This window comes from Cervus canadensis, chromosome 8 (assembly GCF_019320065.1).
Source record: "Cervus canadensis isolate Bull #8, Minnesota chromosome 8, ASM1932006v1, whole genome shotgun sequence".
NCBI classification, from domain to species: Eukaryota; Metazoa; Chordata; class Mammalia; order Artiodactyla; family Cervidae; genus Cervus; species Cervus canadensis.
The window spans coordinates 13,802,870-13,874,958 of NC_057393.1; the positions used below are offsets into that span (position 1 = coordinate 13,802,870).

At 44.7% G+C, this 72,089-nt stretch overlaps 2 long non-coding RNA genes across 2 annotated transcripts; one reads left to right on the forward strand and one right to left on the reverse strand.

The window, feature by feature from the left end:
- Nucleotides 1–2,072: 2,072 nt before the first annotated feature.
- Nucleotides 2,073–4,611, forward strand: LOC122446184. Its single transcript, XR_006270805.1, has 3 exons — nt 2,073–2,202; nt 2,390–2,507; nt 4,549–4,611. It is a non-coding gene; the product is annotated as an uncharacterized LOC122446184 (long non-coding RNA).
- A 21,000-nt stretch (nt 4,612–25,611) lies between these two features.
- On the reverse strand, nt 25,612–58,113 carry LOC122446736. The gene is made up of 4 exons (XR_006270989.1): nt 57,978–58,113; nt 30,840–30,925; nt 27,648–27,808; nt 25,612–26,230 (listed from the first exon to the last, which is right to left on the reverse strand). It is a non-coding gene; the product is annotated as an uncharacterized LOC122446736 (long non-coding RNA).
- Nucleotides 58,114–72,089: the final 13,976 nt, after the last annotated feature.

Below are 72,089 nucleotides of genomic sequence, written 5' to 3' on the forward strand. Positions count from 1 at the left end.
GTTCCACCCAAAGCAAAAGCCAGACCCGTCAGTCCCAGGCCATGCGTCCTGTGGTCCTGCCAGTGCTCCAGAAAGGATCCTCCCAGTGCCGGCACATGAGGAAACCCTCACGCTCAGAGCTGAACTGAGAGCAGGCATAAAAGCCCAAAGAGGAACTGAATCCTAAGGAGGGAAACAGACTTCACTCAGAATGAGACAGGAAAGAAACACCTCCCGAAAGACCAAAACGACTTCATTCGTTCATGAAGCCTTGCTCAGGATTCCAGCAACATAGGCCAGTCAGCCAAGGGGAGCTTAGTGGCATTTATCTGGGGCCTGGAGGTCTGCAGGTCAGACTTTAGGTACCCCGTTACTAGCTGGGCTCTCTCCAGGATGGCACATGTGCCTGCTTTTCTGCCTGGCTCTGCCCCTCCCCAGCTGTGTGTCTGGATGAAGGATACATGTAAGCACACGTGTGTGTACCGTGTGCTTCCCAGGACCTGAGAGTGGGTCACTGGGATGACACAGCTGTTGCATGAATGTCTGTGAGAGGTGGCAAGGGCGTGTGATGTTCATAAATAAGGCGAGTGCATGTGGGTGAGTGGACACGGGCACCTTCCAAAGGGTAGAAGAGGGACAAAGAGTGACAAGTACTTGGAAAGGGGGTAAAGGATAGTGAGGGGAGTGTGAACAGTGTGTGTGTGTGTGTGTGTGTGTGTGTGTGCACGTGCACACACATGCCTGCACACGGCAAAACAGGCCTCGAAATTGGAGGGTACCACTTGGCTTGGGGAAGTGGAGTGGGTGGGATGTGTCTACTGGGCGTATATGGCAGAGCTGGGGGATGGGAGTAAGGGGTCTGCTGGCGGTGAGCAGCCCCCGAGGGGAGACCCTACCAGACCTTCCTGGGGAGGCAGCAGACAGCCCCATATATCAGGCCCCCTCCTCCCAGACCCTGAGCCCCAGGCAATTGGCTTTCCTAGCCAGTGCCAGGGTGGTGTACCCCAGGGCCTCCTGGCCTGGCCAGCTGCCTGTGTTAGTAATCCAGCCCAGAAATGCCAGCCTGATTCCTCACCCCAGGGTGCCAACACACCTCATGTTTGGCCTGGAGGCTGGGGAAATGAACTTGTCGGGAAAGACAGACTAATTTTCTTTTCCAGTCCTAAGGCAACTCCTGGATGCCTCAGAGAGAGGGAGTGAGCAAACCTGAGGTGGTGATGATCAGTCTGGCGGCGCTGTCTTTTGGTGAGCTTCCCACAAGAACTTCCAAGGGGGCAGCTAAACCCGTGGTCTCCAAGAACCAAGAGCTCTGCTTCCATGGACATGACTGCCCTCCATGGCTATGTTCGGGCCCCTCTGGAGTCCCCCAGTCTGCAAGGGAAGTGAGGGAATCTCTGGGATCTATAAGCCCATCTCCAGGGATCAGAACCACCAGGAAATCAGAGCAACTCATTTCTGGGCTGAGAAGCTGGGTCCCCAGGCATCTCGCTGGTACACAAGTTGGAACAGGCCTGGCCTTAGTCACATCTCCACTTCTAATCCTGGTCCATGTCCAACACCCACATGCCAAGTGGCTGAAATATCTGGTCCTTCCTGGGTGTCCATCTTCTCCGCCCTACCCATATTCCCGCAACCCGGGCCTTTTCCACCCAAACCCAGGGCCACTCCCATCCTGCCCGCTCCTGCCGGCCCTGGATTGACAGGGTCAGTGGCCATCAGGAGGTGCGCTGCTCTCTGCGTTCACAGGAAGGCTCCCCGGGGAGACCCCCACCACCGCCGAGCTCTGTGCGTGACCCACGCCCCTATTCCTTCCTCCCTCCCGGATGATGAAATCATAGCCTCGATCTGGACCTGTTCATGCCACAAGACAAATTGTCAAAATGTTTTGATCTAATTGGGTCTTTTTCAAGTCAGCTGAAAACCATCAGGCGGGGAACCAGATGGAGCTGGTGATTAATGAGGGACATTTGGTTGCTTCTCCACATCCATCATGGAGCCCCATTTGGGCGGGTGTGTTCTCATCCTCCGCCACGAATGGGTATGACCAGGCAGATAACTGAGGCCCTGCTTCTACGCTTCCATGGGCTTCTCCTCTGAGGCTCCAAAACCCGGGGTCCAGGAATGACTGCTGCTGGACAGGCCCCTGACTCAGAGATAGCCTCTTGTCCACGTGGCCCCGGCCCCACTGGGGACCACGTGTTACACCGCCAGGCTCCAGTACAGGTAGGGGACAGAGGGGAAGAGAGGGCATTTCTGTGAGCCCCGGGGACACGCTGGCTGCAATCGACCCCGGGATCCAGGTTTGCAGGTTCTAATGCTCAGCCCACGTGGCCACCGTCCCTTTGTCTGAAAGGCACTCTGCTCTGGTGTGGGAGGTCTGAGCCGGTTTCTATGGACATTTTCTTCACAGGGAAGCAGACTCAGAGACAGCGTCCAGAGGCCTGACTGTTGGTGCAGCCAGGGCCTCCCACTTGCCGTGTGATTTTTCAGTGAGATCCACCCCTCTCTGCGCTTCTGGTGCTTCATGGGTAAGATTCGATGGGGCCCAGTCCTTGAACCGCTGACTGCTCTGTGCCGAGGACTCTTCCTTGCACCACAAACCTCCGTATGCGTGTGTGCTCAGTCGCTCAGTCTGATTCTTTGCAACTCCATGGACTGTAGCCCGCCAGGCTCCTTTGTTCATGAAATTTTCCAGGCAAGAATATTGAAATGGGTTGCCATTTCCTACTTCAGGGGATCTTCCTGACCTGGGGGTCGAACCCACGTCTCCTGCATTGGCAGGCAGGTTCTTTACCTCTGAGTCACCTGGGAAGCCCCACAAAGCTCCCCAGATGAACGCTTTTGGTTAAAATTTCACACTCACTAGAAGTGGTTCCCAAGACCCAGGATTTGTTTTTCCTAATGATAATCTTTGATCAGCGAGACTCAGTGAAGTGGAATTTACCGTGGGATTCATTTTAGGTGGCTGGGAAGTTGGCTCCCTTCTAAACAGCCATGGGTCCTTCCTGCCCCACACTCTGGGGGTCTGTCACCCGAGGGCCCAGCCCCAGAATGGGGTAAAGCTGGTGTGAGGATGGCAAGGGGCTTGCAGTCAGAAGACCTGACCTCAAACCCTGCCACAGCCCACTTCCTGCCTGTGTGGCCTTGGGCAGGTTGTACCTATTCTCAGATACCTTTTTTTCACATCTGTAAAATGGAATCATCACACCAACTTTCTTGGGGTTATTGTGAGGCTTAAACAATACAATACTTCTGTATCATTTTTTTTTTAGATTCCACGTGTAAGTGACATCGTATAATATTTGTCTTTCAGACTGACTGCACTTAGTACGATAATCTGTAGGTCCATCCATGTGGCTGCAAATGGCCTATAGAAAACAGACTTATGGTTACCAAAAGGGAAGATGGGGGAGGGATAAAACGGGAACTGGGGATTAACAGACACACACTACTGTATATAAATTAGATAAACAAGGACCTACTGTACAGTTCAGGAAATTCTATTCAATATCTTGTAATAACGTATAATGGAAAAGAATCTGGAAAAGAATATATATGTATATATATATATACACACATGTATATAACTGAATCACTTTTCTATACACCTGAAACATTGTAAATCAACTGTACTTCGACTTAAAAAAAAAAATGATCCCTGTGAAAGCCCTTTGCCTTGGAAAGTAGATTTCCTGGTGTGAATTGCCATTACTATTCTGTGGCCACATCCAGGTGGAGTAGAATGGTGACCCCTGGACCCCAAAACTGATTTCCCCTTCTGATCTCTGAAATTCCCTTAGTACAGGTTTTCCCAGCTTCAATATTGTTGATGTTCAGGGTAGGCTAAGCCCTCTTTAGGTAGGCTGTTCTGAGCCCTGTAGGATAATTAACAATATCTCTTGCCCCTACCGCTAAATGCTAGAAGCAGCCCCACTCCACCCAGTCTTACAACAACTAAAAATATTACAGACGTTGCCCAGTCTTCTCTACTGGAGGGTATACCAGCCCTGGTCAAGAATCATTGCTTCAGTAAGACCCATGGTATTTCTGCCCTTCGACACTATGGGTGGCTTAGAGAGAAGGGTCATGGTGTTTCCAGTTCATACTGAGGGTTCAACTGGCTCAGCCTCTAATGAGCTGTGTGAGTTTAGACAAGCCCCTAGCCTCTCTGGGCCTCGGTATCTCATTTGTGAAAAGAGGAACGTGGGGATGAGCTGCCTTGCAGGGTTTCTCGACTTGGGGCTGAGTCCTTTCCCAAGGAGTGTCGGGTGGGGGAAGGTTTGGGGACCTGGTAGGCGGGAGGCATGGGAAGAAAGGATGGAAAGACAAACGCGTCTACATCATGGAGCTCCCATCTCCCCGGAGGCTGGCCTGGTGGAGAACTGAAATTCTTGCTTCTCACAGTTCCTTCAGAAGAGAGTATAGAGTCTATAATAGAATAACTGCCAATGGTCATTGAGCCCTTTTAGGAGGCACTTTGCCATGCTTTTTACATACCTCATTTCATTTAGTCGTCAGAACCACCCAAACGGCCCTCTGAAGTAAGTTTAATTATTGCTCATTTCACAGATGAGGACACTGAGGCTCAAACTGGGTGAGTGAACAAAAGGTATATATGGTGGGGAAAAGCGAACGGAAGAGAGCCCAGAGGAAAACGGAAGACTTGTCCTAAAGCAAAGTCCTGCACCACTTCGATTAAGCTCCTGCCACATCTGGAGAAAGATCTCTCTTGATTCATGCATCTGATAATAAAAGAGGTGCCAACCACATGCCTTCTACTACCATTGATTAGTTCTGTGTTGCTGGAAACTAGGTATGTTGGAAAGATGAACCAACGCCACAAAATTTCCACATGGCTTTGGCACAAGCTTTTTGGGTTCTCCTTGATGCTGTCCCAGGAAACCCCAAATCTTCACAAGCCCTCTGGGGCCTGCAATATCCCATCCTTGCCCTAGCACAGAGGCAAGAGGCTGCCAGCCCTGTATTTCAAACTCTTCCTGTTGGTGACTTAGCTTCTCTTCCCCCCACGAATATACTTGGGGCTATTTTGGAAGGATTTTGCCATGGCAGCCTCTGAGTGCTAATGAGTGTGACTCCAGAAGAGAAATTTCCATTAGTAGGTAAGAAAAGAAGACAAATAACCTTGAAATCTAATAAGAAGTACTTTGCCTTGTAGTTTTCAGGGTTCTTCAGAGAATTAGAACCAATAGGATACAAATAGAGAGAGAGAGAGACAGATAGATGATAGATATATAGATGTTGTTGTTCAGTAGCCAAGTCATATCTGACTCTTTGCAATCCCATGGACTGAAGCATCCCAGGCTTCCTTGTCCCTCACACATATATAGAACTGTATAAAAAGATATATATGGTGGGAATGCAAACTAGTACAGCCACTATGGAAAACAGTGTGGGGATTCCTTAAAAACTGGAAATAGAACTGCCATATGACCCAGCAATCCCGCTGCTGGTCATACACACTGAGGAAACCAGAATTGGAAGAGACACGTGTACCCCAATGTTCATCACAGCACTGTTTATAATAGCCAGGACATGGAAGCAACCTAGATGCCCATCAGCAGATGAATGGATAAGAAAGCTGTGGTACATATACACAATGGAATATTACTCAGCCATTAAAAAGAATACATTTGAATCAGTTCTAATGAGGTGGATGAAACTGGAGCCTATTATACAGAGTGAAGCAAGCCATAAAGAAAAACACCAATACAGTATGCTAATGCATATATATGGAATTTAGAAAGATGGTAACGATAACCCTGTATGCGAGACAGCAAGAGAGACACAGATGTATTGAACAGTCTTTTGGACCCTGTGGGAGAGGGCCAAGGCGGGATGATATGGGAGAATGGCACTGAAACATGTAAATTATCATATTTGAAACGAATCGCCAGTCCAGGTTCAATGCATGAAACAGGATGCTCAGGGCTGGTGCACTGGGATGACCCAGAGGGATGGGATGGGAAGGGAGTTGGGAGGGGGGTTCAGGATGGGGAACACATGTTCATCCATGGCAGATTCAAGTCAATGTATGGCAAAACCAATACAATGTCGTAAAGTAAAATAAATAAATAATTTAAAATATATATATATATAGATAGATAGAGGTATTTATTTAGAAAAGGAGGTTTCTATTAATAACAGGAACCAGCTCACATGATTATGGATGCCAAGAAACTCCTTGATCTTCCCTGTGCAAGCTGGAGGTCCAGAGAGTAACGTGAAAGTCGCTTCAGTTGTATCTGACTCTTTGCGACCCCATGGACTATAGCCACTAGGCTCCTCTGCCCACAGAATTCTCCAGGCCAGAATACTGGAGTGGGTAGCCGTTCCCTCCTCCAGGGGATTTTCCCAACCCAGGGATGGAACCCAGGTTTCCCACACTGCAGCTGGATTCTTTACCATCTGAACCACCAGGGAGGTCCAGAGAAGCAGTAGTTAAATCCAGTCCAAAACCAAAGACCTGAGAACCAGGGAAGCCAATGGGGTAGGACCCAATTTGAGTCCAAAGGCCCAAGAATTAGAAGTGTTGATGCCCAAGTCAAATGAAGATATATGTCTCTGCTTAAGCAAGAGGGCACATTCACCTTCCTCCACATTTTTGTTCCATATAGTCACCCAACGGTTTGGATGATGCCGATCATATGAGTGAGGGTGATCGTCTTCATTCAGACAACCAGTCCAAACACTAGTCTCTTCTGGAAATACTGTCACAGACACACCCAGTCATAATGTTTTACCAGTTATCTGGATGTTCCCTGGCCCAGTCAAATTGACACACCAAAAACTGACACATCAAATATCGACCATCACAGTCCCTTACCTCCTAGCAATGTCGTATGTGCTAAATTCTGCCTGGTGCTCAAGTTCAAAACTAAAGTTGTTTTGTGGTTACATCCTTCATTCAACAAATATGTCTTGAGAACCTGCTACATGCAAGGCAATGGGCTGGGTGATGCTGAGAATCCAGCGGGGAAAGGACATGGGCCCTGCTCTCCCATGGCGTACACTCTCAGAGGATAGCACACATAATAAAATATGGCCAAAGAAGAAGAGACCTGCAGATCCACGGGAAGACTTCCTGAGACGAAAGACTTCCTGGGAGGAATGGGCCTTGAAGGATGAAAATAGATGGTGCCCCACCACCTTGCTTCAAATCTCATCTTGGAAGCTCAGCAGCTGTGTGACCAAGGCAAGTTACTTCTCTGTGCCCCCCTTTCCTCATTGTCAAGTGGGCAAAAAACATAAAAATAACACCAACCCCATTGGATGTTGTGATGATTCACTGAGTTAATACATATATAGTACAGGTCTTGCCACATAGTAAATGCTCAATAAAAGTGAGATAGGAAATGATTATTATCTGTTAAATGGAGTAATAAAGGGTCTTATTTTGCTGCCAGGATAAAGATGAGATGATTCAAGTAAAGCATTTCAGACAAGGCCTAGTGCATGCTAAGCACTAGATAATGTTGCTATTCTTTCTTAATGGTGCTGTCCTGTTGGCGGCAGAGGTACAGAAAGGAGGAGTGCAAGGCATGCAGGGCGAAGCATTAATTAGCTCCCCCTCCTCTCCTTCCGGGTCCCAGGCCCTCTGTTTAGCCCCACGCCCTAGGCTGCCAAGTGTCATCTCTCCTGTTCCCCGGCCCTGAATCGCCCCCGGAAGCTGGTGCAAAGGGGATGCTGGTTTCAGCCGCTCTCCTCTGTTCTCAGTCAAATGTGCCACTTTTCTGCCTGGCTTCACACATTGTAAAAAGCAGCCGTGTGCGGATTGCTCAGTGTCCACACGTTGGGCTCCTGAACTGCTGATGGCTCCGGAGCCCATTATTGTAATGGATTTACTGTTGGGAAGAAGAAGGGGTCGTCTGCCTACTAAACCCCCGCCCCTGGTGGGTCACGTCCAGCAGCCCATCTTCCATGCAGGTTTTCACTCTCACGGATTTGTTTAATGATTTCTGAAAGACAGACAAGCTCTAATAAGTGTCCTGAGATACAGGCAAGACACCACCGAACTGGAACAAGAAACGCAAGACTTTTTGGAGCAATGATTCAAGTTCTTTTTTTTTCCTTTTTTTTTTCCTGTTCACCTTCTGAAAGCGTAATACTGTCTTGCCGTATTAGGTTTTTTAAAAAAAGAAGTACTGCTAATGAAATGCATAGAAAAGTAAAAACATGTCATGCAAATTAGACACCTTTGGGGATTTTGAAAAACTTGTTTGAAGGGCTAATTAAGAAGCTATTAAAAATAATTAATAATAATCTGCTTTTCCCAAATTCTTTTCAGTTCAGAAGTGTAAGTGACGCCATCTTTACTTCACTTTTTAAAAAGTGTAAACTGAAGTGGCCAATCCTTCATTTACCCGGAAGTCTTTTCTAAACTTTTCGTGATGGTGGGTGGGGGGAAGGTAATCCCATTCGTGTCCTTCCTTCCTTGGGTCTTCTTTTTCTGCATCAGCTGGTTCAAGCAGTAGATCGTTCCACAAATGCAGTCAATGTACCATCGCAGGAGTGGTTCTAAAGTCTCACTGGGGGAAAATTGTTGTGAGTTACAGGAAATTAAAAAATTCTTGCAATACCAACCCACTTCTCAAAGTCAATCTGTGGTATCCCCACGTCCATTCGACTCTGAAGTCAGGCCAGCATGATTTTTTGAAGAGTAATTTCCAGCCTTATAAAGGGTCACGCCGGTGTATTGAAGCCACATTTGCTTCCGTGTTTTGTAAATTTCTAACTCATTACTGAACCTTTTGTCTCTCAGACCCCCGTGTCTGCCTCTCACCTCGCCCTCATCAATCTGAGCCTTAAAAATCTAATGAAAAGTGCCGAGACACATTTTGCATGTGGAAATGCGTTAAAACACAAATTGTTACGAACCTGAGGAGGAACTGGCTCTCCAGGATGGGTGGGAGAGGCCTGCCACTGTTCTTCAGAGCCAGCACACTGCTGGTCATGGTTGTAGGTCCTTGGGAATACAGAGAAGACAACAGGACTTCCCCACTCTCCTCTGAGCCTCAGGGTTCCGGGCCTTTAAGATAAATCCACCGTAGTGTCTCCTCCACAAGATTCCAAACTGTTCATGCCCTAAGTACCAGACCGGAAGACAGCAGTGATGCCATGTTCCCTCCAGAAGGCACGTATCAGAGGTCTCCGTGCCTCCACGGTGTTCTGACCCAGGAGCTCAGTTAAGCTGTGGTCAACTTGAGAATGTCACACGATACCTCGTAGTGGACAGAGAAACATCACCATTGGGCTCTGTGATTTGGGGGACATTAAGAAGAATCTGGGAAGGATTGAGGGCAGGAGGAGAAGGGGGCAACAGAGGATGAGGTGGTTGGATGGCATCTTTGACACAATGGACATGAGTCTGAGCAAACTCTGGGCAACAGTGAAGGACAGGGAAGCCTGACATGCTGTAATCCATGGGGCCGCAAAGAGTCAGACATGACTGAGCAACTGAACAACGACAAAAAGAAGTTGACGAAAGCTGTATGAACTTCTCCTAAACACACACACACACCACATACAGAGTCTCTCTCTCTCACCCTCACTCTCTCTTGCATTTCTTGTCCAAGAGCCCACACTAAACTTCTATGATACAGGTAATTGTCACACCTGACTCCCTTCACCTGGGTAGCAGGGTAGTCAGCTTAGTGAAATGAAAAGAACAGGAAAACTGTAGGCAGGTTGACTTAAGTCTGCAACTCAGTTCTGCCATTTCCTGGCTGTGTGGCCTTGGTTGAGTCACTTAACTGTCTCTGAGCCTCAGTTTCCTCTCGTGTAAAATGGAGATGGTGATACCTACCTTTCAGGTTTGTGTTGAGAATGGGTCAAAACATAGGCAAAGTGCCTGGTGCTGAAGCTGACACACGGCGGGGCTCCCTCCACGAGTGGGAGGCAGTATTTTGGTTCAGATGGTCCTGGGCTCTGATTTGGGGTGGGGGCGGGGTCAATCCACTGAGGTGGCGGCTGGAGAATTAGAGCTGAGTGCTGCCCTGAAAACTCTGGATTCAGGGATAGAAGAGCTCTGTTCTTTAACACCCCGCCTGACACCTCCTAATGAAATGTAAATGAGGGTTCTAACAAGCCTGGCATTTGCTTTGGGAAAAGGTGTGAGCAGATAGTTACAGCCAGGGCAGTGAGCGTCCTGGGGTCTGAACAGAGCTGGTTTACAGAAAGAGGACCTCAGCTGCTCCCCAAGAGTGGCCACAACCAGAGAGTTTGAAGAGGCTTTCCCTGTCCATTGGAGGAGGAAATACCCACTCCAGTATTCTTGCCTGGAAAATCCCATGGACAGAGGAGCCTGGCAGGCGACAGTCCATGTGTCATACACAACTGAGCACGCACGCACGCTTCCCTCTCCAAGGAGATGAGCTCAGCCTTCTTTCAGTATACCTGTCCCTTCGGGCCTTCCCATGAATCACCATCCGAGCAGCAGGGCCTGGTGACCTACAGCAAGTGGACACGTCTCGAGTCTGGGGGTCAGTCTGTTCCTCCTGCTCCTGCCTACCTTGGGCAAGTAGGGGGAAGGGGTGCTTGGACAGAGTCCATGCCCATAGCCATCATGGGACCTGCTCTCATCAAACCTGTAAAGACACAGCCTCCTCAAGCCCAGAAGCCAGGAGGCCAAGGCCCATAAGGGCTCTCCCCGGGCACCTCCCTGTCTGGAAAGAAAGTGAAAGTGTTAGTTGCTCAGGCATATCCAACTCTTTGTGACCCCATGGAATGACTGTAGCCCGCTGGGCTCCTCTGTCCATGGGATTCTCCAGGCAAGAATACTGGAGTGGGTCACCATACCCTCCTCTAGGGCATCTTCCCAACCCAGGGATCGAACCTGGGTCTCCCACATTGCAGGCAGATTCTTTACCATCTGAGCCATCAGTTCCCCTCAAGTGTGAAATCCTCCTGGTCCAGGAGAGGATGTGGCCCTTAAAAGAAACACATATGCTACAGCTGCCATACAGGCGCGAGCCCTAGGGGCAGAGACACAAGGGATAACTTGGCTGACCCTTCAGAGTGAGCCAAACATCCAGGGCTCTTACAGCAGCGTCTGGAGCTGTTAGCCAGTAGGCTGGGAAACTCACTTGTATTCATTCCTCTGACTCATCTATGGCTGGAGTGTGAGAACCACAGCTTTACAGAGGGTGCACCGAACTTACTGCCCAGCACCCGCATCTCAGCTCAACCAGTGTTCTGGGCTCCCAGTCCTCCCAGAGCAGAGGTTCTGGGGTTGCTTTGCGGCACTGGGATGGAAGCCCAGAGAACTGGAGGGACCCACAACTCAAAATGCATTTAGCATCACCCTTAGAGACTCACTAAGGATCAGAAAGGGGCCAGTGAACCTGACTGCATTTTGCAAGGGATGTTGACTGCTGCGGGGGAGGAGCTTCTGAACTGTGGGAGGACCAGAAATTGCCTAACACAGAGGAATGCTATAACTAGCTCGTTTTTCTGTACTTACATATGCATCCATCTTTTCTCGAGGGCAGGAATTGAAACTTACTTGGCTCATTCCTCACACTTAGCGAGGAATTGTTTTTTAATAATTTTTTAAATCAATGAATCAGTGGCTAAAAGAACTAATCACCCACAGAAAAACACTGCCCGGCATTCAGCCTGGGGCCAGACATGAGCTGAAACCCTCAGCCGTGCTGTCTCTCAGGATCCTGTGGTCTCCATCCCCAGGGCTGCCCTTCAAGCAGGATGGAATCTAGGGTGAGGGAGGTCATTTGTGCCCCCACCCCCCCCCAGAGATTCTGGAGCTTCTTTCGGGATCCCCAGTGGGCTCGCTCTGGCTGCCGCAGCCTGCCAGCCTCCCTCCTCCCCAGAAGCAGATCCACAGTCTGACATGTAGGGAGCCAAGACCTGGCCCAAAAGAAGGGCCCAGAGAGCTGCATCCAGGGCCTGCTGGGCCTTGGGAGTGTGGATGCTCGGTTTACAGGCTACTGACTGCCGCTCGGTCACTGCCCCGGGGCGGGCCTCAGCAAACCCCGCTCTGCCGGGGCTCACCCCTCTCCTCACTCGGACCTCAAATGTCACCTCCTTCCCCACACCCCAGCAGAGGCGGCCCCAGTCCAACAAGCCTTCAGCACATGATACACAAACGTGCTCATTTTGATCTTCCCACCACCTCCGAACTGCTGCGGAGGAGATGATGGGAATAGAATCCCCAGGGAGCCCTTGGGGCCTAATGCATCACATGTGCTGAGAGAGGCCAGGCCAGGCCGGACATTTGCAGCTCAGCTCCCAACCCTCCTGGGGCCCCGGCTCCTTGCACTTGGGCTGAACTTGGGGACCAGGAGCGGGAGGCTGAGCAAGAAGGACTCACTTCTCCCAACCAAGGCCACCAGGGCACACAGCCCAGCCCCTCTGGGTTGCTCCAAGGCAGGACATTTTCTGGCATCTTCCTAGCCAATTCAAATCCATACAGACAATGGCGTCTCTTCCTCGTGTTTAAGCCCAGGAAAGGGAGACATTGAAGGTGTCTGGGCCCACTGACTCAGCTACTGAGGGGGTTCAAATTAAAAATAAAGTTGATCATAATCCGCAGACTCAAGTTCCTCCCACTAAGCCAGGCGCCTGGCAAAGCTGTGTTAAAGGACCAGTTTCCAGCCACTCTCAGAAACACAGATGGGCACAGGAAACAGGAAGTACAGTGAAGTATGTGCACATAAGCATCTGCTCTGTGTCAGGCCCAGGAATTACAAGAGTCTGGTGGGGAGAATGGCCATTGGAGGAAGTAGCAGATAAAGTGGGAAAACTAAAACAATGCAGTGGAAAAAGAACAGTCAAGTCAGACGGGCCAGCTTCTACCACTAATTAGCTCTGGACTTTAGGTCAGTTACTTAACGTCTCTGAGACTCTGTTTCCTTATCTATAAGACAGCCGTAAGGGCAGTCGTGTGTGCACGCGTGCTAAGCCACTTCAGTCGTGTCCGACTCTTGCGACCCTGTGGACTGTAGTCTGCCAGGCTCTCTGTCCCTGGGATTCTAATTCTAGTCTCCTCGTGCCAACTTCTTGCTGGGCTTCCACCTGCTTCTTAAGTTTTGTCACCTGCACCTCCTGCTCCTCTTCCAGATAGTTCATTTCTTGCAATGCCCAGTGCCCCATCCTGGACCTTTCATGGGTCCCCTGCACTGCTGCCAATGCCCTTAACTTGTCGTCCAGCCTCCAACAAGACCTCTTCCAGGCCAGCATACACAGAGCTGCAAGACGGGCTTGTTCATGATCCATCAAATGATGATGGTGGGTGATGATGGTGGTGATTGATGACGGTGATGACAACACTGAATGCTATTCAGTGCTGACTTTATGCCCAGCCCTGTCCCAAGTCTTTTGCTTGAATTAACTCATTTAGTCCTCCCAGCAGCTCTGTCAAGGAAGCGCTATCATTATTCCCATTTTCCAGATGATAAAACTGAGGCACATGGTGGTTAAGTCACATGCAGAGATCACACAGGAGTGAACAATGAGGCCGGGGTATGAACCTAGGCAGTCTGACCCAGCCTTCCGTACTTAAGACCCTCAGTGGTTTTCTTCATAATCACCACAGGACACAGACCCCAGAACACAGCCCCTCACACCCCCGTGCACCCAGCCGACCCTCCAAGCATGCCCTCATCACCTTTCCACACCCAGGGCTCCCACCAGGCCAAATGACATACTGTCCACGGCTGAACACAGCAGACACTTTGATGTCTCTGAGCCTTCCTGCTTGTTGCTCCCTCTGCCTCAAGCACCTTTCCAAATCCCACCTTTCTCTCCAAGACTCAGCTCTAGGAAGCCTTCCTTGACCTCCCAACACCAATACATCCACAGCCCCTGCACTGACCCCAGCATAGCATGTACTGTCTTCGTCATCTGTCTCATTCATTAAGCAATGAGCTCTCAAGAACTCTCAAGAACACTATTGTGTTTTTTTCCCCCTGTATTGCCTGCATCTTGCATAGGGTGTGAATGAACAAGCTGGAGACTTAACTTATTTCCAAATGTAATAGAAGAATTTTGAATCAAAGTGAAAATAAAACAAGGGCTTTGAATCCAGCTGCTCTGGATTAGAATCCCAGTTCCATCACTTATTAGCTGTGTGACGTTGGGAAAATTATTTAACCTCTCTGAAAGTCAGTTTCTTCATCTGTAAAATGCCAGGGAGGGCATAACTCCTTCAAAGGGTTGCCCTGGATATTCTGTGTGTGTGTGTGTGTGCGCACATGTACTTAGTTACTCAGTCGTGTCCAGCTCTTTGTGACCCTTTTGGACTATAGCCCACCAGGTTACTCTGTCCATGGGATTCTCCAGGCAAGAATAGTGGAGTGGGTTGCCATTTCCTCCTCCGGGGGATCTTTCCAATCGAGGGATAGAACATGTGTCTCCTGTGTCTCCTGCATTGCAGGTGTATTCTTTACCCACTGAGCCTTCAGGGAAGCCCCCTCTGAATATTAAGTGTAATAAATTTGATAAAGTGTGGAGCCTTGCCATTGTGCTGTGCTCAGCCACTTCAGTTGTGTCTGACTCTTTGCGATCCCATGAACTATAGCCTGTCAGGCTGCTCTGTCCATGGAGATTCTCCAGGCAAGAATAGTGGAGTGGGTTGCCATGCCCTCCTCCAGGGAATCTTCCCGACCCAGGGATTAAACCCACATCTCTATGTCTTCTGCATTGGCGGGTTCTTCACCACTGGCACCACCAGGGAAGCCTGGTCCTTGCCGTTAAGTGGAAGCTATTTTGGTAATGATTATTAAGTTCACTGTGTGATTATTAAGCTTTTATGTGAAGAGTATTCACGTGTATTCACATCTGCATGTGTATGTGATTGCATGCACTGACTAGGGCTCTGCTAACAGCCCTGAAAAGCCCTAGGCAGGAATCTCTGAGCAGACACTCTCCTCTCTGCTCCTCACACAATAAAGCCAGAAGCCCTTTCCCACCACAGGACCTTTGCACATCTATTTCACTGTATGTGTTGTTCCTCCCTCCAATGGCCCAGTGGTTGACTCCTTTGCATCTTTTAGGCCTAGGTATAGGATGTCACCTCCTTGGAGAGCCTTCTCAACCACTCTGTCTGGACAAAAGCCCCTGTACTCTGCTGCCCTGTTGTCCAGTTCAACCCTGGTTGATTTCTTCCATAGCACTTTGAAAATATGTAGGGATCTGTGTCTTTGTCCGTCCAATCCATGTCAATCCCAAGATAGCGTGGCGTTGCCATCATCTCCTGCTGTGCTTCCAGTGCCTGGCACACTGCGTGGCACTTAGTGGGGAGCTCAATAAACAAACGCGGAGAGAATGTTGAATAAATAACCTACTTGGGTTCCATTCAGCAAGAGCAGAGAAAAGGTGTGAGGATTTGCAGCTAAAGCTCCTCCCCTGCAGATGAAAGAGAGACCCCTCCCTCTCCCCGAAGCCTCCGCGAGGCCGCACCTGGCTGCCTGCAGCCCGCAGAGCCCAGCATCTCACTAGAGACAGATTGGAGGGAGTTCAGAGGAGTGGGCCAGGCAGGATTAAGTGGAGGGAGAGGGTGATTTATAAAGAAAGATAAAAGGGCCCAGCTTCATAAGGTTGGGCTACAGGATTATTTTGATAACAGCCTCCAAATGTTGGCAAGGTATGTGTGCCAGGGAGTGGGGATCGTTCCCCCACGAAGGTGCTGAGGCAGTCCCCTGGGGAGACTCGGTGAAATCTCAACTGACCCTGGGGTCCGGAGCTGGACCCGGAAACCACGGCCAAAGCAAGGAATCTCCCTTGTGATCTGGGCTGTCAGCAAGTCTCCTTGGAGCATCCCAGGAAATGAACACAGCAGAAACCAGGAGGGTCTTTTGAGAAACCAGAGAAAACCCACCTCCTGAGTAAGACTACTCTGTTAAGTATCTGAGAAGGAAGATGCCTCGGTTATCTTGTAGACCAGGGGTCCACGGACTATGGCCTGAGGGCCAACTCCAGCCTGCTGCCTATTTTTGTAAATAAAGCTTTATTGGAAGAGAGCCACGCCCATCTCTTTACATAGTATCTATGACTGCGTGTGCACTACAACTTCGGAGCTGAGAAGTTGCATCAGAGATAATACGACTCACAAATTCTAAATATTTACTCTCTGGCCCTTTACAGACATAATCCAAAGACCCTTAATTACACCATCGATTCTTGGGTAAAGTGCATGACACTTGGAGAGGGAAAAAAGTGTCCACAGGGCCCCAACTCTGACTTAAATTATTTTTATTATAGTAGTACACACACACACACATATATAAAGTTAGGTATAAATGTTTTAGGCTTTTAGCTCTTACACAACTGGAAAACCAAAAAGCATTCTTGGATTAAATGCCAACAAAATGACAGAAACATTAACATTAAAATGAACAGCATTAAAATAATGCAGTCGATGTTGCTTTTGCTGAAGAGCCATTGCTGCTCACAGCATGGATGCGCTGCTCGTGTACAGATTTGTTTGCATTTGGCAAGACTGCTATGAAAAGAGTGTTGTGTGATGACTCAATTCCCCCACTCAGCTTTTTCTTCTAACTCTTGCAAAAACCTTCCTTGACATAGAAAGCCGTAACATCGTGGGCCTTCGGTGGATACAAATGTTCAGCCACATCTGCGCTTTCTCTCATCAGCCCATGAGAACTGAAGTACATAGTTCTGATTGACTCAGTGTCCTCTTGAACACAAAAGTTAGGCACTAAAATTTTATGGCTATGTCCAGGTGTACGGTGACCCGCCAGATGAGCCAGAAAATATTTACAACCATTTTCTAAAATAAAAATAGAGTATTTAAAACAACAACAACAACAAAAAAAACCAACTAAAAACCTCTTAGAAGGTCTGTCCACTGGTTGGGGGATCCAGCCCAACCTTTGCCTTTTCCACCTGGAGAAGGAAATGGCAACCCACTCCAGTGTTCTTGCCTGGAAAATCCCATGGACTGAGGATCCTGGTAGGCTACAGTCCATGGGGTCACAAAGAGTCGGACACAACTGAGCGACTTCACTTTGCCTTTTCCAAATGAAGAAACTGAGTCCCGAAGGAAGACGGTAACTTGGCGAGATCACGGTGGGGCTGGGGCTGAAGCCACATTTGAATGGGGATGTGCTGACTCTCAGTGCCCTGCACTCCTCCTCAGCCCAAGGCAGCGCCCAAGGAGCTCCCAAGACATCTGACCAGAGCAGAAGTTGGCCCACTGGAACCAAGAAGGGTGCCCATTATCTAGAGTCACTGACTATGACGCTGATGACTTCCTCTGGACTTGGAGAGGAGCTGTGCTCTCGGACACCATGAGCAGCAGCTGGAGCCAGCATCTGGGAGGCACACGCGGAACGGTTCACTCAGGGTAGACGACTGGCTGGAATGACTTCCAAGAGCCCCTCCCAGACTTTAGAAGTGAAGCAACAGCCGCGGAGCCCCTGCAACGGCAGAGCCCTCTTCCTTAGCCCGAAGAGTGTCAGTGGGATCCGCCTGGGCTCAGAGAAAACTAGACTGTCTGAATCATAAAGTCAAGCCAAATCTTCACTGTCTTGGAGGATGGCTCAGACAGAGGAATCATGAGGAAGCCACCCGGTTTAGCAGACCCTAAACGTCGATGTGGCAGCAACGGAGTGTTCCCTGGGGAATCCAGCTCCTACGGGGCCAGGCCTGGAGAGGGACATGTGAGCCGCTCAGCCTGGCCGCAGATTTTGCAGGGCTACAGCCCCCGTTCTCCAGGCCGGTCAAGTCCTGGGCTGCCTTCTCTCACCTGGGGAGCAGCACGCTGGTCAGGAGGAGAAGTGGGGAGCAAGCTCACGGTAGCAGCTTGTTCAGAGCAGAGCAAGGCAGCCTGCTGATACCCCTTCTATTCTATACGGGAGGCTTATTTAAAGACTCATGACTGGTTGGTTCAAACTAAATGAGAATATTTAAAGCCAACTCTTTGGTAAAGACTCTGATACTAGAAAAGACTGAAGGCAAAAGGAGAAGGGGGCAGCAGAGGATAAGATGTTTAGATAGCATCACCAACTCAATGGACATGAACCTGAGCAAACTCTGGGAGACAGTGAAGGTCAGAGGAATCTAGTGTGCTATGGTCCATGGGATCACAAAGAGCTGGACACGACTTAGCAACTGAACAACAACAAATGGGAATAGACAAGACATTTCAGAACAGGGCTTGGCAAACATTTTCAGTAACGAGCCAGATAGTAAATTTTTAGACTTTGTAGGACATGTGCAGGACTTTTATTTTAACAAATTTTTAAAAATGTAAAATCCATTCTCAGCTGACACACTACACAAATATAGGCTACAGGCTGAATTTGGCCCATAGGTGGTAGTTTGCTGACCTCTGTTCTAGAATATCACTAACTCAAGATGTGCCCTGCACAATCAACTTGGCCTTCTCAGGACTATAAACACCCGAAAAACAGATGTGCTCTCATCTCCAGGCTCACAGATACACATATTCACACACACACACACACACACACACACTCAGTGTTTTGTCCATGAGACAAAAATAACTTCCAAACTTGCAAAGCACACACATGCCTGAAAGTTAATTCAAGGGCAAACTAATGTGCAAAGCCACCGTGTCCAAGGCTAGGAAGCTAGAGACTATTCCCAGAGGCACAGAAGAAAATACAAGAGGAGATCAGGGCACGGAAAGAAGACGTTGCCTGTAATCTAGTCTGAAGGTTTCCAAACTGTTCCTACGAATCATGTGGCCTTTAAGAAGGGGACCTCTGGAGTTCTCTGCTTCAGGCTGCCACATTCAAATCAACTAAGCAACCTCACCTTTGTTGTGTTGAGTCACTAAGTCATGCCCAACTCTTTGTGACCCCATATCCATTGAGTTAGTGATGCCATCCAGCCACCTCATCATCCTCTGTCGTCCCCTTTTCCTATTGCCCTCAATCTTTCACAGCATCAGGGTCTTTTCCAGTGAGTTGGCGCTTCGCATCAGGTAGCCATAGTATCGGGGCTTCAATTTCAGCATCAGTCCTTTTAATGAAGGGTTATTTTTATTCAGGGTTAATTTCCTTTAGGATTGACTGGTTGAATCTCCTTGCTGTCCAAGGGACACTCACAAGTTTTCTCCACCACCACAGTTCGAAAGCATCAGTTCTTCAGTGCTGAGCCTTCTTTGTGGTCCAACTCTCACATCAGTACATGACTAATGGAAAAATCATAGCCTTGACTATATGAACCTTTGTTGGCAAAGTGATGTCTCTGCTTTTTAATGTGCTGTCTAGGTTTATCATAGCTTTTCTTCCAGGGAGCAAGCGTCTTTTAGTTTCATGGCTGCAGTCACTATCCACAGTGATTTTGGAGCCCAAGAAAATTAAGTCTATCACTGTTTCCATTGTTTCCCCATCTATTTTCCATGAAGTGATGGGACTGGATGCCATGATCTTAGTTTTTGAATGTTTACTTTTAAAACAGCTTTTCCACTCCTGTACATACTGGATTTCCATTGAAGAGTTCATCCAAAGGTAGGATTTCATGACAAAAAGTAGTAGTGGGTGTTCAAAACCAGTACCTGGCCAATTGTCTTATATCTGGTCCCTCTAAAAAGTCTGGCAAGATTAGCCCACATGCTTGCCTATTGCAAATATTATAAGATAGGACTAGTGCTCCATGGTTTGCTACAGTCCCCTCCCCTCCCTATTGCCTTACACCACTCTGCTTCATTAATCAGTAGGACCTGCCTGGCCCCAGAGGCAGGAGGCCAACAATACACCAGCAACCCCCTAGCAATGTCATATCTGGAGTGAAGCCAGCCAAAGGGGGATCCACAGCTTTCTCTCCAATGACTGGAGGAGACCAGAAAATGCTGCTGAAAAAAAAGAAAAAACAGGAAAAATAGGAATATAATCAGGACCTTGACTCTCTTGGACAGGTGATTGGGGAAAATAATCCAGTAAAGGAAATAGTGTGCACACCCCCTGCCCACAACTGGCTGTGGTGAGCCCAGGAGAGGACACTTAGCAAGATGTCAAAAGTGGGGATCTAACTCAGATGTCTCTTTACTGGAGCATCAGGATAGAAACATGTGACTACGATACAAAACACCATTCCTCAAAATGCAGCAAAGGATATGAACACCCATTAATAAAAATTGTGCAGATTTATAGAAATTTTATTTATAATCACCTAGAATTGAAAACTCATATATTCATTAACTGGTGAATGGATAAACAAGGTGTGGTACATCCATACAGTAAAATAATACTCAATAAAAAGTTAAGTAATAGATAAATAAAAATTAACAATAAAGCAATAGAAAGTAAAGACTGTTGATTCATGCAAGAAACATGGATGAACCTCCAAAGCATTATGCTAAGTATAAGAGGCCATAAGCAAACAGTGACTTACAGCATGATTCTGTTTATACAGCATTCTAGGAAAGACAAAATTGTTCGGTTCAGTCGCTCAGTCGTGTCCAACTCTTTGTGACCCCATCGACTGCAGCACACCAGGCCTCCCTGTCCATCACCAACTCCCGGAGCTTACTCAAACTCATGTCCATCACATCAGTGATGCCATCCAACCATCTCATCCTCTGTTGTCCCCTTTTCCTCCCACCTTCAATCTTTCCCAGCATCGGGGTCTTTTCCAATGACACAGTTCTTCTCATCAGGTGGCCAAAGTATTGGAGTTTCAAGAGCAAAAGTGACTTACTTTATGATTCTATTTATATGACATTGTAGGAAAGGCAAAATTGTAGGGATGGGAAACACATCAGGGGTGGGGGCCAGAGGACAGAGGGGAATGGTGGGTGGGGGGAGGACTGACTGCAAAGAGGAGCAAGGGAACTCGGTGAGGGGATGGAAACAGTATAGATCTTGATTGTGGCAGCAGTTATACAATGGTATATATCTGCCATTATTTGCAGAACTGTATGCCTGAAAAAGGATGAATTTTATTAGATGTATATTATACCTCAATAAACCTGACTTTAAAAAAATAACATAGCCAAGGCGGAAAAAGCAAACTATCCTCAAGTACAATGAAAGAAAGTCAAGAAGCCAGCCACACCCCATGAGAGCAAAACCAGTGTCTAAAGAGAACTACTCAGCATGAGCCAAATAAAAAGTAACGGTATAGCAGCTAGGCAATGAGTGATGTCCAGTTTGTGGCGATTCTTCCTGAAGGGGAAAAGAAACATAGCAACCAAAAGACAGACATAAATGTATTATGAAAGAAACATTAATAAAAACCACAGGTAATTAGCATCCCTGATACAGAGAAATTAAAAAATGGAATGGAAAAATAATGAATGCAAAAAGTATTAGATAATACATAGCACTGTCTGAAATGCAGGGAGGACTGAATCCACAATATGTACTGTTCCAGAGATAAAGAAAAAAAATTAATTCAGAATTCTCAACACAATGATATGTCCTGATTAAGTAATTTAAGTTCAATAAGGAAGTAACAAGTCCTCAGTAATCCAGGCATAAAAAGCAAATGACCATTGACCAGGCTGCTCTCAGGCCTCCATGGCAACATTCAAGGTCACAGTGGTGAAAGGACACTCACTTCAAAAAGAAAGAAAAGGAGACCAGAGTACTTCTTTCAGCCAAGGTGCTGGTCAGGCATGTAGGCAAAAAGCAAACATTCTCAGACATCAAAAGAATTTCAAAACACATTTTAAAAATTGATGGAATACAGTGACTTCTCAACAAAACGATTGTACTTGGCTATGAAATCCAGCCAGTTGAGAGATAAATTAAAATCAGGACTTGAACAATGGAATACATGTGGTAAAAGAGCCAGTGGTGACAATAGAATCTTAGACATGAGAGTCTACTTAGATAAAGAATTAATACTAAATCACTGTGTGAACTGTGAACATTTTATAAGTCTTCAAAGGTTAATAATTACAAAACTTACAAAAATTAATAGGGAAAGGGAGTAAAAGAAGGTATGAATGTCCTTAGTTTTCATGGCAGGGAGATAACTGATAGTATGTAAAATTGAAACTTGCAGTTAGAAAATCACAATTACTCCAACCTCCATGTTCTTTCAAAACCTCTTTTCTTAACCTTAGAGAGATCTTTTGAAAAAGAATATCTCTTGTTTCAAGTTGAACTTGAACTTTTATTTCAAGTTCAACATTTCCTTCCACTTCCCTTTAGCTTCTTTTCCTTCTTTTAAATTCGAATAAAATTGACTTTAAGACTTTATATTAAAAATAACATGCATAATTCATATGATCTTTTTCTCATGAATGGATTTTTATACATGTAGATAAATAGATAGATGGTAGATAGATACATGGGTAAATAAGTAGAAATAAATAGATATATAGAAGCTCATTTGTGGATATCAACTGATATAAATAAGTATACACATACAAACATAGTATGATATTTGGAATATTTTTCATCTCATGGTAATAGTTGTAGTGATTTTTAAATACTATTTCATACATCCCTGTATTGATTAAATTTTTAAATTATTATATTTTTATTTATAAAATCAATAAAGTGTTTTTACTTATTAAAATGTTAGAGAAATAGTCATCCTTGAGCTTCCTAGCAGCCAAAGAAAAAAGAGACCTTCATTCAGTTACAGTCTAACCATGCGTGGCATCCATCAGATTAAAATAAACCAACCCAACAAAAGTGCAGCAATTCCTCAGAGGAAATACAACTTTTCCAGGCACTCAGATTTATAGAGTTGACTGGTATGGAAGTGGCATTTTCACAACCTGCCTTCACCGATCAAGCAAAAGGCTCTTTTCACACCCCTCCAATCCTTTCAGATGTGCTCACCTGCCCCAGCTGGAGGAAAGCACCAGATGGCCACGAATTTTGGCCTCTGGTTAGCAAGATGGCCTCTTCTTCAAGATTTATTCACACATGTTAATGATTCCCTCCAGGTGAATTCAGGTTGTGGTAGGCCCAGCTGAAGGAAGGATCCATCTTTTCCCCTCCCCTTTCTCCCACTACACACACACACACACACACACACACACACACATATACTCCCCCTCTCTCTCTCTTTCTCTCTCCCCTCCAGTCATAAAAACTCACATTCAGTTCTCATGTTGATCACCACCAATTCCTCTTGCCTAGAAAATGCTTCATAGTATGCCCATGCCTTTCATCAGGCTGACCATACTCATCCTTTAAGGGCCAGCTTACATATCACCTGCTCCAGGGATCATCCAACTGATCCCCCCAAGTAGATGGAATCAGGTTCTTGGGTTGGGACAAATAACCCACATCTGACTACTCCACAGGTGTTACAGAAGTCAAAGGGGTTTGAAATCCCAAAAGGTCATGACTCATGTACAAACCATATAATGGCTCTAAAAATATAAAGGGTGAAACCATCATTGCCTCTTAGAGCTATGCAGAAAATAATGGGGTAGATAAACTGACATTTTAGATTTCTTTTTAATAGCATGTTGGAAGACTGAAAAATATTTCCATCATAAATTGGGAGACTAGAAATGGCTTTTAAAAAAATGTATGTGTCCATCTAAGATTATACTCTAGGAGGAAAATTTTATCCAAAAAATTACAATCTCCCAGAAACTTAAAAATTGGATTTTGAGAGTCTATCCCATGACCTAATTTACAAAGACTGTATGTCAATATTGTCATAGAAGGTAACTAGAAGTGAGACTTAAAAACATGGCCTGTAAGATACCCTGTAATTCAAAAATGGAAATCAGCACGTGTGGCCACAAATTATTCTCTTTCACTTCCTTTCATCTGAACTTGGTCTTGTGGCTTGCTTTCACCAATAGGACATTGGCAATCATGACACAAGCAGTCTTTAAAAGTGATTGTACATTGAGGGATCTCTCCCGTGCTGCTCCTGGAACCTCACGATTGCCCTAAGGAGAGAAACTTCAGTCACATCAGCCATCCCAGATGAGATCATCATAAACCAGATAGCCTCAGCCAACATATATGCTGACTGCAGACACATAAGCAAGCCCAGTCAAGATCAGTCATGCTTAACACAGACCAGAAGAACCACCCAGCTGAGCCCAGGCTAGATTGTTGACCTACAGAATCATTACCTAAATAATTGGTGGTTGTTTTAAGCCAATAAGTTTGGAGCTGTTTGATATGTGGCAGAAGTTAACTATTTACCTTGTGGCATCCCATAATGACTCAGGAGACAAGGACCCTGCCTCCACCTCACTGTGCAACCTTCAGCAAGTCACTGGACCTTTCTGGTGCACCTAGTTCTTGCACTATAAAATGAGGACAGCCAATTAAATTATCAAACTTAAACGAGCATTAAAAACTCCTTCCAATTCTGTCACATTCTGTGATTCTAAATCTCAATCACAAATACTCATGAGTGCAGTTAAAATTCTTTGAACTGAGCTGAGGCATAGCTGAGTCTCTGGAGTTTTCTTGCCTCGAGGCAAGAGATTCTGAGATTTGCTTACCTGACCTATGAGCATAAACATAAAATGCTTCTTCAGCATTTTATGATCTTGCTGGACTCTTAGGCTAAAATATGAAGTTGAAAAAAGCTGACCAGAAAGAAACTATAACTGATCCTGGCATGCAAAGAAAGGAAATTACTATCAAATCTAAATCCAGAAAGAACTTTCTGCTGGGATGTGAGGCTTTCAGAAAATGCATACACAGGGTTGGGACTATGCCTTGTGGAAGAGAAAGCCCCCAGATTGCAAAAGGAAGAAAAATCTTAATGAATCTTATGAATTTGCAGAACCCCAAAATTCATATTTTTATTTATCTAGAAAGTGACCCAATGATTTTCTTTTTAAAAGTTATCTAGGAAAAAAATGGAAACAGGAGCAACATGTGTTGGTTTTCTTTGTTTTCTTCAGTGATTGAAATAGATCATAATGACCCTCTAAATGCTCTCTGAATGGAACTGGTATTTCATGAAGTTGCATTCTTGGAACTGGGGCTGGAAGCAATAAAAAGTATATATTAGCCAAGAGTAATTTTATTTTTCTATTTCAGTATCATTGCTTAGAAGGACTCACTACTGAGGTTGCTGGTGCATCTGGGAATAAGTTTGCAGGAGAGAAGCAGGGAAAATGGATACTTTTCCAGAAAAGAGTCATTAGCATGAATTTCACAAACTGGACTATGTAAACCCTAGGGGTTACTGCCTAAGTGTACACAAGCCCACAGAATCCACTGGCTGAATCCTCCAGGAGCATAATTTTTACTTGAAAGGTAAAACATCAAACATCAAAATGTGTCCTTCTTCTAGCATGTGTCTTCAGGAGTAGCCTCCTTCATCAGGGCTACTGATGTGACTAAGGGTGAAAGGCCAATATTAGACAATCTAACATATCCACAGGGTAAGCATTTCAAAGTGTCATTTTCCTGAGTAAAGAAAATCATCAAAAGCACTGCATTTCCTCTGAGAGATGGTCTGGGGCTAAAATGTTGGTTCCTTATCTGGACATACCTTATACCTTCCTGGACCTGAAAAGCAATTCTAGAGATAGACCTTTGTTATTGGTGTTTTTCAGTCGCTAAGTCATCTCCAATTCATGGACTGCAGCATGCCAGGCTTCCCTGTCCTTCACTATCTCTCGGAGTTTGCTCAAACTCGTGTCCATTGAGTCAGTGATGCCTTCCAGCCATCTCATTCCTCTGCTGCCCCATTCTCCTCTTGCCCTCAAATCTTTCCAGCACTGGGTTCTTTTCTAATGAGCCGGCTCTTGGCTTCGGATGGTCGAAGTATTGTAGCTTCAGCATCAATGCTTCCAGTGAATATTCAGGGTTGATTTCCTTTAGGATTGACTGACTGGATCTCCTTGCTGTCCAAGGGACTCTCAAGAGTCTTCTCCAGCACCACAATTCAAAAGCATCAATTCTTCAGTGCTCAGCCTTTTTTATGGTCTAACTCTCACATCCATACATTACTACTGGAAAAACCATACTTTTGGCTATACGGAACTTTGTCAGTAAAGGCCTGAATCTCTCAAAAGCCATTCAAGGAACTTATTAAAAAAAAAAACTAGGTCATGCATTCATCTTAGGAAACACTACTTAAGAACAAGGAAAGAATTGCAATGAATCCACCCAATGGTTACCAGCAAAGTGTATGTTTCTGATCTTAAGGCGCTCCGATCACTCACAATGGAATGATTTGATAAGTTGAAACTTCACCCAGTCGCCTCTCCTCCTGGCTCTTCTTTGGTGTATTTATTTTTTCAGCAAACATTTTCTTGAGCTTTGACTTTGGGCCAAGACTGTTCTGGGCACCTGAAGTTCAAAGGTCCCTCTCTGGTGGAGTGGATATCCACCTGGGGAGAAAACATCATATGAGTAAGTACACGAACATTTTTACAAGGATCTCACACTCTTTAAGTGTGTATTAAGTCATGTCCACATTCATGAGATTTCATAGAAAAACAAAAATAATCTCAATCATTTTAAAATCTGCATTACTGAACCAACCACTTGTAAGCTGTTTCCATTCAAGTAATCTATATAGTTTCAGAGTCTATCACAGCCCAAAGAGTTGTCATCACTTTAGATCCATCTCCTTTCATTCTGAGTTATCTGACAGTACAATTCAATTACAATGCAAACAAATTGCAGAGAGAAATTGAAGAGTTTACCAAAGATGTAAGATTTTATGAGGTTGATGAGAGAAATACTTAAACTTCACGCCAAGCCAATGACAGATGGGTCTCTCACAGTTCATCAGGTAACAAAGGGAAGGGGCGGGGGCTGGCAGAGGTGATGAACTGGTGGTCAAAACAGAATGGCTGGGTCATCAAGTGGTTTAGGAAAGCCTTTAGAAGCTCTAAGCTTTTTTTTTTTTTTAAACAATACAGTTTTCTTTATGTTTGTGTTGTGAAGATATAAAGAAACATGAAACTAGGGAAGCCGTATCATGCCACTATCCAATTTTGTCATTAAAAACTACATTCCTCAAAATTATCAACACATGACTTTGTTCATTCTAAAACCACAATGTGTGATGGAAATTAGACTCTAAAACTGGAAAGAATTAGATTAAAATAAATTTATTTTTATGGTGTATAGGTTCAGTTCTCAAGCTAAAGTCTGAATCCAAATTTTTTTTTTTTAAATCCCCTCTGTTGCCTATGAAATATTGGCTCCCTTGTTAAGTGAACTTGCTCTTTCCAGGTATGATTACCCATGGATAACAAGGCCTCCTGTCATCACACTGGTGTAAGTGCTCTAAAGGAGAGTACAGAGGGCTCTGAGACCCCAAGGGGTCTTAGCTAGTCTAGGGAAGTGAACCACAGCTGAGACTTGAGGGATAAACAGAGACTAGAGGTGAGAATATGCCTGGAGTGGGTGGCAAGGCAGGCTGGCAAGGTCTAAGAAGTGAAAGAAAGCCAGCATGGCCAGAGGCAGATACAGGAGATGAGTCAGCAGACACGGGCAAGCACCAGGATGTTTCTTTTCACCAAAGGAGCAACAGGTCACCATTGTAGGATTTCAAGTAGGAAGGTGACAGATTTCTGATTTAAAGAAACTCTTGTGGGTACCACATGGCAGGTACCATCTTACCTCTTGTCACTAGCAAAGCCTCCCTGGACATCTTGTTTCTTCACAGACCCAAAACCTTGTTCAAAATTCCCAGACTGGAATCAGACTTTCCAGCTTTAGGGCCCCACTAAGGGACACTGCTTCACTGCAGGTTCATAAGACAGTGATGAAGCCCAGTGAGAATGAGTGACCCACCTGGCATTTTGTGTTGGGAGTCTTTAAGGTCTCCACTTCCAACGATGAGACAGTACCAGGGACTGGAAATACCTTCTTATCTTAACCAAAAAAATGGAGAAGATGCCAAAACAAAAATTTTTTTTCAGAACTTGGGCAATAGGAAGCTCAGCCAGTGATCCCTGAAAGAAGGGAAATAAGTAAAATGAGCCCTGTGATTGGCCCAGCTTGCCACTGGAGTTCCTAGACCATGGCACAAGGTGGGGAAACTCAAATGAGTCCAGCAATATAGCTGAGTTGAAGAGACACAGTTATGAATTTGGGGAGGCCAAGGTGGCTGGAATTTGAAGGATGGGGTACCTGTGAAAAAACAGAGGCACAGAAAGGAGAAAGCTACAGAAAGAACTGTCCACTTACCTGCTCCCCTTGAGCCTTTAACTGAGTGCTGATCAGTGCATGCATGTGCAGAAGTTACTCAAGAAGGTGTCAGGGAGAGGGTGGTGAACCTCAGGATAGGACCAAGCAGGACAATCACCAGAGTTCACACTTGGCTGGGAAGCGTCTGTGTTCCCATCAGCCAGAGAGGAACACTCATAATATACAGGCATCAAGTAGGGACCCAAAAAGGTATTTTTTGTCTCAGTACTAGAGAAAAATTAGCCCTGGTCTAAAGGTTGCTTCTCTCCACCCAACAAAGCTTAAAAACAAACCCCAGAAATACCAAATGGCTTTTAAAGAATTTATCTGTATCCCAGAACAAAGTCAAGAATATTTAAAGGAATACAAAATGTCAAGCACTACCCATGGTAAAAAGTGACAATGTCTGGCATCCAATCAAAAATTATCAGGCATGCCAAGAAGTAAGCAAATACAATCCATAATGAGGAGAAAAATCAATCAACAGAAACAGACCCCAAAATGACACAGATGATAGAATTAGTAGGTGAGAGTCCAGCGTTCTCATCTGAAGACTTCCACAAGAATAATCAGTAGAGACAGGCACAAAGAGAAGTGGTCTTGTGATAGCCATCAAATGAAAGGCACTGGATCATCAAGAGTGAGAATGAGTCTACGCAAAGGGTTTTAATCTCACCTCAAGTTTCCTAGAGCTCAGAAACTCCTCTCAACAGAGACTGATGGTTCTATTACAACTTTTAGACTGAGTGGAACTCATTTCAATTATTAAATCATTTGAAATTAGAATGTTCCTTGAGGGACAAGAAAGGCATGAGTAAGTCTGAGCAAAGTCCATTAGAAAATCAATCTATTTAGCAGCCTTTCAAAAATATTCAATCGAGTGTATTATCAGGCATTAAATCAGCATTACTTTTTATTAGAAAGATAGAATATTCTGGTTCGGCAACAGCTCTCATTCAAACCTCTACTTCGTTTCACTATCTGTTATCTATTCTGCCATCCATATCTGCTGTTTAAATCATGAGGAAAAATTATTTGAAAGACAAGCCCTCTATGACAACTGAAGAATATTCTCCATTGCAGTGTGTTATATTATTGCTGAGCTGTGTTAACATGTAAATTCTTTTCTAAAGTCAAGTGCAGGAATACAACATCAGGAGCTAGCAATTTAAAAAATGAAAACTCTCAATACATATTCAAAATGACTAGCTGTGGGAATAACCTTTCCCACAATGGGAGCACAGGTAATTTTTAACATCCTCTGACTATAAAGTGGGAACCCAAATTCTCAGCCTTGACTTTTCCAGGTGATGTCATTCCTCTTATTTTCTTTATTTGATACTTGTATTACAACATAATGTATGCTTGCTCTAACAAGTAAATCCATGAAAGATACAAAAGGAAAAGCTAATAATCTTCCAACCACATTCACAAACCATATTAATACCCAGGAGGATATTGTCCATATCCATACAAATGCAGTTAGATTACAGATACAAGCATGGCCTTGGTTTGGTTTGATTTTATTTTTACGAATATAAGATCATACTGTAGATATTACTTGAGAGTGTGCTTCTGATACTTAATATATCATAGACCACTCCACATCAACACTCTAATTTATTATTAATCATGATTGATTAGTTTATCAATCTTGTTTTAAAAGACTTCTTTTAGAATTTTTTTTTTTTTTTTTTTTGCTATGACAAATAATCCTAGAGAAAAATATCCTTATTTGTCTGTCCCAGAAGCAGAAAATCCATAAGTCAAACTGCCTGTAGATTAGATTTCCTCAAAGCATATTGCAGGGTCAAACGTATATGTGTATTTATTCTTAATAGTTATTGTTAGATTACTTTCTTCAAAAAGATAAAGTTTGCAACAATACAATGTATATCAGAAGTGAATTACAGTGCCAGGACCCTTTCAACTGTCCTCTGGAAGTTTGAGAGAGTTACTTAACCTCTCAGAGCCCCCCCAAATGGTAATATAATAATATGCACATGAGAGTGACCTGGATGCACTCAATATATGGAAAGTGTTGAGGGTATTATTATTGGTAATTTTAGCATCATCATAATTAATCTACTATCTTTTCAGATTAGTCGAGTGAAGGTTTTAAATTACAAGCAATGTCATGTTGAGATAAAACAAAATGCATTTATTCGGGGCATCCAGGAAAAATAGAACTGCCTATCAAACGGTCTTTATAGTGTTACAAAAAACAGTATTGTTTTAAAGCCTAATATTTAAAGCCTAATATTCATGAGTTGTTTCTATTCTTGGTCTACTGTTCCACATCTTAACTCCTGTCTAGTTTTTTTGTTTTTTTTTTAACTACTGCCCTTTAGAAAACTGTGTTGAAAAAGTTTCTTTAGGAAATCAAGTGTTGTCAAGAAGACCATGCAGAGACCAGCCTTTGCAACTTAAACTGACCAGGGTGGTGTTGGTGAGGACTTAAGACCCTAGTAAAACTGTCCAAGCCATGGAGGCGGGTGTTGAGGTTGAGCAAGCACAGACCCTGGCAGTAGCAAGGCCTGGGATGACCCCTGTCCCTCTCAGAGTGTGACCTCAGGAAATCATTCCACTTTGCAGAGCTCCGTTTCTTCATCTGAAAGTTGGGTACAAGAGTGTCTTCCCTGGCACTGTGGTTATGAATGTTTTAATGGAACATTCCCTAAGGAAACTGTCTACAGGTGAGGTCAAGGTGACCAATGGCCAAGCTTCAGGAAAACAAAGGAGGGACGCATGGTCAGAGGTCCAGGCTCAATGGGTGGGTGCCAGGGTTTTCCTCACCTTAGCAGAGGGGCTCCTGGGAAGATCTGCAGTCAGGATGACCCATGGTCTCTCTTTCAGCATCTCCAGCATCATCTCCTGGCCTCCTGTTTTCCCAAATACAAGAAGGACAGAGAAACCATGTGATTAGATACTCATGGTCAGCATCCTCTTTGTCTGGTTGGTTTTTGCCATCTCTGCCTGTTTGAGCTCAACCCCAGAGCCCAGGAAACTCAACTGGAGGCTCTGATTCCTGGCATGATCCTACCCCAAGTCCCTGCTCACTGGGAACCCCAGGCTGTGACCAGTTCCAAAGTAACAGCCTTTTCTGACAGGTTGGCTTCCTTTGTCCCTACCACTTCCCAGCAGGTGAGCTGGAAGCATAACCCCACACTGTAAAACCCGATATCCCAAAACGGGCCTCGGCAAAATCTTCTGTCAGCATCCTCTCCTGGTCCCCACCAGGCCCCCAGGGCATCCTCAGGCCTCATGAAGCCAAGAGCCATCACTTTGCTTGTGTCCCTATTGTAGTTTCTAAGAAAACAGAGGAAACCTGCATTTTTTATATTACACAACAATCTCAGCCGTTTTCTGTTGTTTTCATGATGACTGGAAAGGCCCGTGGGTGTCATCCAAAGTGGAAGGAGTCACTGGGAGACAGAGAACGTAATCTCGTTCTCTCTCTCTCTCTCCCCCTCCCCATCCCCCAAGGAGGCCAGTCCTGTCTGTCTCACTTGGAAGCACAGGAATTCCAGAGCTGGAGGTACACACTCTGAGAAGGCCACAACATCTAAAAATCTGTTTGTTTTAGCCCAGGAACCATCTCACTCTATCCACAGGCCATGCAGGAATCTGCCATTAGCTAATAATAGCATTACCAATCCTGAAGCGAAAAGGAAAAAAAAAGACTCTAATACTTCGTCTTAGCAGCTGATAATGCAAAACAGGGTGGCATTTGGAGGCCTAGGACGATGCCAGTCTCCAGGGAGAGAAAGGTGTTAACTTCTAATAGCTTTTCAGTAATAGCCAAGCATCTGCAGTCCCCTATAAAAAGGGGGGGTTTTTAAAAATTAATCGAGCTGAATGTGCTTCACACTGAGGAGAATGCCAGATTAATAAGTGCATTAAGGGCCGCTTTGGATTGGAAATAATTATGGATGATGACAAGGAGCAGAGGGGGCACGGGTGCGCTCACAGGAATGCATTTTAAAAAGCAGTTTAAAGAGCCTTCAGATGTTGGTATTATCCTGCATGACCAAATTAAGAGCAAATGAGAAAAGTTTATCTGGCATTTTGGAGTATTGAAAGGGCTTAGTGTTATAAATTATACAGTATGAGGATAGGAAATGGTGAGTAAATTCACGTTAAATATTATTGGCAGTTTAAATAGCAACTGCTTTATAAAGCATTAAATACTTTAATTTGGAATTAAAAATCCAAACCACAACATCCCCCAACACCAAAAATATTTCAAGATTGTTTCAGTTATTTATTTGCCAGCACAATAATTAGAAGTTGCCTTGATCAAAAATTAATCTCCACCATGTCCAATTTGAGCTATCAGTCTTGCGTGAGTGTGGTCTGTCTGTGCCTTGGAACTGGTTCAGAACTCGTAAGACAGGAAATGTCAAATGCTCTTCCAATATCTTAATCAGTCATTGGAAGAGCACATTGTAGTCACAGCCTGGGCTGAGGTTTATCAGTATTTAATCTAGCCCACTTCAGGCTTTCCTTTCTGGCAGTGCTTCAGATAGCCGAAACTGGCCAGTGATGGAAACTAGGAAATCCAAGTTCACAGTTAGGCACATTCAAGCAAATGATATGTCTGTGGTGAGGGAGAGTCACTCATGCCAAGGGGGTAGCGTCCCTAGAGGTCCAACACTGTATCATGAACATTCTCGTCTTTGCTGATGGATGGGTGCCTTTCCTGAGAAACAATTGGGCAAAATTTCATAAAATCCTTCAAAAGATATGTACCTAACAATCCAGTTTCTACTAGTTTGTCCTACTCAGAATAAGAGCACAAAGATGTATGTCCAAGTGTATTTATTGCTTCATCACTACTAACAGCAAAAGCAAATATTAAGTCATCTAAATGCCAAAAATAGAAAACAGTTTTAACAAGGCACAACACATGCATAAAATACAATGCAATTATTTTAAAATTGTGTTGTAGATTCCTGGTTTCCACTTATAGATGGAAAGATCTGAAAAGAGCTTCATTCCTATTCTTATAAGAAAAAAAATACACAGAAGTTGCAAGATTGCTACATTTCTTAAACCCATCAGAAACCTGAGGTCATAGGACAGCCGGCCACCTGAAAATCTGGAGAAAGACAGTGCCTAGAGGGAGAGATAAAGCAAGAGAACTTGCTTAACTGGGGCAGACACAGACAGACACCTAAGAAGAGGGGAAAAAAGAGAGACAGAGGAAATATATGAAGAAATAAAAGCTAAGAATTTTCTAAAATTAATGACAGACACTAAACTACAGATCCAGAAAGGTCAGAGAACACCAAGTAAAATACAGTCAAAAGAAAAGCAAAATATACTACCTAGGTACATAAGAGGGAAGGGGGAAAATTCTGAAGACAGCCAGAGAAAAAGACTTTTTAGCTACAGAGGAAATAAGATAATAATTACAGCACTGATCAGAAACCATGCAAGGAGAAGATAATGAACTGATATCTTTAAAGTACTGAAAGTTAGAAAAACACCTGTCAACCCAGAATTCCATATCCAGCACAAATTTTTTTTTTAATGAAAGGGAAATAAAGACATTGTCAGGGAAACAGAAACAGAAAATTCATTGCCAAGACACTTATAGTAGAAGAAAAGTGAAAGGAAGTTCTTCAGGCCAAAGGACTATGATATCAAACAGAAACTTGTCTCTAAACAAAGATATGGAAAAGAGAAGGTAAAAAAAATGTATTTTTCTTAACTTTAATTGTTCTAAAAGATAACTGACTCTCAAAGGCAAAATATAGTAGCAGTGTGTTATGTGTTTATAACATATGTAAATATAAACTGTATGCACATATAGTACAAAGAATTGGAGTGAGGAATTGGGAACACTATACTGTTGGAAGTCCTTATACCATACATGAAATGGTATGTTATTTGAAAGCAGACTCTGATTAGCTAAAAACACATATTTTAAACCCTAGGGAAGCTACAAACAATCTAAAAGAGGTATAAATTATAAATCAATAGAAAAGAAAAAGAAATTTATTTAAAAATACTCAACCTAAAGAAAGAAGCACAAGGGGAAAAAAACACAAACCAAAACCCTCAATCTGAATCTTACATTGTATACAAAAATGAATCCTAAATGGATTATATGCCTAAATTTAAATATAGAGCTATAAAATTTGTAGATGAAAATGAAAAAAATCATTGTGACCTAGGGTTAACAAATATTTCTTAGATATTTTAACAAAAGCACAATCTATGAAAGAAAAACATCTAATAAATAAACCTTATTAGAACTAAAAAACTTGTTTTGCAAAAGACACTGTTAAGAAAATTAATATGCTGGTCACAGAGTAGGAAAAAATATTTGCAAATCACATTTCTGACATAAGATTTGTATCCAGAGTATGTAAAGAGTTTTCAAAACTCAGCAATATGGAAACAACAATGCAGTTAAAAATGGGGCAAAAGACATAAACAAAAGATGTTTTAGGGATTATATAAACTTATGTTAAAAAGATATAAAGAAAAACCTTACCAAAGAAGATATAGAAATGATAAGTAAGCTTATGAAAAGATGTTCAACATCATTAGTCACTAGGAAAATGCAACTTAAAACCACAATGACATACCACTTATATGTCTAATAGAATGGCCACAGTTTTTAAAATTTTGAAATGAAAATACCAAGCATCAGTGAGAATGTAGAGAACTGGAACTTTCATACATCGCTGAAGGGAGTTCAAAGTGGTATAACCACTGCAGAAAACAGTTTGACAATTTCTTAACAAAAGTTAAATATGCACGTAACATGATTGAGCATTTCCATACCCAGGTATTTATGCAAGAGAAATAAAATTTTACATCCACACACCAAAAAAACTATACATAAATATTTAAAGTAGTTTTATTTGTAATTGCCAAAAACTGGAAATAACCCACATATATATTTCAACTAGTAAATAGAAAAAAAAAATCAACCTGTGGTACATCCATAATGTGGAATGAAAGAAAGTGGAAGTGTTAGTTGGTCAGTTGTGTCCAACTCATTGTGACCCCATGGACTATAGCCCACCAGGCTCTGTCCATGGAATTCTCCAGCAAGAATGTTGGAGTGAGTTGCCATTTCCTTCTCCATAATATGGAATACTCTTCAACAATGTAAAGAAAATAAATCGATGCACATAAGAAGGCATGCAAATTTTAAATGCACTTGTTAAGTGAAGGAGGTCAGACCCCAAAAGTGACATAATGTATGATTCCATTTACATGACATTCTAAAAAATGGTAGAAATATAGAAATGGAAACAATTTGGTGGGACTACTATAAAGGGACTATGTGAAGAAATTGCTGCAGATAATGACCTGTTCTATATGATACTAGAATGATGGACATTAACTCCATGAATTTATCAAAAGCCGTAGAACTGTAAAGAGTGAATTTTACTGCATGTAAATGGCAACCCACTCCAGTATCCTTGCCTGGAAAATCTCATGGACAGAAGAGCCTGGTGGGCTGCAGTCCATGGGGTCGCAAAGAGTCAGGCACGACTGGGCGACTAACACTAACACTTAACTTCAAAAACTCAGCATGTGGAGGGTACCCTCAAGCAGAAGACCTAGCATAATAAGTCAAGCTGACTGTATTACAAATGAACCATACAACCACGTTGAAGGGGGTGAGAAAAAAACAACTAACCTACTTTGGGAAACAAAATGTTGACTGGATATTTTTAGGTCAAAGACAAAAGAACTGTACACAAATACTATATTTTTGTTACAGGAAGAGTTAGCTATTCTGATACTGCTTTATGTGTATAGACTAGTTGAACAATTACGTCAACATATTGTAGATTATGAGAGCCTGGCTTCTCATGTCAGAGGAAATTGAAAATAAGGAAAGTGAGAAAGCTAGAATGAGCCCTGCAGTGTTGGATTTGAACAAGAGGTATCAGCATTAACTCAGGATATTTTTAAGAAATGAAAAAAAGTGTGTGTGTGTGTGTATGTGTGTGTGTGTGTGTGTGTGCGCGTGTGTGTGTGTGCACCAAATGCATATCTCCAAGCTTTGTCTGCTGAATGGGCTTAGAAGCAAGTGAGGACATCTAGCCAGATCTTGATTTCTAAATATCACTCTCCAGTAAAATGAACTAAAGCTCCTGGGAAAACCAGTTGATTCCAAGACTGGTCATAGAAAATATACAGTTCTTTGTATATACATGAAGCACTTCCAGGTGCCAGAAAGTAACAAAGTGCTCAAAAGAAGTTTGGGGAGGTGGGAGGTAGACCTGATGAAAAGGCATAGGAACCAACCAGAAAGCACTCCCGAGGTTCAAACCAAAACAATTAGCGCAACAAAATAAAGGTAGCATTGGATTATAACCATAAAATAGAACAAATATCTATGGGGTCATACTAATATGAATAAATTAATCAACAGGAAAGGAAAGAAGGAAGGGAGGGAAAAGGAAAGGAAGGAAGGGAGGGACCGGGGTTGGCATGGGGGGAAGACAGGGAGGAAGAAGGAAGGACTGGCCTCTTTACTGAAGAATTTCAATTAATAAACAAAGGAATGAAGCAGATAGAAAATCATCATTAAATTATCACAGTAATAACTATTGCAATTTATATCCACTGGTGGATGCTAAAATCAGCAGACTAACACTGAGCAAAAAAGGATATTTGCAAACTCCCAAGGTATCTCCCTCAAGATTCATTCATTGCAAAGGGAAAAATGACTTTACATTGGAGGGACATCCGGCAGACATCACTTTAACCAACCAATCAAGGTTAACATCACCAGTAAGGCGACATAACAACACCATGCACCCCTCAAGATTAATGGGTGAGGAACACATGGGATGTTCTTACCAAAAAAATACAACTTCAATCCAATCATAAGAAAACATCAGAAAAACCCAAATTGAGAGGCCATCTGCAAAATAACTGACCAGTATGCTTCAGTAGGGTCAAAGTCATGAAAAATAAGAAGCTGAAGAACTATCACAGATGAGACACTAAGACAAAATGAAATGCAATGTAGGATCCTGAACTGACTTGGGACAGAAGGGGATAGTAGGGGGAAAACTGGAGAAGTCCAAATAAAGTCTGTAGTTCAGTAATATTAATTTCTGAGTTTTGATCATCATGTCATGGTTGTGCAAGATATTAACATCAGGGGAAGCTTGGCGAAGGCCATACGGGAGCTCTCTGTACTATTTTGCAACCTTTTCACTGTCGAAAATTATCTCCCCCAAAACTTAAAAATTATATAGATGTAAATATGTATTTACAGACACAAACGATTTTCACAACATTGCAGGAGGAAAAGCAAATCACAAAATAGGCATCTATAATATGCATGTTTAGTTATCAAGACAAGTATGTACATGCACATATTTATTGTTCAAATGTGTATATAAGTACATGTGTGCTATGTAACTTCAGTCGTGTCCAACTCTTTGCGACCCCAAGGAGCCTGCCAGGCTCCTCTGTCCCTGGGATTCTCAAGGCAAGAATACTGAAGCGGATTGCCATGCCTTCTTCCAGGGGATCTTCCCAGCGCAGACCCATGTCTCTTGCATCTCCTGCATTGGCAGTCGGGTTCCTTACCATTAGCGCCACCTGGAAATCCCGTAAACATGTGTTTATGGGCGTCCCTGGTGGCTCAGATGGTAAAAAATCTGCATGCAATGCAGGAGATCCAGGTTCAATCCCTGGGTCAGGAAGACCCCTGGAGAAGGGGATGGGAACTCGCTCCAGTATTCTTGCCCAAAGAATTCCATGGACAGAGGCGCCTGGTAGGCTACAGTCGTGGAGTCACAGAGAACTGGACATGAATGAGCAACTAACACTTTCACTTTCACATACCTGTTTATATACACATACCTGTTTATATTTGTAATTGTATAAACATATACATACTAATATATTATATCATACACAAAATATAAAATAATACCAAAGTGTTGTTGTTCATTTTGCAGAGTGAGTGGGATGGTGGATGTTATTAATTTTTTTCTTTTGTCTTTTTTTTTCTTATGCCATTACTCAATTTTATTGCATATATTTGAAATTTTATCATTTCAATATTTATGTGCAATCCAAGGATGAAGCTGAATTGGGAAATCTGGGAAAGACCCAGCTGCAGGATTCAGCTCCAATGGGTGTGTCGTGAAGATGCTGTGGTCATCATCTTCTTTGAATCCAGTCTCTCTTGTTTTACCTCAAAGCAACAACACAGGTGATATCGAAACTTTCTCCCCTTCTTTGATTTCTATCTCCTACCAGGTATCCGACCTCTACGGATGGAGTTTCTGAGATCTTCTGTTCTCCCCAAATGCCATCCATTAGCATTCGAAGGTCCCCAAGTCCTCTTGGCAGCCCAAAGCACAAACATCCTTGGGTACATAGGAAAGTGTAGAGAGGTGGTTGTTGAACACTTGACCTCTTGGCAGAGAGGAGAAAAAACATAAGGAATTGGTCTAGGCACTTCCTTTATGATAGAAAAAGGGTGATGAAACAGAGATGTGACTTACATTTCAGACGTCAAAAGGAAATTGAATCCTTCATTCAAAACTTTCCATAATCTGAGTCCTCAGCTCCAAGACACCGAGGGTTTTTCCAAAGATTGGCAGCCATTTGTTTTACTCACTGTCTTTGGGAAATGATTCTGCCTGCTCAGATTTACAATAAATTTAATTTAGGCCCAGTATTCTATGATTTCATAAGAGAAAGCAGATAGTAGAGGCTGAGGCAGGGCTTCCCTAGGAGAGGAGGACAGACACAAAGAGGGCAGATGCCACAGCTAGAACCACTCTCATTACATGACTCCTGACACAGTGGACACAAGCGCTGGCCCCTCGGAATTTCAAATCCAACTTCTCGGAGATTTGTTTTTCTCCTGAAACAATTTCTGGCAGCTTTTGATCTTCTAAACTGAAAAAAAAATCAAAGAAATCTGTTTCTCTAGAGTATTAATAGCAAAGGCATTTCTGGATGCTGCAAAGTAAGAAAGGAACATAATAGCATCTCGTTTTATTCATCTTCAAAGCAAACTAAATATAGTTTTAAAAAATAGAAGCAGGATACCCTACAGATTTTTGAAGGGATGGAATAAACCTCTTTACACAAGAAAAGATGACATGAAATTTATTTTGAAGGACATTCACTGGGCTCTTGTCTGCTTAATACCTACAAGTGGGCTGTTAGAAGGGATGTAGTAAAAATATCCAATCATTCGGGGAACTTGCAGGCTCCACTATTTTCATCAATATCAGGCACTGCTTCTCTTACCCTGCTGGGATGTCACTACCATCTGTCCCCCAAAACACAATACAGGTGTCAGACTTTTCTAAGGAGCAGATGTCTAGCCAATGTACCTGAAAACCTGAGCAGCATCTTCATGTCTCCCATAATCCAAATTCAATCTTTACTCCCCCATCTGGCCACAAGTCTGGGAGTGGGAGTCAAAGTTATGTTTGTATTTAGCTGGCTGCGGATGGCAAGGCACATGTGTGTGCAGAAAATAGTTCTGGAAGTGCAACTATGGGACAGATGCTTCTCTAGGCACTGGAGATAACAGAAGTGCTTGCAAACAAGCACAGAAGCTGATTTCTGATTGTGACATGCACTGCAAAAGAAAGAAATGAGAATATATGATGCAGAGTCCTAGTGGCATAGGACGCTAATTTACAGAGGGTCTGTCAGAGGAGGAGACTCTATGCTAAGAGCAGAAGGCTAAGATGCCAGCCTTGCAAAGACCTGGGGAGAAGGCTGCTCCAATCCAAGGAGCAGTAAGTGCAAAGGTCCTGAGGTCCTACAGCAGCCCTCCCATATTTCACATTAGCACTTACCTTTCCAGCACACACCTACAGTGCTCTACTGCAAACTCCCGAAAGTCTCTGCCTGAGGGCTCTCTGTTGGATGGTGCCTTGAACAGATCAGAAAGGCCAGGAAGTGACTGTCCCTAGGAGCAGCCTTCAGCCAACGCCCTATAAGAGTTGATGGGTAAATACTCCAGCTTCCTCACCCTTATGATTCCCCATCAGGATCGAGTTCCAACTGCTCTCAGCAATGAGCTGCTGTAATGAGACACACTTGGCTTCCTTTCCTTCCTTTCTCAGCCTTACTGCTCTGCTCTGCCTCTGCTGCTTTCTAAGATCACCTCCCACATCAACTGCTAGGACTCAAATTGCTAACCTCAGAGCCTACTTCTGGGGCATACAAACTAAGAGAGACTGGAAAGAACTTGGCTGGTGAGTTGAAAGATAATTTTCTCTCAAGGAGGCCAGAGAGGATAAAGGGGGCCAAATCATGCAGGTGCTTGGTATCTTTAGAGGCATTTGTGTCTCAGATGGTTTCACAGTGGGAGTCTGTCTTCTCCTGCCCAATGGTCAACTGCTCTTAGCCAAAGACTGTCGCTGAACTGATTCTGTATCCCTACAACATGCCCCTCTCCCTCCCCTTGACCCTACTCCTCCCTAGCATCTTGGACCATCTAGTTCAGAGTCAACTCCATAGGGTCAGGAACTTTGTTTTGTTCATGGCTGTAACCTTGGTACCTATAGCACTGTCTGGCATTCGGCATGTAGTGTCCAACAAATACTTACTGGATAAATGAATCCTACAAATAAGAAAACCAGGAATCAGAAAAGGTAAATGGTTTACATAAGGTCATACCCAAGGTCAACTGGAGTACTGGTTCTAGAAGGCAGTCTCCTGCTTCTAAGAAGCTTTTGCTATGCTCCCCAGTCTCTCAACTTGGGATTGGTCTGGTCTGATCCACGATCTTGCATGGAAATCTGAGGGACACCCTCCACCAAAGGACTCTACAAGATTTTGTCATCTCCTGGGAGAATTACAGGACAGGGCAAGAGCTCAACAAAAGTGCATCAGCTTTAGAGCCAGGCTGGCTGAATTTGGGTCTTAATTCTGACCTCAGAGTAAGCTCCATGACCTTCCCAGAGACCTAAGCCCTCTGAGTTCCGGTGGGATAGAGACCAGCTCGTGTTCACAGTAAAGAGAGTGACATTAGGGTCTGAGAAGGGACAGTCTGACTTTTCCATTTTCACCTGGCTCCTCTTTGTTCCTAGAAGAAGCCTGGAATAACCAGTAGGAAATTCCTCACAATTTTCACGTAAATGACCTGAAGAATAAATACAGATTAATTTTTAATCAATCGTTACGGATGGAAGTGACCTACACAAAATACAATTGCGAACAGTTCAAATTGAACATGTTAAAATGTATTGTACATTTGGAACTAACGAAAGATTGAAATCATTCTGATAAGATTTTTATCACAAGAGTTACAGAGGAGAAAGGGATGAATAGACAGAACCGAGAGGATTTTTAGTGCAATAGTGAAACTATTCTGTATAGTACTATCACAGCTGATAGCTGTCATTCTACATGTGGTCAAACCCATAGGATGTACACCAAGAGTGAGCCCTAATGTAAACTCTGGACTTAGCGTGATGATGCGTCAATGTTGCTTCATCAGCTATGAAAAATGTGCCACCATGGTGGGAGAGGTCCATGGTGGAGGAGGTTGTGCGGGTGTGAGGACCGAGGAGCATGGGAGAAGTCTCTGTACTTTCCATTCGATTTTGCTGTGAACCTAAAACTCTTCTAAAAAATTAAAAGCTAATTAAGTTTTTAAAATCTACCACAAAAAAAAAGGTAACACCCACAAAAGAGAATTCCAGTGGAAACTGTTACAGTTTGTAAAACTTGATGAGGACCTGAAAAATTGATCAATGAAGCAAATATTCTTTGTGAAACCTACCTAGGAAGGAGTTGATATTGTTGAAAATGGACAAAAATCAGGACCTGTTTAACCAAGTAAACCGTGTTTAATTAATCCATTAAGTTGGCTTGGCAGAGTGTGCCTCCTGTTTTGGTTGTAAACACATCTGTTTTTGTATCATTCTGTATTTTTTAAAGTTTGTGTAAACAAAACTGCAGTCAGAGAATTCTAGGGGTCAACATTGTAGGATATATTAATACATGTTCACAGGGTCAAATGGCAAGGTGCAAGCTCCCCGAACCTGGCATGGGGCCCTGGTTGCAGAGAAAACTCATTTGTCCATTCACCAAGTGTTTGCTGAGCTCAGATTTGCTAGAAGCACTGAATGTCTGTGCTTGGGGTGAAATTTTCAATCTCAGACCTTGGGGTTGAGCAGGGAACCCAGTCCTGGGTGTTGTGACAAGTCTTAGCAGCAACTGCAGGGACACAGAAGTGACTCATTGGCTGAGGCAGGTGCTTGCAGGAGGCTTCACTGAGGACATGACGTTTGAGCTGAGTCTTCAGAAAGAGTCCAGGGGCTCCAAGATGACAAGGGACAGAAAAAGCATTCCGGGCAAAGGGAATCTTATACCCTAGATGCATGGGAGATGGCAGTGTTCAGAAACCTCGAAACAGTCCCCTGGGTTAGACACAGAGGAGAGGGCAGAAGCCAAGGGCCTGGAATGCCTGACATCCTGGGCTTTCTCCTGCCTGCAGTGAACACAGCTGCATGGAGGGCCAAGTGCAGGGCCAAGGCTAAGGGGAGGGGGAGGCCAGAGAGGACACCAGGCAACTGAGCAGGGGCAGGATGGGCGCAGGGGCTAAAAGGGAAACTAAGGAAGCAGGATGGAGAGGAAGCAGGGATAGCATCCAGGACTGTCTCCCAAGGGCTCGTTAAGGCCGGTATGGGGTGGGGAAGTGCTGTGAACCAGGGGTGGACACTCAGGAGGAAAGGAGAGTGAAACATGCAAGATCATTTTGGTCAATTGTTCAGAAAAAATGTTGGCATCAGAATCCTTCAAATGAAACCTTAAGAATTAAAAACAATACATAGAGCTGCTTCAATGACTAAGGTGCCTTGGAAAGGTGTGGCGGGGGGTTGGCCTCCCCAGGACTGCTGTTTTAAGGCCCCTGCTATGGGTCTGAGCCCCCTTTTCAACTGAGGCTCAGAGGTGGGGTGTTTCCTGGCTCAGAGCACACAGCTGGGACGGCTCTGGGACCCTGCTCAGGGACTCCTGGAGACCTGCTCCTCCTTCCACAGCCAGGAGGCTGAGTAGTAATGAGGACTTAGCGTTCTTGGCCCCCACTCCTGCCCAGCTGTCCTTCTGACTGAGGATGTCTCGAGTCACAGAAAAGCCAAATTCCTGTGAATCTGTCCTAGTCCCTGGACCCTGTTCATACTCTGGCTGGGCAAATACCCCATGATGTACTGGTTCTTTGCTGCTAGCATCACTTCTCCGGGAGACACCCATTATTCAAACCCCCAGGTGCATCTGCCCCAGGTGGTAAGCAGAAAAAAATTGAGTCATAGCTCTGCCACCATCAGCTGTGTGGTCTTTGGAAAATCACTTGGCCTCTCTGAACCATAGATTCCTCCTCCACAAATCAGAGGTCATCATGCTAACTCTGGCTACCTCAAAATGGTGTAAGGATTGTTGTTGTTTAGCCCCTAAGTCATGTCCGAGTCTTTTCAACCCCTTGGATTGTAGCCTTCCAGGGTTCCCTGCCCTCCTCTGTCCATGGAATTTTCCAGGCAAGAATGCTGGAGACGGTTGCCATTTCCTTCTCCAGAGGATCTTCCCAACCCAGGGATCAAACCTGCATGTCCTGCATTGGCAGGTGGATTCTTTACCACTGAGCAAGGCAATCAGCAAAACCGTGTTGTATCCTGAAAAATCTCTATGGGAACACAAGGGACCCATGATATTTTTCATTTGTAAAGGTTTCTTCCATAAGAAGTAATAACTTCTAAGACTATCACCACCCTTCAAACAGCCCTGGAGAGCCGAAGCAGGATGTATTTAAAAGGAGGTGGGATGAACAGGACCTAAGAAAAATCTTCCCTCATGTTTGTCCCATCAGATCCTCACTGAAGATTCTATTTACTCTTAATTTAGGTACAACCGGAACAAACTTACTCATCTGTTTCCCAGCGCACAGTACTTGAGAAGAAGCAAATTAAAAGGTGGGGAGAGAATGACAAAGGAAAAATGTACTGAAAAGGATGAGACAGAAGCACTATTAAAAGTGGATGCAAAACCTTCGCCATCATAGCCTGGAGGTAAACAGAAAAAGTGCAGGAAGCCTGAGGCCATCAGGGTACAATTGTTGATACACCCAATAGGACCCTGAGTCAACCAAAGATAAAAATAGGAACAAAATATTAAATTAAGTACAGCATACTCATTTTTTAAGAGACTCACAGCCTTTAAAATCAGCAGTTCCACTTCTAAAGCATACATCCTAAGAAAATAACCAGTCAGGGGCACAGAGCTATGTATATACAAGATTATTCATTACAGTACTCTTTTCAGTAATGAAAAAATTTGAAACACTCTAAATGTCCTTTAAAAGATGATGAGCAGTATCTTCCATTCTCAAAACACTTTCTAGAAGGTTGTTGTATTTGCATATCATCCATTCTATGGCTTTTATTTTTTTTTAATTTATTTATTATTTAATTGAAGGATAATTGCTTTACAGAATTTTGTTGCTTTCTGTCAAACCTCAACATGAATCAGCCACAGGTATACATATATCCCCTTCCTCTTGAACCTCCCTCCCATTTCCCTCCCCATCCCACCCTTCTAGATTGATTCAGAGCCCCTGTTTGAGTTCCCTGAGACATACAGTAAATTCCCAATGGCTATCTTTTTTACATATGGCAATTAAGTTTCTATGGCTTTTCTTTAAACTGATTCATTCATTTTATTCAAATAAATGTAATTTCTTAAAAAAAAAATATGATATTACCCTAAACAGAATGTTAGTGTCAGTTACCGTACATAGAAGTAATCACAGTGCAAAGAAATCATGTCATTATAATCTAGCTAGATGAGCTTACAGAACTGTAGAATGAAAAGTATTCTCCCTTTTTGCTTCCTGATTTAAACAAAACCATTATTTAAAAAGAGAGTTTGGAGGACTGTCAGGAAATCTGATGACAGACCCTCCAGGGAAGCAAGGTTCATTTTGTTAGGTGTGGAACTGGCATTGTGGCTGCATAAAAAAGTATCTTTTTTTTTTTTTTATAAGGAATGCATACTAAGGGATGCAGGGCTAAAATGACAAGATAACTGGATTTGCTTTAAAATATTTCAGCAAAATAAATGATTGACAAAGCAAATGTGGCAAAATCTTGATCATTACTGAATCCAGGTGATGGGTATTGGAAAGTTTCTCTCTACTTTCAAGTAGCTTGAAAATTTGCCTAATAAAAATAAATTTAAAAATATAAATAGGAAGATCCCTTGTTCATGGGCTACCAAGGCTGACAAAGCCCTTGTCATTTTGAAAAGAGTCAAACCCTAATTTCTGTGCATATTAACAGACATTTTATACACTGGCAATATGACTCTTTTGAATTAATGTAGGTCAGATTCAACAAAAATAAATAAAAATAATGATGCAAATCCATACATAATGACAAGGGAAGGGGTCCAAGACAGATTGCTGAGTGGGGAAGTATGCACTAGAAGAATGTGTTTGGCTCCATCTCCTATATGTAAAACTGTGAAGGAAAATCCCCTGAGTCTGTGCACCCAGAGAGAGTCTGAATACTGGGACGCTAAACAGTTATCTCAGGATAGGGAGGGTCCTCTTCTTGCCTTTGTTTGTATCTTTATGCTCTGTATTGTGTAAACTTTTTACTTTTTACAATTGAGTAGATACTATTCTTATAATCAGGGAAAAGGCTATTACCATTGTAAGGCAAAAAGAAGAAATCAGGAAAATATTTCTATCTGTATAATGAAATGATTTAAATATACACAAGGAAAAAATAAATAAATAAAATAAATATACACAAGGCTGCTTAACAGAAAATGAAACTTCCATTATTATCCCATGGCCTCTGACACTGCGCATTTACTGTCCGTGTCTGGCAAAGGTGCTGGAACAGGCCTCCTGTAAGCTGATCTCAGCCCAGGGGCCTGAGCAAGCGGAGGGAGGGGCGTCGGGTTTCCCGGACTTAGCCCTCTGCTCACACCATGCGCCCTGCCTGCGTGTTCTCTGCTCTCTTCTGTGGCTCCCTCTCTCCCCACTTGGAGGCTCAGCTCCAGGAAGGCTGCTCCGATGCCCCAGCAGGCATTACCTGGGTTTCTCCTTTGACAGGTGTCAATCTTCAGCCCATTTGCTGGGACCTGTCCAGAGCACTGGCAAGCAGAGGCCTCTTTCTGGGAGGGCTCACAGGCCCTGCTGGGTGCAAGGAGCCCAGCAGAGTGGATGGGACTCAGACATGCTTCCTATCCCTTTCTAGGTTGGGTGACCTGGAGGAGTCATTTTCCCTCCTAAGGCCTCAATTTTCACAGCTGTAAAATGGGAATAAATGGACCTAATAGATATACACCACTCAGAAAATTAAATGAGATGGCCTTGAGAGAGCTGGTAATCTCTAAAGCATTCAATTAAAAGATAATTTTTAATGTTAGTAGTACCATATACATATTTATTGGTAATGACAAGGACAGGATTAAGAACTTTATTATCTTTCAAAATCACAAGGGCATATTTATTCTAGTATTTTCAAAAAATTTCCTAAGGAAATTCACACATTCGAAAATGTGTGAATAAGGATGTTCATCAATGTATAATAGCAAACATGGGAAACTATCTCCTATGGCTTGTCATGCAACTATTAAAAATGATAAAACATGTTGAGTGATTGAGGAAATGCTTACAACATATTGCCAAATTTAAAAATCTAGCTCCAGAAGAGTATAATCTATTTTTTAATATATATATGTATGCTTGTATGTATGCACTATATATATATATATATATATGTATATATATATATATATATATAGGCTTCCCAAGTAGCATCAGTGGTAAAGAACCTGGCTGCTAACGCAGAAGAGATGCAGATTCAGTCCCTGGGTTGGGAAGATCCCCTGGAGGAGGACATGCTAACGCACTGCAATAATCCTTGCCTGGAGAATCCCAAGGACAGAGGAGCCTGGTGAGCTAGAGGCCACGGGGTCACAGAGTTGGACATGGCTGAAGCAACTTAGCACACACACATAAACACACATACACACATATCACACATAGAGAGACAGAGGGAAAGATCTACAAAGATCTACAGTTATCTCTGGATTAAGTGCTTACAGATCACTTTTTCAGTCTTCTTTTTTGTGTGTATCTGACTTTTCTAAATTTGTCTAAAATAAAATGTGTCTAAAATGCCTTTGTGTGGCATTTCTAAGTTACCTTTTAACCATTCCTCTTCCCCCACCACTACCACTACCAAATGTCCCTGTCCAGAAGTTAATGATAAAAGACTGTCCCAGGCCCCCAGCCTTGGATTGTGAGGGCCTCCAAGGTCACGAGACAACCCCATGGACCTCTGGTGTCTATGTGGAAGAGTCTGGTGTGATTTTCACCAGAGAGTGAACACGGTGGGTGAACAATTAGCCAGCTCTGGGCAGAGAAACTGCCCCCCAGGAGACTCACACAGGGACCATGGCCTTGGGAACAAACAGGAGCCTCTCAAACAAATTCCCAGGAGGCAGGTCAATTAGAAAACTTAGCCCCTAGGCCTCACCACCCCCTCCATCGTGTAACCTGATAGGCTGGGTTGGAGGGTCCTTGAAGGGGGTAAGCAGATGGGAAAAGACAGGTTGGAGGGCTGGGACTTTCCCTCCTCTCTCTCTCCCACTGCCCCCGCCTCCCCACCTCCTTCCCCACTTCAAGCCAGCCCTCACCACTCCCTCTGTGCTCCTCCCCCATCTGTGTCTCTACCCTAGTCTCCATTATACACCAGTCTCCTCTCCAAAAACGCCACAGTCTTTCTAGGAATCTTCCAAAAAGACGATATTGTAAAATGTCAGAGCCGAAAATAACACTCTACTTTCTCACTTTCTAGTTGAGGAAACTAGTTCAAGGAGATTAATCGATGTGTCCAAAACGTCCATCCAGTAGATGTATTAATAGAACCCAAGATAAGAGCTCAGATGTCTTTATTCCTAGGCCAGGGTGACTGTGACCTCTACCATTTCACTTCCTGCTGTTGGCTGAAAGCAAGCCCTGCACTGTGCTTAGGAGCATGGTCTCCAGGGCTGAACCCCTGGGTTCAAATTCCAGATCTTGTATGTACCACCCATGTGGTCTTGGAGCCCCAGTTCAGAAGCAAAACAATAGTAGTAATTACATCGTGTCTTTGTGTAAAGATTAAATGAGTTAAAGCATATTTAGAGGAGAACCTGGAAGGTGGTGTATGTTATGGAAGCCTCTGCTATCTTGATAATTTTGTCAGCCAGTTAATTGTATCTATGGCTAAGGTCTACGGGGATCGCAAGAGTCAGACACGACTGAGCGGCTAAGCACACACATACATGGAAGAAGTCAGCAAAGGGCAGATATGAACCAAATGATTCAGCCGAGAAAACACAGGAGCTCCTCAGAAGGCAAAAGCTCAGAACCTCCATCTTCTTCAGGAGCATGTGAGGCCCAGGGCATCTACTATTCATCCCTGAAGTATTCACCGAGCCAGCAGAACGGAGTTCAGAAAACAGAGGCTCACACATATGGTTGTCCGTGTGTGCTAAGTCACTTCAGTCGTGTCCAACTCTATGCGACCCTACAGACTGGAGCTCACCAGGCTCCTCTGTCCATGGGATTCTCCAGGAGAGAATACTGGAATGTGTTGCCAGGCCCTCTTCCAGGGGATCTTCCCGACCCAGGGATCAAACCTGCGTCTCTTAAGTCTCCTGTATTGTCAGGTGGGTTCTTTAGCACCACCTGGGAAGCTTACAGTAAACATTCATTTGCAATGCCTGGAGGAAAAATGACCCACCCATACTGCAGGGTCAAGACGGATGTCTGGATTAAGAAGAAGTAAAGGTCATCCCAACCTCCACCATACATAAAAGTCAATCCCAAATGGGAACATAGGCCTAAATTGTGAAAGTTAAACAATGAAACCTCTAGACAATAACATGAGAGGATATCCTCACAGCCAAAGGATAGACAAGATTTTCTTAACAGGATGCAAAAATCATAAAGGAAAAGATTGATAAATCGGACTTCATTAAATTTGAGAATCTCCACAATTAAGAATAAAAATTTAAGAAATCCAACGTAGGAAATAATATTTCAAAGGAAATAATTCCTGCAATGATTCAATCTTATATCATCATTAGCATCTACCAAGATGTAGTTTACTTTAAAAAATTTGAAAATTTCTGTTCAATAACAAAAATTTCTGTTCTGTTCATGTCTGTTTCATAAAGAAAATGAGAAGGCAAGCCTGAAAAATTCATATCCATAGTATATCAAGAACTGGAACTCATTATGAAAAAGTCAACAACTGCACAAAAAAAGGGCAAAAGTCTTAAATGGGAAAAAAAATTGTTTAAGTGTTCAGATAAGGACTTCCCTAGTGGTTCAATTTTAAAATATATATATATATATATATATGCCTATCAGTGCAGAAAAACACGGGCTCAATCCCTGATCAGGGAGGATTCTACATGCCGTGGAGCAACTAAGCCTGTGTACCACAGCTACTGAAGCCCAAATGCCCTAGAGCCTGTGGTCCACAGCAAGAGAAGCCCGCACAGTGAGAGGCCTGCACACAGCTACTAGAGGAAAGTCCTCGCAGCAGTGAAGACCCAGCACAGCTTATAAATAAATAAAGTATTCAAATAAATAGCAATCAAGTAAATGCACATTAAAATCATAATTATAGACTGCTATAGACCCGTCAGAACAGTTTTTTTTTTTTTAAATAAGGTAGTATCAAGTTTTGGCATGTTTATGGAGCAATTCATGGAATTCCCTCTCCTACAATGCTGGTGCACACAACTGGACAGACGAAAGAACTTTTTTCTGTTGAGCATACCTGTGTTTCTAGAACCTGGTTCTCTCCTATCCAGCAATGTGATAATCACATACACTATGCTGATCTTGTGACCTCAGAGACATCAAATAGCTCTGAGATCTCAAACAGGTTGATCTCGTATATCTAGAGGCAGGATTTGAACTCAGGCTTCAAACTCCAAAGTTCGGGCTCTGAGCCACTGGCCTAGATTGTCTTGTTCAAAATATGGGAGCCGCTATCTCATCCTAAATCACATTTTCATTTTCATCAGCTTGAGTAATTCTTGACCCCTGTGATTTCGGCACGGATGGACCGCCTGGTGAGAAGACCAATTCCCTGGACTCCAGCAGAGAGATGGACGAAAGCAGGTGGTCTTTCCTCTGCAGGGGCAGACATTCAGCCATGAAACCCTTGGCTCCAGAGAACCCTCTCCCACCCTCTCCTGGACTAAGCCCTCCCCTATCCCCAGCAGGTCTGTCCTCACCCCCTCCAGTGACAGATCACCAGTTTCCTGAGGGTAAGCCATCCCAGCAACAGCTTCTACCCAAAGTTAGAAATGCGTGTGTCCTTTTGGATATAGATTACCATTTCTAACTTCTGCAGAGGCATTAGTGGAGTCTTGCAATTGTTATATTTCACTCTCTTTTTAAAAATATAACACACACACATATACTCACATATGGATAGCCAGATACTTAACAACTGTTGCCAAGATTCTAGATTTTGCTCTAGTCATCTCCCAGCTGAACTGCTGTAATTTGTTCTTGGCTGATCTTCCTTCATCTATCATGTCATTTGTCCTCTTCAAAATGTGGCCTCACATTTGGGCTGACCCTTCTCAGGTCTCTCAGTTACCACAATAATGCTAACTACACCACTTCCCACTCACCTGTTGGGGTTAGACGCCCATCCCAGTGCTGTCCCATTGTAAAAGGACTTCTCATATCAGTCCCTTGGAGATAAGGCTCCACCAACTACTTCAATATTCCCCAAACTCCAGGGTCATGTTAGTGATGATGTCATCCAGTCTCCCTGTGCAGAGTTTCCATAATCAAGTCTTCAAACCACTAACCTCCCCCCTTCCCCATAGAAACATCAACCATGCTCTTTCTGCTGTCACTGGAGATATTTTCTGTGTGTTCAGAGTCCCCTGGCCTGCCGGTTGTTTCGGCAATAAGTTAAGCTTGAAAGCAAGATCCACAGCTGAAGATATTGCTCAACAAAGCAATAAATCATATCATTTTACATCATTGCCCCGATCCCATACCCTACACTGCCAGACTCCTCACAGATTCACGGATCCTGTCTCTAAGGCATGCTCCAAGGAAAGACAAGAGATTTTTCAGCCTTTTGTTTTGTTTCACCAAAGAGATTTAATGTTTCCCTTTACAGAGCCAACACTTCCTTGTGTGTGTTCAGTACGAGTTCCCGCCTGCCTTCAGTTCTGGTGACCAAATGTAAACAGCTCACCAGAAGGACAGCAGGAAAGTGTTAGTGTGTAGGACTGCCCTAACCAACTGCCCAACCTTGGTGGCTTAAAACAATAGAAATTGGGGCTTTCTGGGCTGTCCAGTGGTTAAGACTCCACCTTCTGATGCAGGGGGTGCAGGATGGATCCTTGGTCAGGGACCGAAGATCCCACATGCCTTGTGGCCAAAAAAAAAAAAAACATAAAACAGAAGCAATATTGCGACAAATTCAATAAAGACTTTAAAGATGGTCCACATTTTTTTAAAAAATCTTAAAAAAGAAAAACAAGAGAAATTTGTTCTCTCACCATTCTGGAAGCCAGAAGGACAAAATCGAGGTGTCAGCAGGGTCATGCCCCGTCCAGAGGCCCCAGGGGAGCATCCTTCCTTGCCTCTTCCTGCTCCTGGCGGCTCCCAGCGTCCTCTGGCTCCAGTCTCTGTCCCCGTCTTCATGGCCTTCTTCGCTCTGTGGCTGTGTCCCTCTCCTCTTCTTGTAAGGACACCAGTCATTGGACTTAGGGCTTGTTCTAAATCCAGGATGATTTCCTCTCAAGAGCCTTAACTAATTACATGTTCATTACTCTATTTCCAAACAAAGGCATATTCTGATCTCTGGGCAGACACACAAAAAAAATTTTTTTTTTTTCGAGATAAGGGGGACACTATTAGACCCACTACCCAGCATGTGGAAGGATCCAGTGCTTTCTTCCTAAGACCCTCATCTGAATGCCCTGCCTTCTGCCTGCCTGCCTCATCCTTCTCCACAGACAGACAGCTGCATATGTCTTTGGTTGTAACAACCGTATTTTTTTAAACTGCCGCAAGTGTTACAGTTAAGTTTCAACTGGTGTGAAAGGAGCAGCTGCACCTCAGTCTCCCATTCTGCGAAATGGGACCAGCAGTGCCTTTCTGGCAGTTGTCATGAGGTGTAACATACCAAACCAAGGGGAGGCGCCTGGTTCAAGCTGTGATAGCTCAGCCCCCAGGCTCAGGTCTCTGGGACCAGCATGCCTGACAAATTGAACTCACTTCTGAACAGAAGGGAGATAAGGGCATGAAAACCACGTGTTGGTCACATTTAACCAGTAAGGTGAGAAAGAAGCAGAAAACAATTGCTGAGTGGCCATTGGGCTCTATTTCACTTCAGAGCTACTCTGAGTCCCACCAAGGGTGTTTCTCCAACTCCTCCCATCCTCTCCTAGATCCTGGCAGGTGGCAAGAGTATTATGTCCATTCTGCAGATGAAAACACTGAGGTAAGGAAGTTAGATGTAAGTGACTTGGCCATGATGTATGTTAAAATCTTGAGGGTCTAGTTTCAAGCCAAGGGCCATGGTGGGAGGTTTCCAGCTGGATCTGAGCTTGGGATTCAGGGGTGCTTTGAAGGCAATGAGTCACAGACCCATTGAGAGGTGTCAGAGACTGAGTCTTTCTATGGAGTTTTGTTTGTGAAGATCATATGTGCTCTGAGTCTGATAACGTCAGACTCAGAGGTTAACTGGGCTGCATCTGATAACATCAAAACAGCAAAGAGAAATGTGGAAAATGAAGTCAAACCTGTTACTTGTTTTCATGAAGATGGAAAGAAAAAAAAAACAAAGATGTGAATTCTACCTATTATTTCTTTTTTAATTTAGTCACATCTATTTATACATATTGACACATGGAACTAAGAGTTGGAGGCTGGTAACCATGGCTTAAAAATAACACCCTAGCCAGAAGAGAAATGTGATCTTAGGGGTCCCTGAGTCCAGAAAAACCCTAAATGATCCTCTGGCTCTCAGGGGACTGAAAGTAATTGGTTGGGAGATTTTTATTTTAATCATTTTTAAGTCAAGGAGGTTTGTGGTGAAGGATGAATTCCTTTCTAACCATGTCCACCTTGACTTGCTTCAGCCACGATCCACAGCATCATTCTCACAAACCAGATCCCAGGAACTCAGAAACCCGCAAAAAGGGGGTGGGGGTGGGGGTCAAAGTTCAATCTGCCAGAACTTTATTTTCAATCCAGAACTCCATTCCTCCAACCAACTCTCGAAGAAACAATCAACTTGCCCAGTTTTGCATTTGTTTTCCTGTCAGTTTTGTGGCTGTTCATTATGTGTGAGCAGAAATGAGGGCTTGTGTATAAACACCACGGTTGAACAAGGAGCATATTTCTTCCCCCATCTCTAAATCTGGACCCTTCCCCTTCTCGCCCATGCTACAATTTCCTCTGGCACTTCAGACAGACATATGTTATTTTCAGTTCCACAACTTTCTCGTTCGCTGTATCACCGCACACATGGCCCAGCCACTGCAAATATAAATACATGTGGGCGTCTGCATTTCAACCACTGGACTCTAGCCACTTTTTTTTTTTTAATGCAATATAACTCAAGTGGATTGTCATCACAGCCAAGCGGCATGACAAAGTCCAACAAAATCAATGTTTCCCAAGCCCCGACCACGATCCCACCCCAAATTCTTGCCATTTGCCATCCACCCCTGCCCATCGGCAGATGCTCAAACTGGGTTCAGTGGGCAGAATCCTATAATGACCCTCTTATTTATTACTCTTACCTGATGATACAAGAGCCTAATAAATAAATACACTAATTGGGCTTTGCAAAGATAGATCTTCCCCAACAGTACTTATTACCACATAATAAAAACCCATGACAAGCTTCAGCTTTGTGGATACTCTGAGAGTAAATAAGAGATTATTTGCAAATTCAAACGTGCTGAACAGGTTGGCACTCTTTCAGGTAGCAGTGGGTTTAGGCCAGATGCCAAGCTGTGGGGAAGGGAGGGTTTTTTAATACGTACTCCCTTCCAGGCACCGTCAGCTGGAGTATGCTCCAGGAGCCAGCAGCAGGACAGTGGCACATGGATATACAGACAGATGTTGGATTCTTTTCTCCCAGATCCTGGAGGACTTGCAGATGGCCCCACACAAAGGAGATGTTGGAGGGTAACTTAATGAAACTAAAAGCAGCAACTTCCTTTTAATGTGTGCTTCCTAGAAGCCACACAGTGTATCTCGTTTTAGTTTCATAAATAATTATCCCCATTTAACAGATAGGGAAACTGAGACTTAGACCAATGAAGCCTTTTGCTAAGATCTTGAACCTATGAGTCAGGGATGAGGCACCCACTGCTGACTCCTTAAGAAGTATTTGGATTTATCAACTATGTGCATTTCATATTAGTGGTTTAATCTAATTTCAGGAAACCCTGTAAGATACATATTATCAGCATTTTACATTCACAAAGATAAAGCTCTGAGAAGTTAAGTAACTTGCCCAGGGCCACTTAGATGATAAATGAGCAGAGATTTGAACCAATGTGGTCTAATTCTGAAGCCCATGCCCTAAAACATGGACCAAATAGTAAATAACTTAGGCTTTCAGTTCATCCACTGTCACTACTACTATGAGTCTCTATTGAGTTAGCCAAAAAATTCATTTGACTTTTTTCATAACATCTTCTGGAAAAGCCCAAATGAACTTTTTGGCCAATCCAATAGCCTGAAAACAGCTATAGACAATATGTACATGAATGGGTGAGCTTCTCAAGTGGCGCTAGTGATAAAGAACCCACCTGCCAATCCAAGAGATGTAAGAGACATGGGTTCGATCACTGGATCAGGAAGATCTCCTGGAGGAGGGCATAACAACCCACTCCAGTGTTCTTTCTTGGAGAATCCCAAGGACAGAGGAGCCTGGCAGGCTATCATCCATGAGGTTGCGAAGAGTCGGACAAGACTGAAGGTAGCATGCAGGCACAAATGAATGGGTGTAGCTTTGTTCCAGTCAAACTTTATCAACAAAAACAGGCAGGTGGGCAGATTTGGCTAAAGAGTTGTAGTCTGCTGACCCCTGCTCTAAAACACTACAGCCAACATGTCACATCCGTGGTCAAGGTCAGGGAATGCTGAGCACAAGCTAGAGGCACAGAAACCAGTGCATGGCCCTTTGCTCTCCCTGACCTCATCTTCTATTCCTCTTCCCTGACTCTCTCTGCTCCAGCCACGTAGCCTCCCTGCTGCTCTTCAAACACACTTTCATCCTACTGCCTCAGGGCCTTTGCACTTGCTGTTCCCTGCCTGGAATGTCTGTTCTTTGAGATCTCCTCTTGGTTTACTGTCTCATCTCCTTCTGTTTCCTGAACCACTCTCAACTTTGGGTGAGAGCTTCTCTGAATACCCTATCAAAACGTACAGCACACACTCAGGTCAATATTTCCTCTCTCTCTCTCCCCTGCTTTCTTTCTTTCTCTCTATGGTCCTCATCACCATCAGAAAACACCATCATTTTACTAACACATTTCATTTGTTTTCTGTCTGTGCCCTCGAACACTAGAATGGAAGCTCTGGGAGGGGAGCCATTCTTGTTTTGTCCGTTTGGTCACTGCAATCCATCCCCAGATTCTAGAATAGTACTTGGCACAGTGAGGGCCCAGGAAATACTTGCAGGATGAGTTAATATATTTTGGACTGATGGGAACTCATCTTTAGAGCGAGCAGAACTTGGCCCCAGCAAAACTGCCTCGGACTGCAGGCACTTCACTGTGATGACTTCTGGGCCCACCTGGGCACTGCCCAGGGCAGAATCAGGGGCCCCAGCACTTCTCAGCAACTTTGCAACGTCTCCATTGATCATACGAAGCACAGCGGCATGGGGGTGGGAAGGCATTTGCGGAGGAACAGGGAAGTTGAACCATCAGCATGAAATTCCCCGGGCTTCATCTTCCTCACGCTGACCTCTGTCTGTCTGAGTGATTGTCCGATGCTTCTGAAGCCCTTTGAACTCGCCCTTCCTCTGGGCACAGTTACTATCTCTCTGGAAGGGAATCATTCATTTGACACCCTGTTAGAGGTAACGGATGAGTCAGGAGGCTAGCTTCGGGATGTTTCTCAGCAGCAGCGTTCCCCCACTCCAACTCCGCCTCCACCAGAGATGAGGGGAAACCTTTTGGGTCTGTAACCTGACACTTTGTTTTACGAATGAACTAATTTTCCATAGGCACCTTCAAGCTGGGAAACATCCCAGAGGTGGACTAACCTTTAACATTAGGTGTAATTAAGGATTAGCCATGTCACCTGACCCGTGAAGCACCGGAGACCAGAGATAATAAATCCGCCCTCCCCGCTTCGCCCCAGCCACCATGGGCCGTTCCCCACAGGCAGCTCAGTCTCGGGACCTGGGAGGCCTAGCAGTGAACAAGTAACACCCACAGCTCAAGCACCCTTCCATATCCAGACCAGGCAGAAGAAAGCATTGCCTGGGTGCAAATCCAGTTTACAACCAACCAGAGACGGGAAGGGTCCACGCCGAACACTCTGGGCAGGCCACTGCATCTTTCTTCACGGTCATGACTGAGTTAGTTACTGACTTGCCAGGGGACCCTGGGCCAGTCCTGGGCTCCCATTGTCCCCGTGTAGTTACTGAAGGTAAGATGTCTCTGGGGTTCCCAAAAGAAGAAAGTCACCGGTAGTCATAGAGATGAGCGCTTTCCTCGCCTCTCTCCCTCCAGCCCTGTGTCCCCCTTCCTTCTCTCAACCCCCAAGCCTGCCTCCTCAGCCCTTTCCTCTTCAAGACCCAGTGCTTCCCAGTGCCTGGGAGGGACTGCACAGATGTGGGGGCTTCTGCTCAGCCCACACGCCCACCTCATGAACGCGGCACCCCGGTCCTGTCTGGGGGCCCCTGTGTGCATGCAGTTTCTCTCACGTCCGCCGGGCCGGCCCCGGGGAGAGGGCTTCAGGCTCCCTCTATGCCCAGGGTACTTGACTGTTAATGATCCCCGGGCACACTTCCCCCACCCTGTCCCCTGAGACATTTCCAGAGTTGTTTTATGAGCGAGGCTGGGGAAATGTATTAATGAGAGCGGTAATTGCTACCTTTGGGCATCTAGGGCTGATTTACAACGGTTAATGCCTCAGATTCCAAAGGCATAAATTTCAGCTTTTCCGCCATTTTTGTCTGGAGCAAAATGACACAGAGGGAGATTGCATATCCTGGGCTACAGATGTTTGGCTGCACAGAGTGTTCCTCTAAGATGGGGCAGAGACAGAGGAGTTGTTTAATTTAATTGACAATAGAGCATCACTGACGCTTATGAAACCCTATGCACCTACATGGGTGCAAAAGCGTTCGATGGATGGCAATGCCTATTTCTTAGGAGAAAGGAATACAGGACTAGACAAGGAGACTGGGCAAGTCCTCAACCCCACCCCACCCTCCAGCTCTGTCCTGATTGGTTTGATCACTTGGTCATGAAGGTGACACGGCTTCCAAAGTGCTCTCTTCACCCTCAGGGAGTGGCTGTGTTTCTGAGTGGCTCAGCCATGTCCTTGAGAGTCCTTTGGGGGGGGGGAAAAAAAAAAAAGATTTCCAAGATCAAGGAGAGGTGACCCCGTGTGGAGGGTGATCGGGTGTCTGTCAAAAAGCAAGGAGACTGACCCCATTTTCCTTCCAAATGAGTATCTGAGGGAGTTGGAAACTCGAAAAAGAATTCAGTTTTTGGGATTCATCCAACTGGAGTTTCCAGGAACCCCTCATAAGAGCTATAAAGCCACAGTAATTTATTCCCAAAAGGAAAGAGGAAAAACAGCTACAACACAAGCAGAAAAACACAAGCTCCACCACCAGCACCTTCCCCACCGGCTGTTGGAAATCATCTTCCTACCTTGGCTGACAGATGCCTCATGACGGGCGAATAAGTGGCCTTGGCGCCAAGCAGGTACCAGAAAGCCCTGGTCCAGGCCCATGACCCACCCTTCCAGCTGCCCCATCAGAGACCTGCTCTCGGACAGAAAGTAGCACAGCCCATGTGCTGTGTGGAGATCCTCCACAACTCCAGCAGCCCCTGGGATTCCAATCATTCAACAAATATTTGCCACGTGTCTGCTACGTGCAAGGCACAGCACAAACAGGCCTGAAGGAATTTCTGGCCCATTCTTAGGCCAGTTTTGAGTGAGAGTTTAATAACAGCTCATCCCTGTCTCCTGTACAATTCTTTATGATTTTTCAAACCCCTTATTAAATATTTGAAAATGTCAACAGCCCAATAAGTGGACAACCCCACTTTACAGAGGAAGAATATCATGTTTAGAGAAGCAAAGGAATTTGCCCAAGGTCACCCAGCAAAAAAAGAAAAAAAGTCACAAGGCACAGTTGGCATTTGAATTCATGTTTTATGATCACTGAAAATGGATTGGGGGTTAGTTAAACCATCGCCCAGTGAGAGTAAAGCAAATGGAGGTCAAATATATCTGGAACAAGTGGGGTCCAAGTTCTCTTTGTTATTGAAAGTTACCTTTGTTTTAAAAAAAAAACACAACAATCTGGGGAGTTCCCTGGTAGCCTAGTGGTCAGGATTCAGCACTGTCATTCTTCTGGTCAGGCTTCAGTCCCTGGTTGGGGAACTGAGATCTTGAAATCTGCATGATGTGGTCCAATTTTTTTTTAATTTTGAATAATAATAAATTAAAAATATGTATGGGATTGCACCTGTGTGTGTGTGACTAGAAGGAACCACTTGTATGGCTCTGTATGAAAAACCATTATAAGGAAGACAAAAGAGCAACTATTATTATGGAACTCCAGAGGGTCTGGGCTGGAGAAGTCTGTAAAGGACTGACCCCTTGTTTCAGGAATGGGGACATGGAGCCCAGAAAAGGTGCCAACGACTCCCACTCATGGAGTCAAGGATGACTTTCAACCCCAGGTGTCCTGGCCCCTGCCCTTCTTCTTTCACCAGCCAGGATGCAGTTGGTTGGCAGAGAAGAATCAGCTGAGAGTAACGCATCCAAATTGCTACAGAAGTCTCTTCTCTTCTCCTGTGTTTGTTTTGTTTTGTTTCCTTTCCAACTAGGATAAGAAAGGAAAAAGGAAGCACCTGGCCCCAGGACAGCCCCTCCTCCCAAGAAGAAGACTAGTTGAGAACCTCTGCTCCACCACTAGGGGAAGAGAAAGGTCCTCAGCTAGAGTATCTGGCTTCCTCCCCCAGTCCAAGCAGAGGCCCTAAATGGGAAGGGAGGAACCGCTCCCGTGGAGCAGGGAAATGGGATGGGGAGAGAAGCTGGGAGCAAGTTAATGATGTGCCCTGGGATTTCCGGATCAGCAACTCTCGTGTGTGTTTAGGAGCTTCCCTCCAAACTAAATCGATGTGAACTTAGCCTCTCACGCCCTAGAAGTTCACACGCAGCACAGAACAGAGCATGTGTCCACTGCATCCACGTCTTACCCCCATGGCTGACCCTGCTAACCAGTGGTAGGCTTCCAATCCACTACTGGGCAGCCAACATTAATCTGATGGAGTTGAAAGGTGAAAAGAAATTTATACCGTGAATATAGAAGATCTCACTTACTTTGGGGGTATGCAGTACATCCCTTTTGTAAGTTAACAGCACTGACTCCGCTGGACTTTGATAGAGCTGTCAATCAAGAGGCCACACCTACTTCTTCTAGGGTGACTAGCTAATCAGAGTACTCCAGGCTCAACTCCCAGCACCTGATTGGGGAGGACATGTGACCCAAATTGGCCAATCAGAGTTTGTTTCCGAGAGTAAGCTAGATGAGGGCCAGAGAAGGCAGTATCTCAGTCTGGGAGTGCTGGTCTCAAGAAAGATGTGAATGTGGGGCTTACGCTGAGAATGAAGATGACACTGTGGAAACCAAAGCAGAGACAGAGGAGAGAAAGACAGGTCTTGGGATGTTTAAATTGTGGAAGAACCAAGGCCTACCCCACAAAGTTGCCAGTTCTGTTATGCAGTAGAAGTCAAAGAATGTCACGGTCTTCATTGGGGAATCACATAACTCAGCTTTGCCTCAGTCTGCCTATATTGAAGCCAGTAGGGCCTGGGACTGATGAGGCTGCTGTATGCAACCTGCCCCACCCTGTGGATATATCTGCATCCTCGCACCTGCAAGCCGTTTTCACCCACTGGTCCCTTGTAGGAAAGAGCTAGGACATCTCCGTGCAGACCCTTTGCAAGCACTCCACCAACTGCATTAACAGCAGCTCTCAGACACTCTCGGAGCCTGGATCTGACCTGTCTGTGAGTGCTCAGTCGCTTCAGGCATGTCTGACACTTTGCGACCCTGTGGACTGTAGCCCGCCAGGCTCCTCTGTCCATGGGCTTCTCCAGGCAAGGATACTGGAGTGGGTTGCTGTGCCCTCCTCTAGAGGAGCTTCCGACCCAGGGATTGAACCCGACTCTACTGCATCTTCTGCATTGCAGGCAGGTTCTTTACTGCTGAGCCACTAGGGAAGTCCCTGGATCTCACATGCAAAGTATCAATAAGTAGGCAAGAAAAAGATAGGCCAAGATCTAACCAAGTCATCTCTTAAAGAATATCAGTTCATTATTGGACAAGAAAAACGATTGAAAAACTATTAGGACGGTAACGTGACGGTGCCAGAGCTCCACACACCTGGTTTAGTTGGTCATTAGCTCACAGCTCCAGTGTGGGGATTGGATGATGTTGAGCGCCCAGCAGCTATCTGCTTTTCTAAGTTGGCCTGCTTACCAATTTCACACATCCTGCATCCTCAGGTACCTGTCAGAACAGTTTGAATTGCACTGAAGTTGGACTGTGGCAGAAAGAATTAATGAAAATGTTAGTCACAAGCTGGCAGGACTTAAAAATTTCTTCCAGAAGAGTTGCACACAAGCTCATGCTTCTGAAAAAGAGTTGCTTAGTTTTTTGGGTTTTTTTAAATAAATGTGTTTATTTTTGGCTGTGCTGGGTCTTCATTGCTGTGCGCAAGCTTCCTCTAGTTGTGGTGAGCAGGGGCTACACTTCATTGCAGTGTGCAGGCTTTTTATTGCGGTGTCTTTTGTTGTGGAGCACAGGCTCTGGGGTACGCAGGCTTCAACAGCGGCAGCGCTCAGGCTAAGTAGTTTTGGCGCTCAGCTTTAGCTGCTCCTCGGCATGTGGAATCTTCCCAAACTGGGGATTGAACTCATATCCCTTTCACTGGCAGGTGGATTCTTAACCATTGGACCACCAGGAAGTCCCAAGAGAGCTGCTCTAAATTGAGGTTTTCCTGCTTCAAAGAGGAATGAGATTCCCCATCCATAGAGGTATTCAAGTAGAGGCAATTGGATTAGTCTACCTCTAAGATTTTGAAGTAGCCAATATTCTTAAGGTTGAAGGAACATAAACACAAGTCAAAAAAGGGAGGATGAGACTTATATGACTGATTGTTTAAGTGGGTTTCAGGCATGGCTGAATCCAGGTACTCAATCAATATTATAGGAAATCTGTGTCTCTTCATCTCTAAACTCTTCTTTCCTCTCTGCTTTATTTCAGACAGGCTTCCCCACATGAGTGCTATTAATTCCAGGCTTAAGCGCTAGTAGACAAAATGTTCCTCATTCACAATATTATCTGAATTCAGCCTCATTAGATGGGCTTGGGTCATCTGCCCTAAGCCGGAACCATTCACCATAGCCAATGGGGAGTGGAATGCTCTGATTGGCCAGGTCTGATTCATGCGCCTACCCTGGATCAGGGAGTAATGTCAGTTCATTCTCATGGTTTGAGAACAGAAAGTGATCATTCTCTCTGGGTGGAGGTGGGGGGTGGTGAGTTTCCCAGTGAAGGTTGAAATGATTGCTGAGCTGATAAAAATAGAGCAATAAAGTATCATCTACAGTCACCTCCCACCATAAACTCTGTGACTTGTTTGGCAAGGCTTTTTGATCACATGTTTCTTTTTGCCCTGCACATGTGTCCATGTGTCGTTGTGCTCACTAACCCTTTCTGCATTCCTCAAACAGAGTCCTCCAGCCATCAACGCACAGGCAAATGACTAGGCCTCAAATGGGTGCACCTGTCTTCATCCACATTCCAGTAACTCCAGGAACACATGCGAATCCTAATGGATATGCTGAGGAGGCAGACTTCTCCCCACAAGACAAAATAGCTCACTTCTCTGCCAGGAATTTGCCACCAGGCGCTGAGTGGACTTTGATGTCCTGCCTCATTTCCATTCTTGGCAAAAAGAAGAAACCCTAATACCCACCCAGCCTCCCTCTTTCCATCAGGCACATTCCAAGAACTTGTAGGTCAGCCCTGGACCACGTTCCTCTTCCACAGAGAGACTTTTCATCAGTGTATTTCCTTGACCTCCCTGGACCCCAGATGCCCCTGAACCTCTCCTCATTTGGGGGTCCTTCCGTCGCAGAGATGCCCAAGGTTAATCCCCTCCCTTTTCAGCTGAACACTGGCATCACCTCATTAGTGCTGGGAAGAATGTGCCAATATGATAAGAAGAGCACATAGGACACTTGAGGGTACTGCATTCAGAGCTATGTGCTAACTGGAGAAAGTGTTAATAAGGTTGTCACTGCTTTTATGTCCTTTTATATCACTGCTTTCGGCAAGGCCATTGTCTTAAAAACTTGGCTGTGCTGGACCAGCAAAATTGCTGGGTTTTATTACAGACAGAAGTACACAACTGGGACTTCCCTGGTGGCCCAGTGGTTAAGAATCTGCATGCCAATGCAGGGGACGGGGGTTCAATCCCTGGTCCAGGAAGATTCCACATGCCATGGGGCAACTAAACCAGGGTGCCACAACTTCTGAAGGCAGCACACCCTAGAGCCAATACTCCACAACAAGAGAAGCCACCGCAATGGAAGCCCACACACTGCATCTAAAGAGTGGCCCCCACTCGCTGCAACTAGAGAAAGCTCGCGAGCAGCAGCGAAGACCCATCACAGCGATAAATAAATTAATAAATTATTTAAAACAAAAAACAAAAAAAACTACCCACTGCCTGACCCAGGTTCAAGAAAAATACGCACTTTCAATATCACGGGCCAGGAAAAAGGGAGAGAGAAATTCACAGGTAGGCAAGGCAGTGAGTCCGAATGCCCTTGTGGAAGTGGTAACCTCAGACAGGGCTCTGGCTGGGGAGAGTCCCGTGGAACTGTGAGTGCCTGCAGTTCAAATGGCCCTTGAGTGGTCCTCATGGGAATTCAGGATTGACTGATGGGATGAGACAAAGTGACGTGTGGGATATCCTGAGAGCAGAGACTCATCTGAAATCAGACAGGACTCTTGAGCAGTGCTGAGAAAAGGAAGAAGCTTGGAGAAAAGCCTCAGCCAGGTTGTCATGAATCTGTGTGTGCTCAGTCACCCAGTCATGTCCAACTATTCATGACCCCAAGGACTGCAGCCCAGCAGACTCCTCCGTCCATGGGATTTTCTAGGCAAGACTACTGGAGTGGGTTGCCATTTCCTCTCCCAGGGGATCTTCCTGACCCAGGGATAGAACCCACGTCTCCTGCGTCTCCTGAATTGGCAGGCAGATTCTTTACCACTGAGCCACCTGAGAATCCTGTTGTCATGAATGACAACTGCCATTTACGTAGTCTCTGTATGCCGGGCTCTGCATTCAACTCCCACGGCACCCATCAGCCCAGTTAACGGCTCCACAAAGTCTGGGGATAGCACTGTGCCCGTTTTCCAGATAAGAAAACAAAGATCCAGACAGGTTTCATCCCTGCACACAGCTAGTTGGGGGCGGAGATGGGTGTAGTGGAGGAGACCTCTCTTCCGTTGCCTTGGCATTAATTGTCTCCAAGGACCAGACCATTGTTTTTGACCTGGGACTGCTAAGGGCCTCCAAGGTCAGAAGTTCTGCTCCTTTAATTACTCATCCACCTGACAAAAGTCACCTTAATTAGGATGGCTTTCCCAAAGAAAATGCAGCCAGTAGGAGCTGGGCCACATCATCCCACTGGGCATGTATCACCTCCCTGATTTCCAGTGCAGTTACTGAGTTTTCCAGAATTTCTTCTGCAGCTTTTCCTCCTTTTTCTCCTGCTCCACTGTCCCATAGCTCAGCTCTTTGTTACTCACGCTCAGACCACCCAGTCTCTCCCAACTAGGCTCCCCACCCACGCAATCCATCTTATGTTTCTTTAGCAGGTACTTTGCTGCTTTTACTCTAAAACCTTCAGCGGCTCCCTATTGCCCACAGAAGATAGTGGAAACCCCTGAGGCCAGCAGCCCCAGCTTCCTTTCGAACCCCACTGCCCTCCATCCTCCAACCTTAGCTCCGGGACTCAGGCCTCTTTCTCTCCTGGAAGCCCACCAGGTGTCAGACCTCTTGCCTGGAACATGTGCTGACCTCAGAGGGGCTGGTGATAGAGGCCACGGCCAAGATGCTTACAGATACCATAAGTACAGTTGAGACTTCCTACATGTTGTCACCCCTTGTCTCCACTCCCCACTGGTCTTCAGACCTCCCACCCAGGAGGCAAGATGCAGACTCCTAGGCCCACTTTGGGAGACATCAAGAGGTTGAGGAGCCAGTGCTAAGGCTCATGGGTAAAGAGGCATAGTCAAAGGATTCCTGCTGAATAGCCGGTACCGGAGGGACTTCCCTGGTGGTCCAGTGGTTTAGACTTCACCTTCCAGTGCAAAGGCTACGGGTTCAATCCCTGGTCCCACACTTCACACCCAAAACACTGAAAAACATAGAACAGAAGAGATATTGTAACAAATTCAGTAAAGACTTCAAAAATGGTCCACATTAAAAAGAATAATAAATCTTTAAAAAACTTTTAAAAACTTTAAAAAAGTACTGGAGCAAGAATGAGCTTTAGGAGTAATGTCCCCTCCAGGAGAAGGGACATTCACTACAACCCCCTTCTTGGGCTTCCATGTCCCTCCCAGGGTCTTACTTCTGTGACAACTCCCAGGACCAACATGGAAGGGCCTCCCCCAGCATCCCCACAGTAGTTTAGGGACTATGGTTCCCGGCCATGGTGTGAGCAGACCATGGCCATGATTTCTATCCCCATGAAGCAATGAGGTACCACCCAGCACCCAAGTGATGGATCCTCCCTGGATCACCCAGAGGGAGTTCACCTGCAGTGTCCTTCTCCACACCTCCTAAGGGTCCTGTGAGCACTGGATGGGCCCTGACCTCTAACCTCTAGGGAGGCCGGTGACGCTGGCTGCTGGCTCCTCCCTACTGCTGTGCATGGGTGACAGCTGAGTGACAGCATGTTGGCAAGAGAAAGGAGAGGCCTGGGATACAGAGTCAGGGGGAAGAAGACAGGTGTTGGCACAGCCCTGCCCCACTTTGACAATTTTAAGACAGAAGTAAACCTAGGTTCCTAATAAAGAGTCAGCCTTGGGTCCAACATTTGCAGTTGGACACCTACAAACACCTCTGTGAGTTGTTCTTGACCCACCCTCCAAAAAGCATCCTCTTCCATGCCACCCCAGCCCCCACTCTGGCACCAGTCACCAACCTCCTATGCCCTCTGGGTTGGCACCTTGACCACACCATCTGCCTCTCCCCACTCCAGACCCCCCTTTCTTTTCTCCATCTATTTGAAACCCTGGTTCATCTTTCAGAACCTGATGTAAGCCCAGCTCCTCTGTTAGGCCTTCCGGTCCATCCTTCCCCCTACCCCCCCATCTCCACCACCCACCCTGCCCACGTCCCTCTCTATACAGTGATTTCCAAGTTGTTAGAAAAGCTTTCCTCAATAGAGAAACTCTCTTATCTGTGCCTGGAAAGTCATGCACAAACTTTGTTTGTGACCAGGGAAAATAGAAGTAACCTAAGTGCTCATCAACAGAGGGCTGCTCTGCAAAATGAGGAATAATTGTACAATGGAATACTATACAGAAGTTAAAATGAATGAGCCAAGTGTATGCAGGTTGACAGTCTGGTAACTTTGATATAAAACACACTCAAGGCAGTGCTATGGAGGGAGACAGAGATTTGCCTGCAAGTGTGTATTACGGGTCTAATAAGAACACCCACCAACTTGTAATGTGGGTACTTTTGGGGAAGGCTCAAGGGAAGCAAGCCTAGTCATGGAGAGTGAGTAGATTTTAGTGTAATCTTTTAATGTTTGTTTTTTTTTTCCAAAGGAGTATGAATTTTCTGAGTTACTGATAATTTTTTACATGTTCTCTATTCTCTAGAGACTCCTACTCCTCAGTTCAACCAGGGAAGTTCCACCTTCAGCTTTTACCTGTTTCTCTTGGTTATATGGTTTCATTTGATAGCGGGGGAGGTAAAGTTTATCCCGAGCTTTGCAAAAGACTTCCCTCTGGCTTTTCTTCATGCGCCTGGTTCCTGGGAGCCCGGAGCCCTCCGCAGCCTGCGTAAAGCCCATGAGATCAGGGACCTCATCTCATGTTCCGCTAGTGGTGCCTCACGGTGATCCATCTCACCCCTCACTGGGAAGGGAGAGGAACCCAGCCTCAGGGAAACACTGTGGTGGTAGATGTGGGTGCCTCTTACCCGCAGCCATGGTGCTTGCCCCAGCCAGGATGAGGTCTGGAAAAACAGCCCGGTCGGAGCATAAAGAGCCCAGGGGTCATGGAGTCCATGCCTTTGACAAGGAGGGTAATTCAAGGAACAGCTAAACTCAAATAGTAGAGGTTAATGATCCTAGAGGCCTGATGAGAACAGGCTAGCAGACGAGATCGGGTGCGTTCAGGGTAGTATGGCCGTAGACGAGAACAGGCTAGCGAAACTCCACAGCTCATCAGCAAGCTGCCAGGGTCTGCTTATATCGAGCCAGTTGGCTGGGAGGGAGGGATTTAAGATGGAAAAGAGGAAGTGGCTGGAGGCCCCACGGCCTCCCAGTGGACCCACAAGGCCGAGTTGGACCCTTGTACCCAAGAGGCATTGAATCACTGATGGGTGAATTTCAGTTGACCTACAGGGGGGCACACCAGACCTCAGGTAAGCCTCACCCAGAGAACTTGGTCTTCTTTGTTCCTGGTCTAGAATCCCAATGACCAAAGAATACCTGTATTCCCTTTGATTGACAGTTCTGACATTTCAGCCCACTCCAGTCCATCCTCACCCTCTTCCCAACATCCTTCTTTTTATTGTGGTTCAGGCCAGAGGCTGCCATGTTGCTGAAGTGGCCACAACACTCCATGCAGACACGGTCATCTGGTCAACCTCCTCCCTTTCCCCACCCACTCCACGATCAACCCCACTGAGGTTTCCAGGCCTGCCACCAGCTGTGTTTTTTGAACACACACCTCGGAGACTTCCAGGTCTCTTGGGGGAGACCACTGTTCAACCACCTTAGAATATAGATCATTAAAATTGTGTACATGATGAAGGGTCACCAGGGAGCCAAAAGATGCTACTATAATTTGTATCTGAACACTGAAATGGATTGTGCAGGATATAGAAGGGGTTGAGAAGATTAGCGCAACTCCAGAATTTAATTGGTTTTTTTTTTTTCCCCAACTCAAGAAAAGTATTCTCTTTGCAATATGGGGCTTGTTGGTTAGGATGAAAAGTTTCCTTCCCACCTACTGGGACCACCAAGGAAGGAGGGAAGCAATTACTTATCTGTATCAGCAAGTGTTCTGAAGTCAGAAGCCAGAAAGAAAATTGAATAGAACCCCACTTGTGTTGTTTCCATTTTTTAAGTTTCCAGGGCACATTTTAGAGTTTATATCACATTTGCTCATCAACTCATCAAGTGAGAAGATTTTCTGTTGTGTCTTGACTTTTGTTTGAGCCAATGGATATATTAAAACAGGAGTCCCAACCTCTGGGATCTAATGTCAGATGATCTCACGTGGAGCTGATGTAATAATAACAGAAATAAAGTGCACAATAAATGTAATGTGCTTGAATCATCCCAAAACCATCCCTCCCACTCGGTCCATGGAAAAAATTTGTTTTCCAGGAAACAGGTTCTTGATGCCAAAAAGGCTGGAGATGGCTGCATTAAAATACTTATTTTCATCTCCCTCCTGTGTGTACCAGACCAATCCAATCCCCACATTTTTCTAATCAAAACCCTGAGTCCCAAAATGGAGAAGTGATGCATCCAAGATCACACAGCCTTCAAAGAGCAAAATCTCTCATCTCTTGTGGGCCAACACTCTCCATCATACCACTTTGAAATGTTAGAAGCTTATTTGAAAACTGCTTGGGTCTTATCTCCACATTCCCGTTGAGCAGAATTTTGATTTACAGATGTGTGTTTAGCACAATAGCAACCCTCCCCATGCTATTGTCTTCACCACCATTTTCTCAAGTGTACCCAAGCTGCTCATTTTAAAGCAGGGGCTAAAGATAATCCCAAATAATTTTTAATTAAAGCTCATCATTTAAAATGTATAATTTCAGAAGTCTACCAGTGATTAGCTACATTAGGGATTTTGGTGACACATGTCACAATTAAGTGTTTTCAGTGTTGGGCCAATTAAGGGTTAACAGGCTGCAAATACCTACTTTGCACATTTTTGCTTAATGAATTCGTAGTGGGAAACTATTCTCATTAGGTTAATTTGTCAACACAATCAAGTTACATCACCAGGATTTTTCTTGGAGCTCACCAATGTAAGTGCTTTTGTATCATGGTGCACACTCTCGCATTTGATTACAGGCTGTTGGAAGAAAACCCTTTTTCATGAACGGGGAGGAAGCGGATAGAACATTTTTGGGTCTTGATCTTAATTCTCACCTTCTTCGACATAGGCATGTTTATGTCGTCTTATTGAGCTCTCTGGGGCTTTCTGTCTGTATTTCCCTAGTAGGTTGTCATGCCAGAGAGTAAAACACACATCTGTGTACTGGTAGAGAGAAGGCTTCAGCCCCTAAGATGGGCGTGACGGCCGCAGGGAAAACTGCTGTCCTCCCTGAACTCGCTGGGTTTTTTCACCAACTTGAAAAAACACCCAGGCTACCTGCAAAAGGCTTCATCTTCCTTCTGATAAGACTGGTTATCATCTGGGCAGAAGAGAAAGCACTGTTTCTCACTTCAAGGCTATCTACACACCAATTAGTTTATTTAGTAGGGGGATAAACAGTCATATCGTCAAACCTTTCACAGGACACAAAATATCACTCTCCTCCCAAATTTAGGGGTACATGCTTATGTCCACAGTCAGTGTTGTTTCCAATAGCAAAGAGATTGAAAACAACCTAGATGTCCCATCGTGAGAGACTCTTATGATAAATCCATGTAGTGCATAGAACTTAAAGGAGCTTTGAAAACAATGACATGACTCAGAAATGTATTTTTTTAAGATACTTTTAATGTATTCATTTATTTTGCACAGTATGTGGGGGATCTTAGCTCCCCAACCAGGAATGGAACCCATGCTCCCTGCAATGGAAGCACAGATAGATTCTTAACCGCCGGACCACCAGGGAAGTCCCAGAACTGTATTTATTGACATGGAAACCTGTCACGGTGTGATGTTCACTGACAAAAACATGTTGCAAAGTGCTGTGGAGGTGATGATGACGTGTGTTTTTAAATGTGTGTATGCGTTTACACACACTAGGAAAAATCTAGAAGAACACACTCCCACTATCTGATAATCGGAGTTATCTCTCAGGAGTGGCTTGTAGGTAATTATTACTTTCTTCCTTGTTTTTTTTTTTCCCCAGGTATTGCCTGATTCTTTATGATAAATATATATTACTTTGGTGATCAGAACAAAGCTATTTTTATTTGTGAGGGGAAGGTGAATGAATGAATCCCAGACCTACAGGTCAGGGTGAGAAGAAGACTCCACAAGCCTTAAGCTAAGTTGCTAAGAAGAAAAGAAAAAAGGAGGACGCTCGGTGCTCTGATTGTTTTCATCTCCAAAGTTTTTGACTGATGCTCCACTTACACAAATCAGCAAGTTCGGGTGGGAGGGATTTGATCAGGGTTTGCATTTGGTTTTAATTTAACTAAGTAGCCTCCTCCAAATGTAGTCAGCACACAGAGCACACAGGGAAAATGACATGAAGTTCAAAAAACATTCGTTTGAATGTTTTTCACACCATTCATTCCACAAGCCTGGGATCAGAGCTTGCTTGCCACATGCAAAACTGCTTGCCTGGGACTGGGGTCACAGAGGTGAATCAAGATAAGCCCTGCCCCCAAGTAACTCACAGTCCCACCTATGCTCAAGGGTTCCTCGAGCTAAAGGAGTTTCTCATTAAGTGTGGGAGGGGTTAGCTCTGAGGGAATTCAGTGTTGGGGGTGGCGGGGTTGGGGGTGGGTAATTATGAGGGAACTCAGAGGTGGGGCTGGCCTGGCTATACTAGGATGGTCATGGAAGGCTTCCTGGAAGAGGAGTTCAAAGGTGAGACCTGAACAACCAAACTGGGTTAAACAAAGTGTAGGGAAAGGGGGCGGGGCTTCCCAGGTGGCACTGGTGGTAAAGAATCTGCCTGCCAACGTAGCAGATGCAAAAGATGTGGGCTCGAACCCTGGGTCGGGAATATCCCCTGGAGTAGGAAATGGCGATGCGCTCCAATCTTCTTGCCCGAAAAAGTCCATGGACAGAGGAGCCTGGCCGGCTGCAGTCTGCAAAGGGGCCACGAAGAGAGCCAACTGACCATGCACACAGAGGGAAAAGGGGGCATACTGTTCTCTCCGAAGGCTGCAGCCAGTGACGCTGACTCTGCCCTTGCTGTGCGGTGACAAGGGCGCTCCGCACGGCGCTGCAGAAAGGGGCCATCAAGCTTGATTTTGATGGTCCCGGCAGAAGGACTAAGGGCGAGGCTGCGTCTCTAACCCTCCAAGACCTGCCCCAGAAATTGCTCTGCTGCACAAACCCCAACTCTCAGCTGCTTTATTTGTGTGTATCTCTCCCTCATGAAAGCTAAGTGCAGAAAACATTTTTGAGTATTTGGACTTTTCAGTCCAGCGTCTCAGTAACCAGGAGAATGCTGTAAAAATGCACCCAGTGACTATAATAGGGCCTCTCCCATCCTGAGTGCCCCAGGGAACATAGAAGCTGACCCTTGGCCTATTTTATTCACAGTAGAAAGACAGAAGCTGGTAGCCAGCTCTCACTCCAGGTCAGCCAATCCCTGAGTTGTCAACATCTGCCTGAGAAACATAGTCTCTGTCTGCCATTCCCAGGGGTGGGAGAAGACTCCTCACAAAGAATCAGAATCCCTAGGAGTCATAATCACAATAACAACTGTTGCAATATTTGCGGGGGGGCTGGGGGTATTAATGTGCCATGTGTGTTACTGACTCCATCCAGTGTAATTTAATGCTCATAGAAATCTAAGAGTTGGATAATTATCATGCCCATCTTACAAATGAGGACACTGAGGTGAAAGAGGTTGGGTCACCCAGCCAACACCACTCATGATGGAGGCCAGATTTGAGCCCAGATCCTTCTAACACCAAAGCCACAATAATGTCGTACGGGTTCCGGGCCCTACCCACCTGTGCTGGAGCCTGGGCTCCCCTGGGAAGTCTAGACCCAGGGGGTGAGCAGCACCGCAGTGAAGTCCATTCTGTGCCCTGAAGACAATGCTACACCTGGTCATTGGGCACTGGAAGCTCCCCAACCCGCATTTAACAGCATATTTTTAAACTGCAAAGACCACCCATTAGTCATGTCAAAACCAGCATTTTTTCATGAAAGAACGGAATGGACTTAAGCTGAAGTGAAGTGAGATGGAAGTCGCTCTTTGTGACCCCATGGACTATACAGTCCATGGAATTCTCTAGGCCAGAATACTGGAGTGGGTAGCCTTTCCCTTCTCCAGGGCATCTTTCCAACCCAGGGATCAAACCCAGGTCTCATGCATAGCAGGCAGATTCCTCTTTTTTGAAAATTTATTTATTTATTTTAATTGGAGGCTAATTACTTTATAATATTGTAGTGGTTTTTGCCAAACATCGACATGAATCAGCAACAGGCGCACATGTGTTCCCCATCCAGAACCCCCCTCCCACCTCCCTTCCCATCCCATCCCCCAGGGTCATCCCAGTGCACCAGCCCTGAGCACCTTATCTCACGCATCGAACCTGGA